Source organism: Eleutherodactylus coqui, chromosome 7 (genome assembly GCF_035609145.1).
Source record: "Eleutherodactylus coqui strain aEleCoq1 chromosome 7, aEleCoq1.hap1, whole genome shotgun sequence".
Classification (NCBI taxonomy): domain Eukaryota; kingdom Metazoa; phylum Chordata; class Amphibia; order Anura; family Eleutherodactylidae; genus Eleutherodactylus; species Eleutherodactylus coqui.
The window spans coordinates 225,098,269-225,170,357 of NC_089843.1; the positions used below are offsets into that span (position 1 = coordinate 225,098,269).

Sequence of the window (72,089 nt, forward strand, 5' to 3'; positions counted from 1 at the left end):
TCTGTTTTCTTTGAAATCTTGTAGATCACGACTGAACACTGGTGTTTTCTCTCTTTAATCTGGTTGGTAAATTTTTCTATATTAGAGTGGAGAGTTTTCTCATTGATAAGAAATTCAGGGTCTGAGAGAAAAGTTTTTGCAGATTCAATCTGATCCTCACGTCTTTTTTGGTAAGTAGTCAAAGTGGATTTCTCTTCTTCTAACAATAAGTTAATAAGCCTCAAAGATGACTGAGTGGCCTCATGCTACCACTTTTTCAAAAACTCTGGATTATGCAATCTTTTAGGGGACCGTAGGGGATTTTGGAGACCTCTGCGTCTAGCGCGATTTTATTGGGCTAATAATTCTATTACATTCGTCCTGGACTGCCAACGGGAATCTGATACGAGGGCAGCCAGAACGGATGGGGATACTAGTTATATGGATGGCTAGATGAAGGATGTGCAGAAAAGTGAGAAAATGGATAGAGCGGGGCTCTCTAAACCCCTCAGACTGAACCCACCTTGAAGCGGAGCACCCGTCCCGAAAGGGACAACCCCACTTTCTTGCACAAGGACAGGATGGGGGTCCGAGGGGAACAAGAGTGCTGTCAACAAAGGAACAAGACAGAGAAAGACAATAATAAAACAAGGACAGTAGATTACCAGACAAACAATAGAAACAAACAGGGAACAAACAATGAAAATCATCAGCCACTCCCAGTGAGGAAGAGCTGGATTATATAGGGAAGGGGGAGAAGCTGATTGGTTGACACAAATGTCAATCACCAGCCATACCTTGCTGACAGCTGTAGGACTAATTAACCTGGACTAATACACACAGGAGATGCTAACTCTGGCTAGTCAGGATAGAACTTACAGAAACAAGGGTGTGCTGGCAAATACTTGACAGTGTGCTAACTGTGACGTGACAATTACTTTCTGGAATTTTCCTGATGTCGCTACTCAAATCTTGGTAAGTAAAGTCTATTTCCACGTTGGGAACATGATATTGCAGACAGTAAAGCATTCCCCGAGTAGCAATATATTTCGGGCTGTATTGGACAGTTAGGAATTACAGATCATTGGATTAAAGAATTTTTATTGTATTACATTGAAATTATATTAATCTATTCATCTATCATAACTTTTCAGCCTCTTGGTAACATATTCCATTTGAACTACAAATTAAACTTAGCATACAGCGGTGTCAAAGTAGTACGTACAAAAAATTTCAACAAAGCAGCTCAAACTTTTAAATTAGCCAACAGATGTCTAATGTTCTTTTCAACGGGATATAAGAGCCATTTTATAGGGTTTAGGAAAGCTCCCCAATCCGGATACAATTGGAGTAATGTCAAGTTCTTCCAGAGGTACTGGGGATTTCAAGTCAAAATTTTGCACGATAGTGACAAGAAAGAGGAATACCTCCATCCGTACCAAAGCCTCCCCGAGACAAATCCTCTTTCCTAAGTAAGAATAGAAAATATTTCCATAGTTAACATTCCATTACAACTTTTTATATTAGTACTTGAGCAGGTTTGTTTACTCCCACAAAGGCCATTTTAGGATAACAGAACCGTTTAGCAAAACATTAGGTCCAGAGATGAGCGAGCATACTTGTCCGAGCTTGATGCTCGTTCGAGTATTAGGGTGCTCGAGATGCTCGTTACTCGAGACGAGCACCACGCGGTACTCGTCTCGATTAAACGAGCACTGACCATTGAATTCAATGGAGCCGGCAATACAGCCGGCTCCATTGAAAGCAATGGGCTGCCGGCGATCGCGGGATGAATTGTCGGGAAGGACTTAAATATATAAGCCCTTCCCTGCAATTCATCCAGAAATGTGTAAAAATAAAAAAAATATATATACTCACCTGGTCCCGGCAGACGGAGTTCAGCGCGGCCAGCTGGCAGTTCTCCTGAACTGCTCTGAACAGCTGTGAGTAGTATTCAGATGCCGGGGATTTAAAATCCCCGCCTGCTGAATGAGCTGCCTCTGATTGGTCACAGCCTGACCAATCAGAGGCAGCCCTCACTCACACCCATTCATGAATTCATGAATGGGTGAGTGAGTGCTGCCTCTGATTGGCTCAGGGGCAGCTCTCAGCTGAATGACAGCTCTGCGCTGAGCCAATTAGAGGCAGCACTCACTCACCCAGCGCGCTCCCTCTGTGAAGTTGCCGGGCTCTCGCGATATAATCGCAGAGAGCCCGGCCTGTTGCCATGGCAACAGGACGCCAGACACTGGCGTCCTGTGTTGCCAGTGCCTGAGATCGCCTTATCACAGCAATCATCAGGGCTGTGCTGCAAGTCCCACAGGGGGACACACATTGTGTAAAAAAAAAAAAAAGATTTTAAAAATGAATTTAAAAAAAGTAAAAAACCCTTTTTTATGCTTTTTCTCATATTAGCATTAGAAAAAAAATAAAACCCCACATATTTGGTATTGTCGCGTCCGTAACGACGCGTACCATAAGCTGCACATGCTTTTGAATGGAAAAAAAGTGTAAAAAAACCCGCTAAAAAACTGAGGCAAAATGCTAATTTTTAGCATTTTGCCTCCCTAAAAACGCAATAAAAGTGATCAAAAAAGCCGTATGTACCCCAACATGGTACCAATAAAAACTACAGCTCATCTCGCAAAAAATAAGCCCTCATAGAGCTCCGTACATAAAGAAAAGAAAAAAGTTATAGGACTTTGAATGCAGCGATTTAGAAAAAAAGAATTTCCAAAAAAGGGTTTTTATTGCAGAAAAGTGGGAAAACCTAAAAAAAGTAAGAATTTTGGTATCGTTGTAACCGTACCGGTCCGCAGAAAAATGGATTGTGTAATTTATGCTGCATGATTAACGCTGTAGAAAAAAAAATATCTATGGCAGAATTGATGCGTTTTCTCTCCCTGCGATCAAAAAATAAATAAATAAAAGTTTTACAATATAGTCTATGTACCCAAAAGTGGCACCGATAAAAACTACAGCTCGCCACGCAAAACACAAACCCTTATACGGCCGCATCGACGGAAAAATAAAAAAGTTATGACTTGATAAATGGAGAAGAAAATCCTCCAAAAATCGTTGTGTCCTTAAGCCCAAAATGGGCCGTGTCATTAAGGGGTTAAACAGTTTCCCTCACAACTGAATATACCGTTTCTCTGTTATATCTGGCAAAATGGCAACTTTTCAATCAGAATCATTTAAGGAAAGAGCACTTTATCTAGATACTGCTATTTCATACATGTTATGGTGCCCCTGGTGTTTTTTTGATGCCCCCTGGAATGACCACCTAAGATGTCTCGTGTCGGTGGTCACAGTAGCTCAATCCTTCCGCCCAGATACTCTTGTATAGGAAGAGAGCAAGTGATTCCTATTGTTGTACAGACCAGCCAATCAGAATGAGCACACTGTAAGCAGCTTTTTCTCCCCAGAACTGGACATATTAGGCGACATGACTAAGTGTGCAATTTGTTGTTTCTTGTTCATATCATTGGGGGCATAGCTTGACCAATGGGTATATAGCAGCTGCTGACTGAAGATGGATACTAAGTGGAAAACAAGCTGGCTGCTTCCACTTAGTATATATCCCTTGCAGGCACTCAGATAATCCGTTTTTAGCTTCGTGTCTGTAGGAAATGGACAAGTGGACGACAGTCCTCCTGTGCCACTCAGAAGAGGTTGATGGAGTGGTATTACTCAATACTCAAGCCATGCCAGACGAATCTAATTTCCTTCTATGACAGAATCACCGACTGGGTTGATCAGGGAAATGCGGTGGATATAGTATATCTTTTTTTTTTTTTGAGTAATCGGTTTTTATTAGATTTTCAAATAATTTTTACAGAAATGGAAAGTAAACAGACAAAGAAAAAGCATACAAAACCTTACAATACATCATGAGCATATTGTCCATATTTAACAAGAGCATCACGTACATATCTAGTAATTACCAGTCTTGTTTAAGGGAGTTATCGTGTTCGTGAAGGTATCAAGCGAGATTACTAGTATTGTAAATACGGGGTATCTCCTTGGTTGGTTATCCTTGACTAATCATGCTGTACTGAAACACTTAACTAAAACTTGTAACAGTGTAACCTGGCATCTGTGAGCTTATGACATTTAACAACATTTATTCTTTGGGTCTCCACATCTCCCATTGAGAATCAAATTGTTTAGACGAATTGCTGCGAAGTGCAAGCCATTTTTCGTTTACATACTGGTCTGCCATACGGTTCCTGAACTCCTCTATTCCCGGAGGGTCTGATTTCCTCCAATGTTTTGCTACTATGGTTTTTGCCGTCATTATTGAGTGTGCCAGAAGAGGTCTAATTGGTTTTGGCAACTCTTCAGTTCCCACCAATAGTAGTATCAACGGTGCCTCTCTGGGTAATTGGATGTTTATTATGTCTTCTATGTGTTTAAGTACCTTATCCCAATATATTTTCAGTTTAGGGCAAAACCAAAAGATATGGGAAAGCGTTCCCCTGCCTCCACACTCCCTCCAACACAGACCGTCACCTGTTTTTGACCTACTGTATATCAAGGATGGGGTATATTACCATCTCATATATAACTTAGTTTGGGTTTCCAGTATGCCCAATCCTTTAGTTGATTTGGCGGTTAGTGTGAATGCTTTGGACCATGCTAGTTCCGATATCTCTCTCTTAAGTTCTTTCTCCCAACTCAACATATATGCTTTTTTTCCTAATGCTGTATTATTAGTCACTATGTCATAGAAAGTTCTTGTGTCAGATTTTGTTTTTTTGTTTGGTTGGTTAATTATGCTTATTAGTAGCACTGGGAGGGATATAGTATATCTTGACTTCAGTAAAGCATTTGACAAAGTATCTCATACCATACTTATTGAAAAAATGACCAAATATGGGATTGACAAGGCAACTGTTAGGTGGATTCACAACTGGCTGAGTGATCATACTCAAAGAGTGGTCATAAATAGCTGGAGGAATTGGGCTAAGCAGCACATGTGAAAAAGACTTGGGTATACTAATAGATCATAGAATGAACATGAGTCAACAATGTGATGCAGCAGCCAAAAAGGCAAACACAATGCTGGGATGTATTAAGAGAAGCATAGAGTCTAGATCAGAGGTCCCCAACTCCAGTCCTCAGGGACCACCAGCAGGTCATGTTTTCAGGATATCCTATAGTAAGAACACCTGTGGCAATGTCTGAGGCACTGACAATAATTACATCACCTGTGCAACACTGAGGAAATCCTGAAAACATGACCTGTTGGCGGTCCCTGAGGACTGGAGTTGGGGAACCCTGGTCTAGATCATATGAGGTAATTATCCCCCTCTACTCTTCCTTAGTCAGACCTCATCTGGAATACTGGGTCCAGTTCTGGGCACCCCACTTTAGAAAAGACATAGACAAACTGGAGCAAGTTCAGAGAAGAGTTACCAAGAGGGTGAGCGGTCTGCAAATCATGTCCTATGAGGAACGGTTAAAGGATCTGGGAATGTTTAGCAGAAGAGAAGGCTGAGAGGAGACTTAATAGCAGTCTACAAATACCTGAAGGGCTGTCACAGTGCAGAGGGATCAGCCCTACTCTCATTTGCACAAGAAAAGACTAGAAGTAATGTGATGAAACTGAAAGGGAGGAGACACAGATTAGATATTAGACAGTGAGGGGATCAATGAGTGGAACAGGTTACCACGGGAGGTGGTGAGTTCTCCTTCAATGGAAGTGTTCAAACAAAGGCTGGACAAATATATGTCTGGGATGATTTAGTGAATCCTGCACTGAGCAGGGGGTTGGACCCGATGACCCTGGAGGTCCCTTCCAACTCTACCATTCTAGGATTCCTTTCTGGTTAAGATTTGGTTATGGTATGCAACCTGTATGAGGTGTGTAATAGCCTGCTGTATATTGATTATAGGGTCGGTTGTTAGAGGACTGCAATAACTTGTATCAGAAAGGATTCTCATGGCTTCCTCAATGTATGTTGAGCGGTCTTGGAAATGATACCTCCTCCTTTATCGGCGCTGCGGATTGTAAGATCTTCATTTTCTGTGATTGATTTAGCAGCTGCCTTTTCTCCTCTACTGAGAAAAGGTGTGCCTGCCTCACAGCGCTGTGCATTTATTTGCAGGCTTTCATTTAAAGAAAGTACTTTTTCCCTCAAAAATTCCAACTTATGTACGTCTGTCCAAAAAGGTTGTGCCATTAGAACAGTGGTTTTTCTTCTCTCCTTCTCCAGTTCAATGCTGGCCAACCCTAACAGGTTGCACAGTTACTGATCTGGCAGCACTAGGACTAGAAATGTACGCAACTCTCTCACTATTTACTAAAAGGCATCATCCACTGGCATTTACACTCAGCTCGTCTCCACATCAGAGTAACTCCACTTCCTTCTTTTCCCCACCACTGCATCTCTCACACAAGGAGGGTAAATGGGCAGCCGACCGCAAGGTGGAACGCCTGGGTTCCAGCACATGACCCGTCAGCTACAGGGTCCTCCTGGGGCCACCCCTCACCCACCCTGGGGATCATGGGGAGTGGGTAGGGGGACTCTGCTGGAAGCAGAGAGAACCCGTACTTTGCAATCTTCAAGGGGGAGAAAGACAGGTGAGTAGGAAACACTAGCAGCGCCTGCACCACCCCCATTCCCTATAACAGCCCCTATGTTTGTGCTAGGGGCGTCCTTCCTGGCATTTCCACCTGAGTCCCACCATGTGCAGGGCTCACTCAGTGCACTCACCTTGGCTAGGGCGGCGTGGCTCCCTTCGCGGTCCCCGCAGGTGCGCATTCCTTAAGGCAAGATCCCTGGTTCCATGAGGCTGAAGGCAGGCCAGAGGCTCGGGACACAGTTTCTTCCAGGTCGTAGGAGGACTCCTGCTGATGGTCTGATGTCATGGACGGCATCTAAAAGGTTCTACTTGAGTGCTCCGGGTGATGGGAGCTGACCTTTTTTCAGGGTTTTTTTTGAGTTTTTGGCATCCATAGATATCAAGGATGCTTGCCTCCACATTCCCATCTGTGAAGCGCATTAGCGCTTCCTGAGGTTTGTGGTGCACATGCAACATTATCAGTTTGTAGCACTTCCCTTTGGATTTGCCACTGCCCCTTGGGCTTTCATCAAGGTTCTAGCCTCTGTGATGGCCTTCTCCACTCCAGAGGAGTAGTGGCTATCCCATTCCTAGATGACATCTTAATAAAGGCCCCGTCTCGCTCAGTCAATCTGGAGAGCCTGCATATCACCCTAGACGCTGTCCATTTTGGGTGGATAGTCAACTACCATCAATCTTTCCTAATACCGGGTCAGAACATAATTTTTTATGGAGTTTGAGTTCAACACGGACCAGGCCGAGTTTATCTTCCACCAACGAATTTGCATCAGCATCAGGTCGGGGTGCACTCCCGGATGATGAACAGTCCCGTAACTTTAGTTGTTCCCTCTGGGCTCTTCTATGGCAGGTGTTGACAGCAGATACCAGCCTTTTGGGTAAAGGGGGAACATGGCAGGGTTGGTCAGTCCGGGGGACATGGGCTGCACCGGAATCTGCACTTCCATAAACATCCTGGAGCTGCGAGCTATTCTTTGTTCCCTCCACTATTTTGCCCTTCAGTTAGAGGGTCGCCTGGTGTGGATTCAATCAGACAATGCCACAGTAATGGCATAGGTAAACCACCAAAGGGAAACCTGTAGTGCAGGGGTAACGGGAGAAGTGGGCAAGATCCTCAACTGGGCCGAGACTCACCTGTTTGCTCTCTCGGCAGTTCACATTCCCAGGGTGGACAATTAGGTGGTCAACTTTCTCTGTCAGAGGACTGTTAATCCGGGAGAACGAGAACTACACATGAAAGTTTTCCAGGCAATATGTTGGAAGCGCGGCAGCCTGGACAATGACCTAATGGCATCCAGGTTCAATCACAAGCTACCAGTTTTCATGGCTTGGTCTCACGTCTGCACAAAAAGATCAAGTTGAAAGGTTGCCTAGTGATTCGGGTGGCTCCAGATTGGCTCTGGCATGCAAGGTACCCAGATCTCATTGAGCTGCTGAACAACGCACCTTGGCGCCTTCCACCTCGAGTCGCCCTACTCTCGCAGGGCCCCCTTTTCATCCCAATTTACCTCGACTTCATTTGACGGCTTGGCGATTGAGACCACGATGCTGAAAAAATGTGATTTCTCTGAACATGTAATTCACACAGTGATAAAGGCTAGAAAGCCCTCATCCGCCCGAGTCTAATATCGTGTCTGGAGGAGTTATTTTTGTTGGTATGAAGGCTGTAACCTGCACCCCTTTAATTTTTTCTTGTCTCACCTCCTGTCATTTTTACAGGAGGCTCTAGCCTGGGCTTGAGCCTTAGCTCATTGAAGAGACAGGTGTCCGTTGGTATCCAAGGCGGATGTATGTGCCTTTTTGCAGGGTGTGGCTCATGCTCCCCCACCTTTTTGTCTCCCATTCTGCTGTGGAACCTTAATTTTGTGTTGGATTCATTTCAGTCACATCCATTTGAACCATTAGAATCAATATGCATGCATTTTTTGACCCTGAAGATGACCCTGTTGGTAGCAATCACCTCTTTACATTGGGTTTCTGAACTTGCTGCCTTACCAGACCTTTCAGTGTCTTACCAGGACAAGGTGGTGCTATGCCCCAACTCATCCTTTTTGCCTAAGGTGGTTTCAAACGTCCACCTCAATGCGGATATTGTTCTACCATCTTTTTTTCCCAATGCAGTTCATGCAGAGGAACAAGCCCTGCATAAGTTAGATCTGTTGTGGGCGCTGCAGATTTATTTATCGAGGATGGCTGCCCTGAGGCGCTCTGGGTTTCTGTTTGTGGTGCCTGATGGGCCAAGAGGTAGTCTCGTTGGATCCAAGGGGGCCATATTGCCATGGATACGCTTTGTAGTGGTAGAGGCATATCAAGCCAAGGATGAGATTCCGCACTTTCACATCACGGATCACTCTACTCTGGCATTGAGGACCTCGCAGGAAATGTGGAATGGGGCATCTGCTATCATGGTTTGTATGGCTGCGACTTGGTCATCGCTGCATACCTTTTCAAGATTTTAAACTGTAAACTTTTGCACCTGAAGATGCCGCCCTCAGCCAGACGATTTTGCAAATGGCTAGGGACCATTCTCAGAGGTCTTTGGCAGGTTCTCCCACACCGGGGGATTGCTCTGGAACGTCCCATGGTCAAGCTGTGTACCTCAATGATACGAACGAGAAAGCAATTTTTTTATACTTACCGTATAATCTTTCTTGTTTCGTTCATTAGAGCAGGGTTCCCCAACTCCAGTCCTCAGGGACCGCCAACAGGTCATGTTTTCAGGATTTCCTCAGTGTTGCACAGGTGATGTAATTATTGTCAGTGTCTCACACATTGCCACAGGTGTTCTTACTATAGGATATCCTGAAAATATGACCTGTTGGTGGTCCCTGAGGACTGGAGTTGGGGACCCCTGCATTAGAGGACATAGCACCCACACTATAAGGGTCTTTTTTTGTTGTGCTTTGGTTTTTCCCCTGATTGGGGTTACTCTTTGTTGTCACACTAGTGCCTTCCTAAGTTTGTTTACGCAATAGCACATTCTAATTAGGCCCTATGGGTCACCCCTACTGCTTGTATACAAAATGGATTATCTAAATGCCTGCAGGGGGTATATAGAAAGTCAGAGGAACCAACTCATTTTCCACTTAGTGTCCATCTCCAATCAGCAGTTGCTATATACGCATGGTCAAGCTGTGTCCCCCAATGAAGGAAACAAGAAAGAGATTTTACAGTGAGCACAAAAAATCCAGGTTTCTACATCTGTGTAGAAAGGCCTTCTTTTAGTGCACTACTGCAAGTGGGTGCCATGTATGACCATAGGAGTAAGAGATATAAGATAGACAGACATGAAGAAAGGATAAGCCAGCAAGGAAATGTTTGCTCATTCCTGTATGAGGGTGTGTTCACACGAGCGTAGGCGTATTTACGTTCGCACGTGCGCAGCGTATAATCGCCGGAAAGAACGTTTTTCGCCGATCACGACCAGAGCTAGAAAGCGTATTTTCGTTTGTTCCTACTTTTCAAACAGTCTTTTCGGCCATCGAATATTAGGCGGCACGTATTTCGGTCGCGTATGTCCGTTTTTCCGCGGGTTGCCGTATTTACGCGCCGTAAAATCGCCCGTGTGAACGAATACATTCGAAACCATCGCCTCAGATGGTCACGTATATATGTTTGGTCGCAAAAATGCGCCGTTTATGTGCTCATGTGAACGCACCCTGAAGATGGCATGACTAAAACACTCCAATTCATAACTCCAGAATAACTCTCTCTAGCTTCCCTTTCTCGATCACGAGTCACTCTCTGCTCCTTGTCTTCTAGGTAGGTCTGTCTGCAGTTTTGTAAACCCTTTAGGATATCATATAGCTATTAACTTCACTATTGCCTATATTGAAAATACAAAATATGGATGTGGGTTTATGTACCTGCACCTAGAGGCATGAATGCATCATTCTTCTGAAATTCCCCTTTCTTGTTGAGGAAGTTTTCTGGGTTGAATTCTTTTGGGTTCTTGAAACAAGTAGGATCTTTAAGCACAGTAGTCAACATTGGGAAAACATCAATGCCCTGAAAAAAATCCAAGAAAATTCTAAATGAAAAGATAATATGGGACTATGCTCTAACAATCCATTTTAGTTGGTCTTACCAACTACCTAGTTAAAGGGATTTTCTAGCAAAACACTGTTGATGACTTATTCTCAGGACATATCATCAATAGTTGATCAGCTGAGGTCCACTGGTCAAAACCTGGGCTGATCAGCTGACTAGGCACCTATTGTCATCTCTGCTACACACTTTGTGCCTTCCTAAGTTTGTTTACGCAATAGCATATTCTAATTAGGCCCTATGGGTCACTCCTACTGCTTGCATACAAAACGGATTATCTAAATGTCTGCAGGGGGTATATAGAAAGTCAAGGAACCAACTCATTTTCCACTTAGTGTCCATCTCCAATCAGCAGTTGCTATATACGCATGGTCAAGCTGTGTCCCCCAATGAAGGAAACAAGAAAGAGATTTTACAGTGGGTACAGAACAAAAACTGCCGTATTGAACCCCCTGTCGTAGCTGATGCTTGTACCCGCAAATGCAACTCCCAGTGACTTTAAAGGGGTTGTCCCGCGGCAGCAAGTGGGGTTATACACTTCTGTATGGCCATATTAATGCACTTTGTAATGTACATCGTGCATTAAATATGAGCCATACAGAAGTTAGTCACTTACCTGCTCCGTTGCTAGCGTCCCCGTCGCCATGGTGCCGTCTAATTCTGATGTCTTCTTGCTTTTTTAGACGCGCTTGCGCTGTGCGGTCCAGGCACGAGCGGCGTTCTGGCTCCGCCCCCTTCTACACGTCATCGCGTAGCTCCGCCCCATCACGTGTGCCAATTCCAGCCAATCAGGAGGCTGGAATCGGCAATGGAATGCACAGAGCCCATGGTGCACCATGGGAGAAGACCCGCGGTGCACCATGGGAGAAAACCGCAGTGCATCCCTGGGAAAGGACCGGCGGCCATCTTAGGTAGAAGATTTTTTAAAGTCCTTATTTCGTCGGATCGGTGAGTAGCAAGCGGTTTAAAAACCGCTTTAATTTGCTATTTTATGCCAGGGGGGTGACAGGGGGAATGGGGTAAGGTAAAATTTTGAGGTTTGCCGCGAGACAACCCCTTTAATGACGCATCAGCTTTCCTTCTGTACACAAAGTGTGTATCAGAGCTGAAATCAGCTGATCAGCCTGGATTCTGTGCCGTGAACCCCAGCTGACCAACTATTGATGTTCTGAAAATAGGTCATCACTATTATTTCACTGTAAAGTACAATTGTACAGTTTAATCAGACTATGCTCTGACAATCCATTTTGGTTGGCCTTACTAGTTGTACTTCCCGTTTAAAGGGATTTTCCAGGGAAATACTGTTGATGACTTTTTCTCAGCTTGAACCTGCAGATGTTGCTCCCAGTGACTTTAATAACAGTTGTCTGCAGTTCCAAGCAATGGACAATATACAGGGCTCAGAGCAGCAGCTACCTTTTCAAACGCCTATGTGTAGCAGTGCCTGATCCGCTCATTGTCCCGAGTCCTGAGCAGCGGACGGCAATCAATCAACCATTATGTTGCAGACAAATCATAAATAGCATTTCCCTGAAAAACCCCTTTAAATATATTGTGGGAGATTTACTATACAAAATCTGCAGATGTCTATTAATAGGATCAAACTTGGGCAACTATCGAATTCTGATAATGAGTACCCACATTAACACATGATGGACCATAAGGATATGCTGCTTTTAAACACCACCATGTTTTAGACTTTTTTGTGTTGATTCATTTCTTGTCTTTATAAAATTCAAGACCGTTTTTTTCTGCCATATAACTCTATATAAAGGAAATGTGGAACTACGTGTTCCGTCTCTGGCAGCCTGCAGCCACTTCTAGGCCGAGTTCATAAATAATGGTCAAAAGGGAAACTGCAGGCATCATGTAATAGAAGAGGAGGAGCTGAGCAGATTGATACATGTTTAGTTGTAACATTGTGGCAATGTGCCATCATTGTGTGGCAGTGTAACTTGGCCCTTGTATATTGGTAATGTTAGTCATGGAGAGTAGATAAGAGCAGCACTCAGGGGTTGATTCCAGAAAAACTTTATTGCCCACAACGTTTCAACTCAGAAGAGTCTTTGTCAAGTGCTCAAGAAGAGTCAAGACTCAAGAGTCAAGACTCTTCTGAGTTGAAACGTTGTGGGCAATAAAGTTTTTCTGGAATCAACCCCTGAGTGCTGCTCTTATCTACTCTCCTTTGCTATTTGGAATACGGTCCAGGATCCAGGACTCTTGAGAGCGAGCACCTTCTGGAGTGGAATATCTTCCCTGGAGATATACAGGGTTTACGTGTGCTGTGATCCAATCATTATTTGGTAATGTTAGTCATAGTATAGTGGGTTTTGTTCAGTGATGGCATGGTGGTAATTATACAGGTCATGGTGATTATAGTGAGGGCGCATTCAGACGACGTATATCGGCCGGGTATTCACGCCTGCCGATATACGGCGTCTCTCTCTGCAGGGGGAGGAGGCTGGAAGAGCCGGAAGCAATGCTCTGAGCTCCGGCCCCCTCTCTGCCTCCTCTCCACCCCCCTGCACTATTTTCAATTAGAAGAGGCGGGATGGGGGCGGAGCTAATTCTCGGAACTTAGCCCCGTCCCGCCTCCCCTCATTGCAAATAGTGCAAAGGGGCGGAGAGAGGGTGGAGAGGAGGCAGAGAGGGGGTGGGAGCTCAGAGCACTGCTCCCAGTCTCTTCCAGCCTCCTCCCCCTGCAGATAGAGACGCCGTATATCGGCCGGCGTGAATACCTGGCCGATATACGGTGGTCTGAATGCGCCCTGATTCTGTATATGGTTTTATTTCACTTTTACAAAATAAAATCAAGAAATAGTTTTAAATTGTTTTCAACTGTGTAAATTTTTCATTTTTTTTAATAAACTTTCTTAACACTAAGGGTGAACACCCAGTTGCATTTTTTTAACGCAATTGTCAATGGGACTTTCTAATGTTAAAAACGCATTGCAAGTTGGTGCTTTGCAATTTTTGTGCGAATGCTTTTTTAACATTAGAAAATCCCACTGACAATCAGGTTAAAAAAAATGTGGTGATATTGCAGCGTTAAAAAAACGCAAGTGGGTGTGAGCCCTTTGGGCTTCTACCCAGCAGCGTTTTTTTTATCGCTGCGATATCGCTGTGTTTTTTTAACGCAATTGTCAATGGGATTTTCTAATGCTAAAATAGCATTGCAAGTTGGTGCTTTGCAATTTTTGTGCGATGCGTTTTTAACATTAGAAAGTCCCTATGACAATTGCGTTAAAAAAATGCAGTGATATCGCAGCATAAAAACACTACTGCATAGAAGCCCTTATTCTGATATTTATTTAGTCCCACTAAATGAAATTGTTTGTTTTTTATAATGCTTAAAGCCCATTTAGACACATCAATTTTTGCTAAAAAAGCGCTTAAAGCCTTCTTTTGAGCGATAATCGTTGTAACTGCACTGACATCGCACAGTTTTCGTTAAACCATCGCTCATCGTTGTCCTGCAGCGTGCTGAAAGACAACGATGAGCCTTATCAGTGATTCATAACGGGATACAGCTGATACTATTGTTTCAGCTGTATCCGGCTCCCTGATGATAGGCAGGCTATGAAGAATGCAGCGGTCAAGCTGCGTTCTCTATACCCCACACGGAGCGCTCGTCTGTAAAACAGCCGGGCGCTCCATGAGAAAACAGCTGGATGCAGAAGACAAGCGGGGCCATCCAGCTTGTCTTCTGCATCCTCTGCTCAGAGCGCTCAGCTGTATAACAGCTGGGAACTACAAGCAGGGAACAACTGGATGCAGAAGACACGGGGGGATACCCGGCGTGTCTTCTACATCCTCCACTCAGAGCGCTCGGCGCGGGGAACAACTGGATGCAGAGAACAAGCGCCCCCCGCTTGTCCGCTGCATCTTCCCGAGCGCAAGGTGATCGCTCAACATTTGAGCAATCATCTTATGATGTAAATGACGCAACGATTATCGCTCAAAAGTCGCTCAAAACACATCTTTTGAGCGATAATCATTGTGTCTTAAAGGGGTTGTCCCGCGAAACAAAGTGGGGTTATACACTTCTGTATGGCCATATTAATGCACTTTGTAATATACATCGTGCATTAAATATGAGCCATACAGAAGTTATTCACTTACCTGTTCCGTTGCTGGCGTCCCCGTCTCCATGGTGCCGTCTAATCTTCAGCGTCTAATCGCCCGATTAGATGCGCTTGCGCAGTCCGGTCTTCTCCCTTCTGAATGGGGCCGCCCGTGCCAGAGAGCTGCTCCTCGTAGCTCCGCCCCATCACGTGTGCCGATTCCAGCCAATCAGGAGGCTGGAATCGGCAATGGACCGCACAGAAGACCTGCGGTCCACCGAGGGTGAAGATCCCGGCGGCCATCTTCGCAAGGTAAGTAAGAAGTCACCGGAGCGCAGGGATTCGGGTAAGTACTATCCGTTTGTTTTTTTTAAACCCCTGCATCGGGTTTGTCTCGCGCCGAACGGGGGGGCTATTGAAAAAAAAAAAAAACAGTTTCGGCACGGGACAACCCCTTTAATGGGCCTTTAGGCATACTTGGGGAGAGGGGCGTATTGGTGCTAAACCTATTGGTCAAACTTTTCAAAAACTGCCCTGTTTTCAGTAATGAGTCATATTGACTTATGGGTTGGATTTGGCACATGATTGTTGATATCTACATGTACCTTAGGTAAAGTGTACCCCTTCAGCTTGACCTCATTTACAGTTTTTCTCGGGACACCTAATGGTAATAGATCTGTGAATCTTTGCATTTCATGAATCACTGCTTCAGTGTAAGGCATAAGGTTCCTGTCTTGTAATGTTGGGCTGCGATTTCGGCCAATGACTTGATCAATCTCCTTATGCAATTTTTCTGGAAAGCAGGAAACAAGTAAGTGAAGATTAGAAAATTGATCCACAGGATTCGCAGACCAATAGGATAAAATAAATGAAACAATTTTTTGAGTCACTTTAGCAAATTTCGTAGATATTTCTTGAGGGTTCATGATTAGAGATAATAATAACAATCTTTATTTGTATAGCGCCAACTTATTCCGCAGCGCTTTCAGGCATGGATAAATGCAAAACAATACAACAATTACAATGTGAGGTACCTTGGGTTAGACACAAATGGGTTGGGGGTGGTACAGGAGGTGCAGGGGGTGGGGAACACAGGCAATAGGGGATTTCATGTACAGATCATTTATCAGAAGGCAAACAGGGTGGGGCACCATAGGGAGGGGCGAGGGACTAGGTCAGGAGATTTGGTATGCTTCCCTGAAGAGGTGCGTTTTTAAGGCACATCTGAAATTTCGTGCATCGGGAATTGTCCGGATGCCTTGGGGTAGAGCATTCCAGAGGATGGGTGCTGCTCTGGTGAAGTCCTGTAGGCGACCATGTGAGGTTCGTATTACAGGGGCGTTTAGTCTGAGGGTGTTAGCGGATCGGAGTGAGCAGGTTGGGTGGTGTACTGACAGTAGGGAGGCGATGTACGGTGGTGCAGCGCCATGCAGAGCTTTGTGAGTGAGGTAGAGGAGTTTAAATTTGGTTCTGCAGTGGATGGGCAGCCAATGCAGCGACTGGCATAATGCAGAGGCGTCTGAGTAACGACTGGATAGAAAAATGAGCCTAGCTGCTGCATTTAGTATGGATTGGATTGGAGTGGAGCGAGTCTAGTGCGGGGGAGGCCGATGAGTAGCGAGTTGCAGTAGTTAAGCCGGGAGTGGATGAGGGCAACCACGAGTGTCTTTAGCGTGTCCATGGTTAGGAACGGACGTATTCTAGCAATATTTCTGAGGTGCATGTGGAATGTTTGGGGCAGAGATTGGATATGGGGGGTAAAGGAGAGGTGAGCGAGCACCAAAATGCTCGGGTGCTAGTTGCTCGAGTCAAACTTTTCACGATGCTCGAGAGCTCGTTTCGAGTAACGAACCCCATTGAAGTCAATGGGCGACTCAAGCATTTTTGTATATGACCGATGCTCCGGATAGGTCTTCACTTGTGAAAAACCAGAAAACATCCGAAATCCATGGAAACACCACAGAAACAAATAGGGCAGGGCAGGGGCAGCATGCAGGGCTGCATCTCAGGCTCCCAGGTCCCACTATTAAGCCACAATAGGTGCAAAAGTCTGCCCCCCCTAACAATTTTTACTTTGGACAAACCCTAATTAGCAAGGCACACCTTAGCAAAGCACCACACTACCTGCAACCAAGCACAATCACTGCCTGGGGGTCACACTGCTGCCTCTTCTCCTGGGTTACATGCTGCCCAACCCCCCGCACGACCCTGCGTCCGCAGCGCACACAAAAGTTTCCCTGCCAACATGCCACACGCTCGCTTCATAGCTACACCACCCTCATGTCTATTTCCAAGTGCGTCTGTGATGAGGAGGAACCGGAGGCACACACTGCAGAGGGTTGGCAGGGCCAGGCAGCGACCCTCTTCGAAAGGGGTGGGTGATAGCCCACAATGCTGTTGAGAATTGATGAGAAATTGACGTTCGATCTTCACGTGAGCGGGCCCAGGGTCAAGCTCGTTCGCAGCCTCCATCTTGTGTGACCCAAGGTACCGCGAGTTACATAGCAATGGGGAATCCATGTGCCCACACACGATTCATTCTGTGTTGGTGACGGATAGCTCAATTGACACCGCAAGGGGAAAGCCATCTGCACTCTGCCCCCTACCCAAGTCAGTCAGTGTCTTTGTGCCAGACAGGTAAATCACCGCAATGGGAAGTCTGTGTGCACCCACAGCATAGGAGGGTCCTAGGCGACCCAAGACATGAACCATGAAGAAATCAGAGTGCCCAAACATGGCAGACTTTCACTGCGCCGAGGACATAGGCCTCTGCACAAACCCAAAGCAATCGCGGGCATGAAGCGGACTTCGATGCTAGTTCAGCTGCGAAGGTCTCAGTAAATCAGTTCCGTTTTCTTTCACCGCTCCAATGACTGGATTAGCCAGGAAAAAGTTCCACAGGCCGAACCTGGCGCAGTTGCAGTTCCCCCCGGGACATAGGCCTCAGCCCACACCCTCAGCAATCGTGGGCATGAAGCGGACTTCGATGCTAGTTCAGCTGCGAAGGTCTCAGTAAATCAGTTCCGTTTTCTTTCACCGCTCCAAAGACTGGATTAGCCAGGAAAAAGTTCCACAGGCCCAACCTGGCGCAGTTGCAGTTACCCCAGGACATAGGCCTCAGCCCACACACTCAGCAATCGTGGGCATGAAGCGGACTTCGATGCTAGTACAGCATTGAACGTCTCATTAATGCAGTAACGCTCCTCTTCTTTGGCCCAAACCAGTGTATCAGATAACTTTGGTAACACGAGAGCAAATACATGATGCCCAGTGCTGATCCACTGACCCCAAGCAGGAGGAGGAGGTGGCCTTACAAGGCCAAGAAACCATGACCAGGACCCGCTGTAGCCTGTGTGGGAAGTATGTGAGCGGGCCCTTGGTTCGGCTCGGTCCCAGCAAACACACTGTGGTACCCAAGGTGCCGCGAGTTACATAGCAATGGACAATCTGGGTCCCCTCACACTATTCATTCTGTGTTGGTGTCAGATAGCTCAATCGACACCGCAAGGGGAAAGCCATCTGCACTCTGCTGTGGGTGCACACAGACTTCCCATAGCGGTGTTTTACCTGTCTGGCACAAAGACACTGACTGACTTGGGTAGGGTGCATAGGTGGGTTGTAGGCGACCCAAGACATGAACCATGAAGAAATCAGAGTGCCCAAACATGGCAGACTTTCACTGCGCTGAGGACAAAGGCCTCTGCACAAACCCTCAGCAATCGCGGGCATGAAGTGGACTTCGATGCTAGTACAGCTGTGAACGTCTCATTAAGGCAGTAACACTCCTCTTCTGTGGCCCAAATGAGTCTCTCAGATAACTGTGGTAACACGAGAGAAAATACATATTGGCCCCGGCCCACAACTGATGACCTAGACAGTGAGTGTTTTTGTGCCAGATAGGTAAAACACTGCGATGGGAAGTCTGTGTGTATCCATAGTATAAACAGACCCCTGTAACATTCCAGTAGAAAAGGTATAAGGAGACCCCAGTAACATTTCGGTTGCAGTAGTATAGGCAGACGCCAGTACCATTTCTGTAGTACAAGTATAGGCTGACCCCTGTAATATTTTGGTAGCAGGAGTATGGGCAGACCCCTGTAACATTTCGGTAGCAGGAGTGTAGGCAGACCCCAGTACCATTTCTGTTGTAGAAGTATAGGCAGACCCCTGTAACATTTAAGTGGCAGCAGTATAGGCAGACCCCTGTAACATTTATGTAGCAGCAGTATAGGCAGACCCCTGTAACATTTACGTGGCAGAAGTATAGGCAGACCCCAGTAACATTTATGTAGCAGCAGTATAGGCAGACCCCAGCATCACTTCTGTAGCAGCAGAATAGGCAGACCCAGCACCATTTCTGTAGTAGAAGTATAGGCAGACCCAAGTAATATGTCTGTAGCAGAAGTATAGGCAGACCTCTGTAACATTTAAGTGTCAGCAGAATAGGCAGACCCCAGTAACATTCTTGTAGCAGCAGTAAAGGCAGTCCCCTGTAACATTTACGTGGCAGAAGTATAGGCAGACCCCTGTAACACTTAGGTGGCAGCAGTATAGGCAGACCCCAGTAACATTCTTGTAGCAGAAGTATAGGCAGACCCCTGTAACATTATTGTAGCAGCAGTATAGGCAGAACCCTGTAACATTTAAGTGGCAGCAGTATAGACAGAGCCGAGTAACATTCTTGTAGCAGCAGTCTAGGTAGACCCCTGTAACGTTTACGTGGTAGAAGTATAGGCAGACCCCTGTAACGTTTACGTGGCAGAAGTATAGGCAGACCCCTGTGACATTCTTGTAGCAGCAGTATAGGCAGACCCCTGTAACATTTACGTGGCAGCAGTATAGGCAGACCCCTGTAACATTCTTGTAGCAGACGTATAGGCAGACCCCTGTAACATTTTTGTAGCCGCAGTATAGGCAGACCCCTGTAACATTTAAGGGGCAGCAGTATAGGCAGACCCCTGTTACATTCTTGTACCAAAAGTATAGGCAGGCAGACCCCAGTAAAATTTCTGTAGTAATAGTATAGGCCAACCTCTGAAACATTGGGGTACCATGAGCGTAGACGAAGGCCAGAAAAATTAGTTGGATAAGAGTGTAGGCGCGGGCCGGAAAAATAAGTTTACCAAGAGTACAAGTGTACCTCTGAAAAATGTATCAACCGAGAGGGCAGGTGAAACCCATAGATATTTTTGGAAAGATACAGCTCATTGTTCCTTAATTTGCAAAAGAGCCTGTAGGCAGCCCTGTTGAAAAAATTGGTTCCTGTTACAGTCTCAATACTTTTGAAACTTTGAAAAATTGTAAAATCATTGGTAGATGTAGATGAGCCTTTTGGGCCACAGAAAAATTGGCCGTTCAGCGCGATGACATGTTGTTTCTGGAGAAGGAGTAGCAGGAGGAGGACTAATGTCAGAGACAGATTGACAAAGCTAAATGCCCCGTTTCTCCGGTGATAGAGAAGAGTGCTTTTATCAGCGGTTGCAACGAAAAGAATCTTTAGCTTCCGCTGCTCTCCGCCGATGGAGAAGCGAAGTCTAGGGAAATTCAGGCTTTGTTCATCTTTATGAGTGTAAGCATGTCGGCACTGGCAGTTGACAGGCGGGTACGCTTGTCCGTGATGATTCCCCCAGCTGAACTAAACACCCTCTCTGACAAGACGGTAGCGGCAGGGCAAGCCAGCACCTCCAGGGCATACAGTGCAAGTTCGTGCCACATGTCCAGCTTTGACACCCAATAGTTGTATGAAGCAGAGGCATCACGGAGGACGGTGGTACGATTGGCTACGTACTCCCTCACCATCTTTTTACAGTGCGCCCTCCGACTCAGCCTTGACAGGGGAGTGGTGACGCGGTCTTGCTGGGAAGCCATAAAGCTGGCAAAAGCCTTGGAGAGTGATCCCCTGCCTGCACTGAATATGCAGCCTGATCTCCACGCCTCCCCTGCTACTTGGCACTCAGAACTGCGCCTTCTGCTGCTAGCGCTGTCAGATGGGAATTTTGGAATCCCTTTGTCCACCAGGGCCCTGTGGTATTGCATCACTCTCGTACCCATTTCCTCTTCGGGAATGGGAGTGGAAAGGTTCTCCTTGTACCGTGGGTCAAGAAGGGTGTACACCCAGTAATCCGTGTTGGCCAGAATGCGTCCAATGCGAGGGTCATGAGAAAGGCAGCCTAACATGAAGTCAGCCATGTGTGCCAAGGTGTTAGTACGCAAGACATGGCTGTCCTCACTAGGAAGATGACTTTCAGGATCCTCCTCCTCCTCCACAGGCCATACACGCTGAACAGATGAGAGGTAAGCAGCATGGGACCCCTCTGCAGTGTGCCCAGCTGTCTCTTCCCTCTCCTCCTCCTCCTCCTGCCCCTCCCCCTCCTCCTCCTACAAAACGCGCTGAGATATAGACATGAGGGTGGTCTGGCTATCAAGCGACATACTGTCATCCCCCATCTCCTGTTCCGACCGCAAGGCGTCGGCCTTTATGCCTTGCAGCGAACTCCTCAGCAGGCATAGCAGCGGGATGGTTACGCTAATGATTGCAGCGTCGCCACTCACCATCTGGGTAGACTCCTCAAAGTTTCCGAGGACCTGGCAGATGTCTGCCATCCAGGCCCACTCCTCGGTAAAGGATAGGGGAGGCTGACTCCCACTACGCCGCCCATGTTGGAGTTGGTATTCCAGTATTGCTCTACGCTGCTCGTAGAGCCTGGCCAACATGTGCAGCGTAGAATTCCACCGTGTGGGCGCGTCGCACAGCAGTCAGTGCTCTGGCAGATTAAACCGATGTTGCAGGGCCCTCAGGGTGGCAGCATGCGTGATGGACTTGCGGAAATGTACGCAGACGCGGCGCACTTTGCCGAGCAGGTCAGACAAGTGCGGGTAGTTTTTCAGAAACCGCTGAACCACCAGATTGAAGCCGTGGGCCAGGCATGGCACGTGTGTGAGGCTGCCGAGCTGCAGAGCCGCCACCAGGTTACGTCCATTGTCACACACGACCATGCCCGGTTGGAGGCTCAGCGGCGAAAGTCAGAGGTCGGTCTGCTCTGTCAGACCATGCAACAGCTCGGGGGCCGTGTGGCTCTTGTCACCTAGGCTGAGTAGTTTCAGCACGGCCTGCTGACGCTTGCCCACCACTGTGCTGCAGCGCCACACCGACTGCTGGCGACGTGCTGCTCACACTTCTTAATTGAGAGGTAGAGGTTGCGGAGGAGGAGGGTTTAGAGGAGGTGGCATAGACCACCGCAGATACCAGAACCGAGGAAGGACCGGCTCTTCTGGGTGTGGGTAGGACGTGAGCGGTCCCAGGCTCTGACTCGGTCGCAGCCTCCACAAAATTCACCCAATGTGCCGTCAGGGAGATATAGTGGCCCTGCCTGCCAGCAGTACTTGTCCGTGGTTAAGTGGACCTTTCCGGTAACCGCGTTGGTGAGGGCACGATTGATGTTGCGGGACACGTGCTGGTGTAGAGCTGGGATGGCAAACCGGGAAAAATAGTGGCGACTGGGGACCAAGTAGCGTGGTACCGCCGCCGTCATGTTTTTGAAAGCCTCCGTTTCCACAAGCCTGTACGGCAGCATTTCCAGGCTGATCAATTTGGCAATGTGCACGTTTAAAGCTTGAGCGTATGGGTGCATGGTGACGTATTTGCGCTTCTGCTCCAACGCTTGCCCTAGCGACAGCTGGATGCTGCTCTGAGAGGCATTGCTGGATGGGGTGGAGGACAGCGGAGGTGAGGGTGTGGGTGCAGGCCGGGAGGCGCTCGTGCCTCTGTCCTGAGAGGGGGGTTGGATCTGAGTGGCAGGTTGGGGCACAGGGGGAGAGGCAGTGGTGCGACCCAGGGGCGGTGAACGGCCTTCGTCCCACCTTGAGGGGTGCTTGGCCATCATATGCCTGCACATGCTGGTGGTGGTGAGGCTGGTACTGGTGGCTCCACGGCTGATCTTGGCGCGACACAGGTTGCACACCACTGTTAGTCGCTCGTCCGCGCTCTCACTGAAAAACATCCACACCTTTGAACACCTAGGCCTCTGCAGGGTGGCTTGGCGCAAGCGGGTGCTTTGGGAAACAGTTGGGGGATTCTTTGCTCTGGCCCTGCCTCTACCCCTGGCCACCCCACTGCCTCTTCCAACCTGTCCTGCTACTGCACTTGCCTCCCCCTCTAAAGACCTGTCCACAGTTGGCTTAGCAAACCAGCTGGGGTCAGTCACCTCATCGTCCAGCGGCTCTTCCTCCGAATCCTCTGTGCGCTCCTCCCTCGGACTTACTGCCCTTACTACTACTTCACTGATAGACAACTGTGTCTCATCATCATCGTCCTCCTCACCCACTGAAAGCTCTTGAGACAGTTGCCGTAAGTCCCCAGCCTCATCACTCGGACCCCGGGAACTTTCCAAAGGTTGGGCATCGGTCACGACAAACTCCTCAGGTGAGAGAGGAACCATTTTTCCCCACTCATGGCCGGGACCCGAGAACAGTTCCTGGGAGTCTGTCTGCTTATCAGAATGTGTCATTTTCATGGAGTGATGAGGCTGGGAGGAAGGAGGAGCAGCCAGAGGATTCAGAGTTGCAGCAGTGGACGGCGTAGAAGACTCTGTGGTCGATACATTGCTGGATGCATTTTCTGCCACGACAGAACCTCTCACACAGCTCTGCTTGTAATAAAGGTCTACCACGTGGACCCATAAATTGTGATATGAAGCTGGGGACCCCAGAAACTTGCCTCTCTCCTAATCCCGCAGCAGCCGGCTGCGATTCACCTGGACCAGGAACTCAGCCTGTGCCCACACCCTCACTTGGACCTCCGTGTCCTTGCCCGCATCCACGTCCACGTCCTCTAGCCCAACCCCTACCCCTCAGCATGGTGGATTACGAATAGAGCAGACACTGAGCAGTGTAAATAATTATGGAATTATTTGTGTACAGTTGGAGGCTGACAGCGGTTATGTAACACTAACTCCAGGCAGAAACAAAGAATACGGAAGGCTGCAAACAGGCCTAGCAGTGAAATAGTGATGCACTGCAACTCCCACCAGACACCCAGTAAATTTCAGACGGTCAGAGGTAGCCCAACGAAGGAGCTTTTGTTTAATTTTTTTTTTTTTTAAATACAGGCTATATAGCGTGTATATGACTTTCCCTCTATCAGTGACTGTGGCCATATGCTGTGTGTGAAGTTCACGGCAGACACAGACCAGTGTAAAAAATTATGGAATTATTGGCGTACAGTTGGAGGCTGACAGCGGTATTCTAACGCTAACACCAGGCAGAAACAAAATACGGAAGGCTGCAAACAGGCCTAGCCATGCAATAGTGATGCACTACAACTCCCACCAGACAACCTGTAAAATGCACACGGTCAGAGGTAGCCCTAAGAAGGAGCTTTGTTTTAAATTTTTTTGAAAATGAATACAGGCTATATAGCGTGTATATGACTTTCCCTCTTTCAGTGGCTGTGGCCGTACGCTGTGCATGAAGTTTACGGCAGACACAGACCGGTGTAAATAATTATGGAATTATTGGCGTACCGTTGGGGGCTGACAGCGGTATTGTAAAGCAAACTGCAGGCAGAAACAAAGAATACGGAATGCTGCAAACAGGCATAGCTGTGCAATACTGATGCACTGCAACTCCCACCAGACACCCAGTAAATATCAGACGGTCACAGGTAGCCGTAAGAAGGACCTTTGTTTTGAATTTTTCTTGAAAAAGAATACAGGCTATATAGCGTGTATATGACTTTCCCTCTATCAGGGGCTGTTGCCATACGCTGTGCGTGAAGTTGACGGCAGACACAGAGCGGTGTAAAAAATTATGGAATTATTGGCGTCCAGTTGGAGGCAGACAGCGGTAATGTAACGCAAACTGCAGCCAGAAAAAAATTATACGGAAGGCTGCAAACAGGCCTAGTTCTGCAATAGTGATGGACTACAACTCCCACCAGACAACCTGTAAAATGCACACGCTCACAGGTAGCCCTAAGAAGGACTGTTGGGGTTCTTGTAGACAGTATTCTACACTACCACTGTCCCTGTCTCACCAGCACTTTCCCTATACTCTGTATTACAGACTGCAGACTTAGAACGCTATAGTTGTAATAGCCTGCACAGCGCGAGATGAAAAAAAAAATTTTGGTGCAAAACTGCTCCCAGCAGCCACAACAGTAATGCACACGGTCAGATGGGGCCCTAACAAGGACTGTTGGGGTTCTTGAAGACAGGAACCTACACTACCACTATCGCTATAGCAGCAGCAGCACTCTCCCTGATCTCTCCGAGTGTGTGTTTGCGGCAAGCCGCGGGCGGGACCGCTTAAAGTACTCGGCGGTCACTTGATCTCACCAGCCACTCACTGCATGGGGGTGGGATAGGGCTGGAATGTCTCAGGAGGAAGTTGTAATGCCTGCCCTGTCTTTCTATTGGCCAGAAAATAGCGCTAAACATGCAGGGAAGGAAATGGAATTAACTCGAGTACCGCGCATCGAGTAACAAGCATCTCGAGCACCCTAATACTCGAACGAGCATCAAGCTCGGACGAGTAAGCTCACTCATCTCTAATAGTAACATAAAACAGATAGTTCATAATTAATATTTTACTATATATTTTATTTTGTATGACTATCTGTCTTAAAAGCAAAGAAATGAATATATTTACAATTTACAAATTGCATTTTTTTTTTTCACAAATCAAATTGTATTGACCAAAAATGACCATAAACATAAAGTACAATGTGTAGCAAAAAAGCTATTTTGGAATCACTTGGATGAGTAAAAGCAATAAAAAGTTCCTTAATAAGAAAACTGGTGTGTAGTTCCCTCACTTACCGAGGACGTCTGGGTATTTCAGAAGTAGTAATAGAAAGTAGGTTATGGTTGTACTCATGGTCTCTACTCCAGCAAAGAAGACCTGTAGGGTGCTGGCCAGTAGATTCTTCATGTTAAATTCACTGCTTGGGTTCATTTTATCCTGAGGAAGGAAAATCTTTCTTTAAAATGTAACTGCACTTTCTATAAACTTTTAGCATGCCACAGGGATATGTCAAGAGTTTTAAGAACTGTGAATCTGGCTGCTAAGACCCTCACCAATCACTAGAACAAGACAGATGAAGCCGTGATCTGAGTGCTGTCATTGCTCACAAGCTGAAGACAAGCCCAAAGACTTTCTATTAAGCCTGTGTTCAGCCAGCAAACAGCACTTGGACAACGCTTCGCTTGGCTCCTTCTATTGATCAGTGGGGGTCTCAGCAGCATGACCTTCAGCAATCAAAATTTTGACATGTCCCTACAACATGTAAAAGGTTTATAGATAGCGCAGTTACACTTTAATGGGATTATAAGGTTTAGAAAATTACTTTTCATCTTTTCTGAAATCTCTTCAACCCTTTCCAATCCACTGTCTGACGTCTGAAGACATTTTGATTAAAGGCTGTACAGCTTTGATGTCGGAGGACGTCCAGCATGGTATTCTTACTGTATATTACTGGTCGCTCTGTGTCTCTAGCCAGCAGATGGCGCCATTGTATAATGGCAGAAAGAGAAAGCCCCTAGGAAACCCTGATTTCAAAATTGGATTGCAAAGGGTTAATAAAGGACTGGTTACCTATTCAAGATCTTCATTAGCCACAGCAATAATGGTTACAAAGACAATCTTTTGCCATGAGGTCTCCAACATATCTATGTACTACATAAACAATTTACAGATTTCAGTGAGAACTGTGTGATGCTTTATTTTCCCTGTGGCGGTACTGCTGAGTTCATCCACAGTTTATAGCTGATCATTGGGGGACCAGCTACACAAGACCCAATGTCCGCTTTATCACTTGGGACCCTTCTAAAAACAATGGATCATCCAAAACAAATATCCTTTTTTAGGGTACAGCCACACAGGCCAGATTTTCCACACCAGAATTTCTGAGGCAAAATCTGCATATGTTACATAATAATAATAATCTTTATCTGTATGGCGCCAACTTATTCCGCAGCGCTTACATGCATATTTATCAAAAGTTTTGCTGCTGATTTACTGTTGATTTCACCCCACTCATTACTCCTTTCCTGCTGCAGCCCATTTTGTATTTTTCACTTTCTTTTTTTCCTCCTAGCTTTAAAAAAAAACAATTTTTTTGGCAATTTAGCTACATGAAGCCCCTTTAGTTTTTTTTTCTTTTTTCCTCTTGGCTTTCAAAAAAATTATAGTTTTTAAAAAAAATTTTCTAGTGATATAGCTACATGAGGGTTTGTTTAATGCAGTTGTAGCTTTCAGTGTCATCAGTTAATAAGGCAAATAAAAGAGGTGTCGAACCACAATGAAGTAATTTTTATGGGAGACTAATTATCCAGATATAATATGGAAAGATAAAACTTGCGAATCTCACAAGAGTAATAAGTCCTTGAGAACAATTAAAGATAACTACCTTACCCAACTTGTACGGGAGCCAACTAGAGAGAGGGCCATTCTGGACGTATTAACTAACAAACCCGACAGAATCATGGGGGTGCAGGTTGAGAGACTCTTGGGAAATAGTGACCACAATATAATTAATTTCCGGCTGTCAATCAATTGGAAGCCCTATCTAGGAGCGACAAAAAAAAAAAACTTTAGTAAAGCAGAATTTGATCAGCTCAGAACTACTATTGGCAACATTAATAGGGATACAGTCCTCAAAAATAATAGTACAGGTGACAAATGGGAGAAGTTTAAAAACATCCTAATTAACTCACGTGAGCAGTTCATACCCTTTAAAAATAAAATAACTACAAGTAAAAGAAGAAAATGTGACTGGACAAAACTGTAAGGGGGGCTATTAGCAAAAAAAAAGAAAGCGTTTAAATTATTAAAACAAGAAGGCAGGGAAAAAACTAATTATGCAAGAGCAAAAATAACCCTAAACTATTCTTCAATTATATAAACAGTAAAAGGATTTGCACTGAGAGCACTGGCCCTTTAACAAATAAGGCCTCAGTCAGACGACCGTTTTTGCCGCGATTTGCGGATCGCATGGCGGATGCGCATCCACAAATCGCGTGACTGGGGCCGATGATTCGCCAAAAAATCTGCAGCTAGCAGCATTTTCAGCGAAACTGGCCCGATCAAAGGAGCGCTGTTCGCCCATTGAAATTCAATGGAGCCAGCAATACAGCCGGCTCCATTGAAAGCAATGGGCTGCCGGCGAGCGCAGGATGAACTTTCGGGAAGGGCTTAAACATATAAGCCCTTCCCTGAAAACCATCCAAAAATGTGTAAAAATAAAAAAATATATATACTCACCTTGTCCCTGCAGTCGGAGTTCAGCCGCGGATGGCCGGCAGTTCTCCTGAACTGCTCTGTGTAGTATTCAGCAGGCGGAGATTTAAAATTCCCGCCTGCTGAATGGGCTGCCTCTGATTGGTCACAGCCCTCACCAATCAGAGGCAGCTCTCACTCACCCATTCATGAATTCATGAATGGGTGAGTGAGTGTTGCCTCTGATTGGCTGAGCGCAGGGACCAATCAGGGGCAGCTCTCAGCTGTGACCGATCCCATTGCGAAGCAATGGTTCTATATATGCGCAGATCGCATGCGTATCCGCAAATCGCGGCAAAAAACGGTCATCTGACTGAGGCCTAATGCAGGAGAATCATAGAAAATAATGAGGAGGGGCAAATGTATTAAATATTTTTTCTCAAATATATTCACAAAGTAAAAAGAAAGGTCATAAGAGATGGAGGGGAAAAAATGAACATCCCGCAAAATAATATCACCTGCCTAACTCAGGAGAAAGCGCAGAGCCAGTAAAAAAAAAAAAAGACAAATCACCGAACCCAGATGGAATAGACCCATTGGTTCTAAGAGAACTAAGTGACGTGATAGACCGCTATTTCTCATATTTAGTGGCACCATCGAGACTGGGATTTTACCACTGGATTGGCGTATTGCCAATGTGGTTACAATACACAAAAAGGGATCAAAAAGGGAGCCTAGTTACTACAGGCCGGTAAGTCTCACTTCAATAATTGGAAAAATATTTGAGGGTTTTCTGAGAGATGTCATCCTGGAATAGCTCAAGGAAAACAACGGTATAACTCGTCAGCATGGGTTCATGAGGGGTTGATCATGTCAAAATAATTTATGCTGCTTTTACAATAAAGTAAGTTCTAGGATAAATCTGGGAGAGGGCTGTTGATCTTGTGTATCTGGATTTTTCTAAAGCATTTGACACCGTGCCGCATAATAGGCTGATATATAAAATGAGACAACTCGGTCTGGGCAAAAACGTGTGTAGTTGGGTAAAGAACTGGCTCAGAGATAGAAAGCAGAGGGAGGTAATAAATGGTTCCTGCTCTGATTGGGCCACCGTCACAAGTGGGATGCCACAGGGTTCTGTATTAGGCCCTATCTGTTCAATAGATTTATCAATAACCTGATAGAGGGACTGCACAGTAAAATGTCGATATTTGCAGACAACAGGAAATTATATAAGGTAATTAATACAAAGAAGGACAATGTATGGCTGCAAATGGACCTCATAGGTTGGGGGCTTGGATAGAAGAATGGCAAATTAAGTTTAATATTGATAAATGTAAGGTTCTGCACATGGGCAGGAGAAACTGATGTTCCCAATATACACTAAATGGGGTACAGCTAGGGAAAAATGATATTGAAAAAGACCTTGGGATACTAGTTGACTGTAAACTTAACTGGAGCAATCAATGCCAGTCAGCTGCTACAAAAGCAAATAACGTCTTGGGATGCATTAAATATGTATAAGGGTGAGGGACTAGAATTTTATTTTTCCACTATATAAGGCACATGTCAGGCCTTACATGGAATACTGTGTACAGTTCTGGTCACCGGTGATCAGGAAAGATGTTGCAGTGCTGGAGGGGATTCAAAGAAGGGCAACTAAATTAATAAATGGAATGAGAGGACTAGAATACCCAGAGAGGCACCAAAACTGGGATTATTTACCCTAGAAAAAAAGACGGTTATGGGGCAACCAAATAACTATGGGGGACGATACAAGGATCTCTCCCATGATCAGTTTATACCCAGGACTGAGACAGTTACAAGAGGGCATCCTCTATGTCTAGAGAAACGAAGGTTTCATCACCAACATAGAAGGGGAGTTTAAGAGGGGCCTAGATGCCTTTCTAGAGCGCTATCCAGGTCTTGGAGTCAGGTAGGAACTTCCAAAACGTTGATCCAAGGAATTATTTTGAGATTCGGGAGGGAATTTTCCCCCCAAATGGGTTAAATTGGCTCCTGCCTCATTGTTTTTTTTTGCCTTCCTGTAGGTCAACAAGGATGGGTGGAAACAGGCTAAACTGGATGGACGTTGTTTCCCTTCAGCCTAACATACTACAATATACTACAATGTTATAATATATTGAAAAACATAAGGTAGGGTGAAATGGAAGAAAATGTAATTGTGCCATTTATTTGGGGGGGGGGGGGGTTACAGAGCTCAAGGTAAAGTAAAAATGATATGTTATCTTTATTCTGTGGGTCAGTATGATAATGGTCATACCAAATGTATAGATTTTTACATTGTTGTACTACTTTAAAAATATCATTTCACCCCCACAACATTTATTATTTTTTTGTCAATAGGATTGTGCTAGGGTGTATTTTTTTGTGAGGTCACGTGGATGTTTAATTGAAACCATTTGGGGCTATATGTAACTTTTTAATAGATTTTCATTCCATTTTGTTTATTGAAGCTAGGGTGACCAAGAAAGCACAATTCTATTTGATTTTTTTTTTATTTTCTTTCTAAAGTTCATTATGCCGAATATGATATTTTAATATACTGGACTTTTACAGATGAAGCAATAGCAATTTCTAATGTTTCTTTTTTGATTCCATAACTGGGGAAAAGGATTGGGGTTTCTAACTTAATATTTTCTTATTATTTTCACTTTTTACTCTCCCTGTAGGGCACTTGAAATTAAAGTTTTTTGATCACTTATACAGTGTAATGCAATAATCTAGCATTGCATTATACTGTAGTCTGACCAGTAATCTTTTAGGACGAGCCACAAGCCTGTCTTAATAGAAAATTATTCATGGCAGCCATAGGAAACTTCCAAAGGTGCCAAGCTGCCATACCTGGACGGAACACCCAGGGGACTGTTCTGGATTTCACAGTCTTGATCAAGACATTGAAAGTGACCCTCCAGGCCCAGACAAACTAAGATGGCTGCCCCAGCTTCTCTGACTACCTGATGCACATCATGCATTAGTTTGCATCATTAGTCTAAGATCTAATTACACCTGCTTTGATTAAACAGTGCTAGTCAGTCAGATTAGCATGTAGTGTCTTAGGGCTCCCAAACACTAGTGTTTTTTTAACGCTGCGCTAATGCTGCTTTTTTAACGTGAATGTCAATGGGACTTTCTAATGTTAAAAACGCATCGCACAAAAATCACAAAGCACAAAGTTGCAATGCGTTTTTAACATTAGAAAATCCCATTGACAATCGCGTTAAAAAAATGCAAGTGTGTGGGAGCCCTAAGACTACCAGTGCATATTATGCTCAGTGTGCATCATATAGACAGAGAAGTTGTGCAGCCATTTGTGTTTGTCCAGGGCTGGAAGGTCACTATAAATGTCACTTGCAGAATTGACAGTGGCATTTAAAGGATTAACAGCCATAACTGGAGTTTCCTCTGATTGCAGCGGTTGTGGGCAGGTGTCAGTTGATAAAACTAGCTAACACCCTTTGTGCATGGAGCAGGCTTGATCCTAAACTTGCTTCATTGAATATACATGTACATTTCTTAAAGGTAGGTAGTTAAAATAGGTAAAAATCTGCAAAACCTATAAAAATCTCATACACATTGCTGCTACTGGAATATGCTCCATTATGAAAAATCCACTGCATATTCAGTGCATTTAAACATACCCCATTATCACCTATCCAACATATGGCTGTCTCAGACTTTAAAAAGAGCTGCAGTATCCATCCTCGACCACTGCGCCATTCAAATGCGGGACACAAGGGACTGCACCTTATGATATTTTATACGCTAACAGACCAAAGGAAGGAGCTGTCAGCAGGAGACAAAACACTTTTAGCAATTCTATATGGTTACCTTCTGCCTGATTTCAGTCAAGTCTGGTCTTCTTCTTGAAGATATCACCATGCACAGTGATAGGACTATGGATAATACTCTACATTTACATAATCCTTACCTTTTCTATTTTAATGAGGAAGGCATCCACATAGTCTCTTGGATTGTTGGGATCCAATGTCATCTCATTTATTTTCACTTTCTCTCTGACAAACTGGTGAAGTTTATTCATGGACTTAAAAAACTCCTGATGTTTCCCGGGAAGAAATGTCATCACTCCTGGAAGCATCTCATATATCTAGTGAAGAATAGCGAGAAGATCTACAGTAAAAATGTGGTATATAGTCTGTAATGAGTTTTTTTTCTCTCCAAGAGTGCAGATGGGAAGACATGCCAAATCTTAAGCAGAATACATTGTTCTCAATTAATCATCAAATAGTAATTACAAATTACCAAAACCTAAATCTGTTCATTGCCATAGGTTACTTTGATGTGTTCTTTACACAGCACATCTCCTACTTATATCTTACCTGTCCCCAGGGTGAACTGGCAATCAAAAATGACTCATATATTCCAGTCAAAACAGTAGCAATGTCTTTGTCTTCATATTCACGACGATTTCCAAACATGATGGAGAAGATAATGTTACAGAGGGCTCTGCTGAGGGTCTGCCGAGGATCAAAGAAGGATTCTAGAAAGAATGAAAGATTTATATTCCTTTAACTTGCCTTATATGTAGCTTTTGTAATTTTAGAACACCATTATGTCTACCAGGTTGGAACATCAACCAGTTTAACACTTTAACAGCCATTTCAATTATTCATAGGGTCTCACACTACAAAACAATTACCTAAAGATTCCACAATATGCTGCCATCTGTCAACTCATGAATGACCCTTTTCCATACCAAAATGTATTTACTACTTCCCTTCCCCAACACTGCTACTTCCTGCATCTCTCCTAACCATCCAAGAACTGCCAAATCAAATTTTGGAGGCTGTCCTGCTGGGTTCAGAGGCCTGGCAAATGGGTGGATTTTCGCCAGGAGTGGAAATTTCTTAAAAACGTATCATAAGATGCCTCTTTATTATATCCAGAAAAATAGCAGCGACGTTTCAGCCCATGCAAGAGCCTTTTTCAAGTGCATCAAAAAGGCTCTTGCATTGGCCGAAACGCGAAAAAGTTAGCGGCGATCGTGGGCCCGGGAACTGCTCACAGCAGTCCCCGGTAACACCTCCTGGTTCCCGGCTACCTTCAGGAGCCGGGAGCCAGGAGATTTTAAATTTTCCGGGGGCTCCCAGGCTTCTGGGCATGCGCGTGACGTCATCGCCTGGCGCGCTTGCGCAGAAGGATGGCGGCGGGTCCGGGAGGACCAGATCTCCGGGGGACACCGCGGACAAGCCGGGTGAGTATTTTCAGCTGCCCTGATGGATCCGATCCATCAGGGCAGCTGAATATCTACATTTTAACACACTTTTATTTACTTTATTGCGATCGGCGCTATCCATTGGATAGCGCCGATCGCAATACCGGGGGGACTGGCCGCATCCTGGGATGACAGCTCCATGCTGTTGGCTACCTGCGGGCACCGACAGCATGGAGCTGTCACGTCCTCAGGCAAGTGGGCATTAATCCTAAGAGGATGCATAAAACTACGTCCTCTAGGATTAAAGCCCACTTGCTGAGGACGTAGTTTCCCGATGGGGCCTTCGTTAAGGGGTTAATCATTAAACCATAGAATAGGGTTTTAGTGGCTTTAATACAAAGTGAGCCACTTAAAACCTATTTGTGGCCCCAAGAGATTTGCTGAAGTTGTGCAGACTGGCTCTTAGAGATCCCATGGATAGCATTTCTGTAGCTAGCAACCTCTATATGTTAAGTGCTTTATCTACTAACCTTTAGATTTCCTTAACTCTTCTACTAGGTAAAGGGTCTCCTCCTGGATTCGCTCCTCAGTGCTACTTTTGCCAAGGCCAAAATCTCGTAAAGTAGAAATAGAAAAGCGTCTGAGTTCCCTCCACCTCTCCATATTGTTAGTAAATACCACACCTAAGAAAAAAAAATATTTTCTGAGTGAGACCTCCGATAAGCTGACCACTCTTTCCAGATTATCTTCTATATAAGTAGAGCATTGTACATGGAAGAATCCATACAGAAACCATAGATAAAAATGAGCTTGGTCTTCCACGTCCAGCAATGCTCACTTGTTTTGGTAGACACTGTCATTTTTTTCAAACACAATAGTCAGTGACAACCCTTCTTGCCAAATCTATATATCAGTCTTCTACATTTCAAAGTAATATTGTTTATTAGTCATCTCATATAAACTGTTGCTCATTACATTACACTTTCACTAATCCTCAGAAGACTATGTTCAGCTGTCTTGAATGCAATGGGAAGTTGTGCAATGAATCATTTTCATGCAATATGTCATACAGTCATACAGCGGACAATTGGTTGTTCACTTTAGGGAAACACAACTGGTGTAAAATTGATAAAGACCATTTTAAGAGAAGTAAGAGAACTCTTTGCTCACCGTAGTTTTCATAAAAATCATGCCAGATTGGCATAGCCCCCCGTTGTAAGAAATCCTCACTTTTGTCCAAATATATTTCTTTCACATTCTTGTAACCTGTGACCACCACGACTGGACGAGATCCTAGGTAGACCGTGAACACATCTCCGTATTTTTCTCGGAGCTGAATTAGATGATAAATATATGGATCATTGAGTTAATATTGTATTTAGTAGTCCACATTGCTCCCAAAATAACTTGATATATCATATGAAGCAAGACATTATTAGGACTTACTGCGCAGAGATTCCTGCCAGAATGATGATCTTTTCCATTTCCCCTATAAAGCCCCTCTCATGATTGTGATGTAAACTTGGAAAGACATCATATGCCTTCTAATTTCCTATCCTGATTACTAAGTCTACTCGAAAAGTTTCAGATCTAAAGACAACCTGTCACTGCAACAGACCTCCTTAAATCAGGACACTAATTACTGTACATCAGAGTCAGCTGCCTGACCACTGTAAGCGCTGTTAGGACCAGAATGTCCTGAAATATAAAGATTACACAAATATTTATGGGTCAAAGTGCTAACTATGAAAATTAAAAACAATAAAGTTATAGCCATCTTGAAAGACAACAGTAGATCTAGTCATCCTCATGTGAAGATCTTCCAGTTTCTGATTGCCCTAACTAAAAAGTTCCAAGAAAATCAGTCAGCCATGAAGACCTTTTGCAGTTTAACGTATACTGTATAATTGCATTCTCTAGTATTTATATAATAAGATAAAAAAATATGAACACTTGGGTCCAAACAGCATCCACTGGGATCAACTCAGTTGAGTTTCTCCAGGCCCAGGCAGTAAAATTTCCAAGAGTACCTACCGTGTTTTCCCAAAAATAAGACACTGTCATATTAATTTTTGCCTCAAAAGAGGCACAGTGTCTTATTTCCTGGGGTGTCTAATAATACTCACCTACTGCCGGCGTTCCGGTCCACATGCTGGCCTCCGTCACTGCTTCAGGCTGCCGCGTCCTCCTTCAAGCCGACAGATCAGTTTTTCCTGGAAGCGGGGCTTGAATACTCCACCTCCAGGAAGCTAATGATTGGTTAATCGAGTGCTGTGTCAGCCAATGAAAGACGGCAGTCGATTAACCAATCACAGCCGTTCAATGACATCATATAATAGGTAAGTATTAGACACCCCCAGAAAATAAGCCCCGCTTCCAGGAAGAACTGCTCTGTCGGCTTGAAGCAGGACGCGGCAGCCTGCAGCAGTGACGGAGACCAGCGCGAGGATCGGAACTCCGGCAGCAGGTTATTATTGTTTTTTTTGGTTTGTTTGTTTTTTTAACATGTAGCCTAGCAAGGGCTTATTTTGGGGGGTTTAGCTTAAGCCTCCTCCAAAAATTGGGGTAGGTTTTACTGGTACTGTTGTATCTTGTCTTCACCAGAAAAATGGGTGGAAACTTGCCTAGTTGCACTGATATCTTGTTAACACCCCCAAAGCTCCTGATTGGCTAACAAGGGGCCAGAGCTTTCCTGGGGCTTCTGATTGGCTGACCATGGCCCAGAGCCTTGCTGGGCTGGAGCTTCCAGCTGCTGTCCCCAGCAGCTGGTCCTTCTGCAGCTGGTCCTTCTGCAGCTGATGCTGCCTCAGCACTGAGCCAACATGCCTGACAGGAGAAGAAAGGGGGAAATGAAACAGCATGTCGGAGAAAGTGTGTAGCAGTGGAGCCGGGAGCAGAGGCAAAAAAGCGTCATATGTGTGTGATAGAGAAGGCTGGAGGGCAGATGCAGGAACATGGCCGGGGCCAGTGTACATGGCAGAGCTGGGAGTGGAGAAGTCAAATGAACTGCTAGATGCGTGTCTGGAGCCGGAAGGGAGAGGATGGCAGAGCAGTAGCAAAATGGCCCCATTGAAAACAATAGCCAATATCGCATACTTTCTTATAGCGACTAGCAGTGAGTGAAAACATCGCAAGGTAGAATGAAACCACTGAAAATCATTGGTTTTAAACTCATATGTTTTCACTCACGCTCGTATGGCTGGAAAATCTATCACCAGTGGGGAAGAGCCCTAAGTGTGCTCTTAGTTTTAATGTGGTTTTACACCTTACAATTACCATGTGACAGGTCACTTGATACAGTGAATATGAGCAACAGTTGTAGACAGGTCTGTCAAAGGGGTGAAGAACAAGAAATTGTTTACTAGTCACTTCGTTTCACTTCGCCTAAAAATAGTTGCAGCTGGATTAATTGTCTGGTGTAAATAGGTCATTGCTGTCTTTGCACGGTGGTCTGCACTTGCTTAGTGTGTGCCCCCAACTGGATACGGGTTGGCTCCTGCTTTTTTTTAAAAACATTTTGCCCTCCCACTTAATGCTCATTGGTTCTCCAAAAAACACATAGATATGTGCGAGTGAGCCTGCATTGGTGGGGAGTCAGAATTATGCGTGCTAAAGAACCTCCCATTCCATAACTAGTGGGGAACAATATCTCAGCTCATGGAAATACTTCCAACATTTTGTTCAGTAATCATGTAATTGAACAAGTTAACAACAATCACTGTATAAAAGCACACAAACAATAGTTGCTTATGACTACTCAGACGATAGTTATTCTGTGTAAAACCACCCTTACAGGTGTAGCAACAACATAACATGCGGTGACATAAGTTTGCAGTTAGTCCAATAAGCACTGAAAACTATTTCATGTAAAAACCGGGTTTAGAGAATGACACCATATAGCCCATACCGTCTAGAACGTTTCAGGATCCTTCCTATTCTTAGACACCATTCTCTCATAAGGGAGAATGGTGTTGACCACACTGCACCACTGGGCCACGGTTGGAGGTTGTCTGTCCAATGTCCATCCGTCTCATCACCACTGTGTTATGTGCCAGAAAGAGCGTTTGTGCAGTGAAATTCATACATGATGCTTCCACTCTTCAGTGTCTAAAAGGTCTACCAAACAGACTTCAAGTCTTCTCGGAAAAGGAAGCCCAACTACCAGAATAAGTGAGTCTGTCACCTCAGACTAAAAGGCCTGAAGCTCATTGCAACTCCACATCTAATGTAGGAAATCAGCATCTAGGGTCAAGTACCTGCAACACTGGAAAGTAGAATGCCTCCCCATACGATGCAGTTAAAGAGGAGATAGATAACATTGGTGCAGGTTAGAGTTGGAAAAGTGTTTTGTTTGCAGCCGTAGAGACCGAGAAACGAGACTCGATAGCAGTGGATCAGTCCTTGCTTGTAAGCGAGGAAATAAAAGCTCTCCATGTATCTTCCTTGCATGGTATAGAATTTAGACAGGGTCAGATAGTTATGTAAAAGAAAGATTAATCCTCTAGGCCTCTGTGTAAGCAAAATCCCAATCAAATGGTAGGATTAAAAGAATGAATGTGGCCCTGGATATTGGATACATACAGGGTGGTGCAACTGAAGGAACTGATCCAATCAGGCTCCATCATGTGCCTAATGCAGCTGCTCAAAAGACACAAAGATACCATGAACTTCTTCATGTGATAACATTGTCACCCTACGCCCCACACAGCAGCTAAAGGCAAGGACATTAAAAAGGGGTGGAAGTAGTTTATTAGCCCACAAGGGAGTCTCAGACTGAAGCTACCTATACCACATCTCACACTTGGCTTGGCCCCATATCTGGACAGCCTTTTAATATATAGATAGGAGGAACTTAAAATAGAGCCTATGATGTTCAAACAAACATTCACAGAAGAGTCGAAGAGGAGTAATACATTAGGTGATCCTCGGCATTCAGGAGGAGTTCAGCTGACACCCAGTGCTGTAAATCTATCAGCTGACCTGCTATATAGTATAGTTTAAAATCATGCAAGGCCGCACCCGCCATTTCTTCAGAGTTCTGTCAGGCTTCCATCTGAAGCTTAGCCTTTGACGTTCTCCATATAAAGGGTGACAATAGGGGATTTTTAGTGGTAAAGACATGCTGTGGTATTATGACATTAATGTATTCTTTGCCATAGAGGAGTTTTCGGAGCACTATCATTTTGGTTCACTCTCCCGGCCACAGAAAAAGGGAGAGAGCTCCATACTTTAAGTTTATCCTTAAAAAGGGTAATTAATGGAGCAGTTTGGAGGTTCTACGAGTCTTTGCAGTCCCACGGTACATGTACTCCCAAATGCTTAAATTGCCAAACTATAGTGAAAATGCATATTTCTTCCCCCATTACCCAGCCTCACATTGCAAGCAGCATAAACATAGATCTCTGCCAGCTTATGAGCAACCCAGAGAAAAGGGCAAATTTATCAATGGAAATACCATATGGAAGAGTACGTCTTGGTTCGGAAACTAATAAGACCATGTCATTGTCATATATCCTCTCTAAGGCCAATTGTTATGCCCTAATACACTGCAGTACTGCCAACAAATAAAGCCACTCAATTGAATTGAAAGTCTCTGCTAAGTTTATAGATGCCAGGGCCCAATCTTGCTGCTTCCACCCTATCTGCGATACTATCTGAACCTGTGTATATATTCTTTATTTTTCAATTTTGGAAGTAGGGGGGAGGGATTACAACAAAGCTGGAGGTGAATCAATATATTAGTAGTAATTTAATAGTCTGGGTTATAGGTCAGTATAGCCCATACTCTTCAGGGTTCCTGACCAGTGTTTTCTTCATTCTTAAGTACAAGTTTCTGGAAGTGTACATAAATGGTCAAATAAATTAAAAGTTGATGCCGTCTTTTGTATCCATATTATATTTATAGTAAATCCTGATTACAAAATGGCCTACTAGAGGACAGAATTATTGCAATGCCTGTGCCAAATGATTCTCTACTAACAAGAGGAACAGCTAGATTGAACTACATAGAGTGCAGACCAATACTAGAAAATGGGCTCCAATAGCCTGTGCTATTCAGTTGATGTTTTACATTGGTTCTAAATAATGTATATCTTGGTCCATTAGGGAATTTTAGATATCTAAGCAATATGATTTCCCTTATAATATTATCAATTTGTCTGTTTTACTTTTCTGCTGCTTTTTACATATTTCGCTGTATCATTCATAGTGTGTGGAATCATCTACATCCACTAATTGTCAGCCTAGAGGCCTTGGCACAAGAATAAACCTTACATTATTTAATTACTGTTTTCGTTGTTTCTGAGCAGGCATATAATAAAACCATTGCAGAATATAACTACACCCAAGTAAAAATGCTGTCCTACACCTTAATAATGTATACTAGTCACGTTACACCTACAGAGGAGAAATTATGGTTCAAACATTGGTGAAAATGTTTTTTTACCTACTTATACAGGTTTTATGAAGATTAGATTATAAATCAGGTCCAACATAATTACCGGTAGGCACATCACAATTAACTTGGAGAACACTGCAGAAATCTTCATAAGGGTCAACAACTTTTTTTTATCCCCGTCCTGACTGCTATAGGGCTATATTCTTCCCAACTGCCTATGACCTGTGCAGTTAGCAAGTATATAAACTTCAGCAGCATTTCGAGGAATTAGCACAGTTTGTCCTTTTTTGCCTAACCTCAGCTGCTCCCTGGTTTTCCAGTTTTTCACTCACCCCTTGCCGTCCAGATATTGACCTTAGCTCCTTCTGCATCTGCCCAGTATTTACTGTCCAGGCTGTTTTGGTGTATTTTCACCAGCACCTCTGGTAGCCCCAGGCCCCTTAGCAGCAGCATCAATTTCAACTGTATAGTTGAAAAGTATTAAATAATTAAAAACAAACTATGCACGTCTCTCTCCGGCACTCTGATCTCCACTCAATTCCAGTCCAGTAACCATGCACCTATTAAAGCATGTGACAGCTGCATCCAGTCACTGGTCTCAGTCATGTGTTTAGATGGGCATGAGACTGCTGGACTTGCAGGTGAGCGGAGACCACAGGAAAGTCTGCAGCCTGTTGGGCGTGGGCTAGGTAAGCCTGAGTGGGTTTTTTGCCACAAAAAAAGTTTGGGCAAAGGGGGACAGGGCAACCATGAAGGGGGATGTCCTGTTTTAACACTGGGCACACTCAGGTAGGGCACACACACTGGGCAGATACTGAGCTAAAGATCGGGGTGACCAGTTTGTTTTCAAAACAACCTCTTCTCCCAGCTAAAATCTGAAAAATGGAACAGAAACTGGATGGAACCAGTAGGTAGACTGCTTTTCCTTCTGGCACAGAAGGGCGCAAATAAATGAAAAATGGTAGAATCTGAGACCCATTGGTCTTCATTTCAGCAGTTTTCAGCAATGCCTAAGATAGGTTCTGTCCAGTCTTTGCCCAAGGCTTCAGTTTTCGAGATTTAAAATGTACATCCTGATGGGATGCCTCCCCATAGCAATCGCTGAAGATCTACAGAAGGGCTGTAAAAAAGTTGTACATATAGAGGTGTGCAGAAAAATTGCAATATATGCTTCATTTGCTGTTTGTAAAGTAAGCTGTGTAAAACGTTTGCGAACTGCTGTACATAACATAAAAAAATCATTTAACTTTAAAAACAATTGCAACAGTTCGTGGAGGTTTTATGCTGCTTACTTGCTATTTACAGTATTAAATACATTTAAATGGTTGGTATTCCTGGCATGCCTAAATACTATAAGATCAGGTATGCATATGGCTTTTTAATTGCTGTTTTACTGGATTTCGACTGTTTTTGATGTGTATGTCACCTGTACATCAAAAATACTGTGGAAACTGCATACATTTTCCGTGAAATGTTGCAGTTTTGCAATGTGGTTTTCAACTGATCAGTTACTACAGCCATGTGCTTCACCTGTAGGGAGCAATCCCCTGAAACCACATTATAAAACCATGGCTTTCTTGGTTAACCACATGAGGTTTTCAGACTATTTTTATGTGGAAAAAAATGGAAATTGCCATTATTAAAATCTAACCAGTGTTGAATACCTTGGGATGTTCAGATATTTTTATACTCCAAAGAATTAAAGTAGCATATTTTGGAATAGTTATATGCAGTTATACTACTAACCAAGAAACTGTAGTTGAAAAAATGACTAAAAAGTGTCTTTAATTATATTTTTAGTTATTTGTCTGATCGGAAAAACTTGCAATATATTAAAACCAAGCAATTCAAAGCCCGGTATGTCGAAAAACATAGTAAAAATAGGTCTGATTTGCAAAACAGTTGCAAAGATATTATTTATAGCAGTGTATACCAGAGCTGCAATATGTAACCTGGATGGGGGAGCATTAATGATCCCTTGGAATTCTGGTACAACGCTTTTAAACTCTATATATAACATACATAACTTTTTGCTGTAATGGTCCCATTGGCAGCGATGCTAAAATATTCTTCACCTCCCACCCCACCCGTGTATTTTCCATTGAAGATACTCACTTTCAGAAGTGAATTCACAATATCTCCTCCAATATCCAGAGTATTCCCCAGCAGTGGAAGAGGTATTGGTCCAGGGGGAAGGTCTCCCCCTCCTTGCAATGACTTTAGACTTAAATACAAGATGAAGCAAGACAGACAAAAGAAAAGTAAAAGAGTTATATCTGCTGGTAGATCCATTACTAGTCAGTTCATGTAAACAGAGGAACTTCCCGAATGCTGTTCAGCTTCAATTCATATAAGGCTGTTATGCATGAGACTAAAGAAAAATAGGTGGAGCATGATGAACCAGCAGGTAATTATAGGCCTAGTATTTTTTGCAGCTCCTTACATAACAGACAATATTTTTTTTGCAATGAGCAGAAAGAATAGTTTTGGGAGGTATGTATATACCATAGATATAAGACAGGGGTATAACAAGAAAAAGCTGGCTCACATAGTAAATGTTTGAATAAATCCACCTCCTGCATTAACATTTACTATCTCAACAGCACACTTTCATTTCAAGACATATTAAAAGAACAATACAACTAAGCCACCAAGTAGGAAAAAAGTTGTTGTAAGGGCAATCCCTTTTCTTAAAGAGGCGGGAGACGTATTTCTAAGCTTGATGCCTCTGTTTTTCTTAAAAGTAAATCCAGCATACATATTTCAGGGCCGTTGCGCTCCTTCAGCCTCCAGTCCATGAGCGATATGTCACCGCGTTACCCATGGCGATAATCCGGCTAACTAGGTTAACTATGGAAAGCCCAGCACGACATCCACGAGCGGCGAATCATAGCGATTCTCCACTTGCGGGATTGAAACTGCAGCATGCTGTGATTTGCCGTGATTCTCCGCGGTGAGCCTATAGTGCCCCCCCCCCCTTCTCCCTCACAAGAGAATATCGCCAGCGATATTGCATCACAGCCGTGGACAGGCAGCCTTCCTCAGTATTTTAGCTGGGGACACACTGTAAATATAATGTGGAATACGTTGACAAATAGAAGAGTAGTTACATAAAATTTAATAAAAAGAATAATTAAAAAAAAAAATAAGAAGTAGAAGTTTGAAGAATACAAGTAGAGATGAGCGAGCACCAAAATGCTTGGGTGCTCGTTGCTCGAGTCGAACTTTTCGCGATGCTCGAGAGCTCGTTTCGAGTTATGAACCCCATTGAAGTCAATGGGGGACAGGAGCATTTTTGTATATGACCGATGATCCGCATAGGTGATGACTTGTGAAACTCTGGAAAACATCCGAAAGTCATGGAAACACCACAGAAACGGATAGGGCAGTGCAGGGGCAGCATGCAGGGCTGCATCTCAGGCTCCCAGGTCCCACTATTAAGCCACAATAGGGGCAAGAGCCTGGTGATCATCTCCCTAACAATTTAGTTGGTCCAGACCATAATCAGCAAGGCACACGCACTGGAACATCTTAGCTAAGCACCACACTAGGTGCAACGAACGCCAATCGCCGCCTGCGGGTGACACCACTGCCTCTTTTCCTGTGTTACATGCTGGCATTGCTGTCCAATCCCCCCGAGGACGCCCCCCCTAACAATTTTTACTTTGGACAAACCCTCATTAGCAAGGCACACCTTAGCTAAGCACCACACTACCTCCAACAAAGCACAATCACTGCCTGCGGGACACACCGCTGCCACTTCTCCTGGGTTACATGCTGCCCAACCCCCCCCCCCCCCCCCCCGCATGACCCTGCGTCCACATCGCTCACAAAAGGTTCCCTGCGCAGCCTTCAGCTGCCCTCATGCCACACGCTGGCCTCATAGCCACACCACCCTCATGTCTATTTCCAAGTGTGTCTGCGATGAGGAGGAACCGTAGGCACACACTGCAGACGGTTGACAGGGCCAGGCAGCGACCCTCTTTAAAAGGAGGGGGCGATAACCCACAATGCTGTTGAGAATTGATGATAAATTGACGTACGATCATCATTCCAATCCCATGCCACCTCTGTCGCAAAATAGTCAGGAGTTGCAAACGTGGGCATAAAGGGGACTCAGGTGCCAGCCCAGCACTTCTACACATCTCCACAATGCAGCAATACTCTGTGTGGGAAGCATGTTAGCGGGCCCAGGTTCAGGTTCGGTCCCAGCCTCCACCTTGTGTGACCCAAGGTGCCCTGAGTTGAATAGCATTGGGAAATCCATGTGTCCCAACACAGATAGCTCAACACTGCAAGGGGAAGTCTTTGTGTTCCTTGGGCTCGCCTATGCTGTCAGTGCACAAAGATGGTATTGCACAGGAAGAAATCAGAGTGCCCAAGCATGGGAGAGTTTCACCCCGCCAAGCAGCTTGGCCGCGGCCCACAATTCTGGCTTAGTCAGTCACTGTATTATAGGTAAAACACCGCGATGGGAAGATTTAGTGCACCCATAGTATAGGCAGACCCCTGTAACATTCCTGTAGCAAAGGTATAAAAAGACCCCTGTAACATTTCAGCAGTAAAAGTATAGGCTGACCCCAGTAGCATTTCTGTAGTAACAGTATAGACAGACCCCTGTAACATATCTGTAGCAGAAGTATAGGCAGGCCCCAGTAACATTTCGGTAGTAACAATATAGACAGACCTCTGTAACATTTCTGTAGCAGAAGTATGGGAAGACCCCTGTAACATTTCTGTAACAAAGGTATAGGCAGACCCCTGTAACATTTCTGTAGTAAACGTATAGACAGACCCCAGTAACATTTCTGTAGTAAAACTATAGGCAGACCACAGTAACATTTCTATAGTAACAGTATAGACAGAGCGCAGTAATATTTCAGTAGCAGCAGTACAGGCAGACCCCTGTTACATTTCTGTAGCAGCAGTATAGGCAGACCCCTGTACATTTCTGTAGCAGCAGTATAGGCAGACCCCTGTAACATTTCTGCAGCAGAAGTATAGGCAGACCCCTGTAACATTTCTGTAGCAGAAGTATAGGCAGTCCCCTGTAACATTTATGTAGCAGCAGTATAGGCAGACCCCTGTAACATTTTTGTAGCAGCAGTATAGGCAGGCCCCAGTAACATTTCTGTAGCAGCAGTATCGGCAGATCCCAGTAACATTTCTGTAGCAAAAGAAGAGGCAGACCCCTGTAACATTTCTGTAGTAAAAGTATAGGCAGACCCCTGTTAAATTTTTGTAGCAGCAGTATAGGCATACCCCAGTACCATTTCTGTACCAGCAGTATAGGCAGACCCCAGTACTATTTCTGTAGTAGAAATTTAGGCAGACCCCAGTAACATTTCTGTAGCAGTATAGGCAGACCCCAGTAACATTTCTGTAGCAGTATAGGCAGACCCCAGTAACATTTCTGTAGCAGTATAGGCAGACCCCAGTAACATTTCTGTAGCAGTATAGGCAGACCACTGTAACATTTCTATAGCAGCAGTATAGGCAGACCCCTGTAACATTTCTGTAGCTGAACTATAGGCAGACCCCTCTAACATTTCTGTAGCTGAACTATAGGCAGACCCCTGTAACATTTCTGTAGCAGCAGTATAGGCAGACCCCTGTAACATTTCTGTAGCAGCAGTATAGGCAGACCCCTGTAACATTTCTGTAGCAGAACTATAGGCAGACCCCTGTAACATTTATGTAGCAGAAGTATAGGTAGACCCCAGTACCATTTCTGCAGTAAACGAATAGACTGACCCCAGTAACATTTCTGTAATAAAAGTATAGGCAGACCCCAGTAACATTTCTGTAGCAGAAGTATAGGCAGTCCCCTGCAACATTTATGTAGCAGCAGTATAGGCATACCCCAGTAACATTTCTGCAGTAGAAGTATAGGCAGACCCCTGTAACATTTCTGTAGCAGAAGTATAGGCAGACCCCAGTAATATTTCTGTAGCAGAGGTATAGGCAGATCCCTGTAACATTTCTGTAGCAGAAGTATAGGCAGACCCCTGTAACATTTTTGTAGCAGAAGCATAGGCAGACCCCAGTACTATTTCTCTAGCAGAAGTATAGGCAGACCCTAGGAACAGTTCTGTAGTAACAGTATAGGCAGACCCCTGTAACATTTATGTGGCAGAAATATAGGCAGACCCCTGTAACATTTCTGCAGCAGAAATATAGGCAGACCCCTGTAACATTTGTGTAGCAGAAGTATAGGTAGACCCCAGTAACATTTGTGTAGCAGAAGTATAGGTAGACCCCAGTAACATTTCTGTAGCTGAAGTAAAGGCAGACCCCAGTAACATTTCTGTAGTAAAAGTATAGACAGACATGTAACAATTCGTAGCAGAAGTATAGGCAGACCCCTGTAACATTTATGTGGCAGAAGTACAGGCAGACCCCAGTAAAATTTTTGTAGCAGAAGTATAGGCAGACACCAGTACCATTTCTGTAGTAGTAGTATAGGCAGACCCCAGTAACATTTCTGTAGCAGCAGTATAGGCAGACCCCTGTAACATTTCTGTAGCAGGAGTATAGGCAGACCCCAGTATCATTTCTGTAGCTAAAGTATAGGCAGACCCCTGTAACATCTCTGTAGCAGGAGTATAGGCGGACCCCAGTATCATTTCTGTAGCTAAAGTATAGGCAGACCCCAGTATCATTTCTGTAGCTAAAGTATAGGCAGACCCCAGGAACATTTCTGTAGCTAAAGTATAGGCAGACCCCAGTAAGATTTTTGTAGCAGAAATATAGGCAGACCCCTGTAACATTTCTATAGATGAAGTACAGGCAGACCCCAGTTACATTTCTGTAGTAACAGTATAGGCAGACCCCAGTAACATTTCTGTAGTAACAGTACAGGCAGACCCCCGTAAAATTTTTGTAGCAGCAGCATAGGCATACTCCAGTACCATTTCTGTAGCAGAAGTATAGGCAGACCCTAGTACCATTTCTGTAGCAGCAGTATAGGCAGACCCCAGTACCATTTCTGTAGCAGCAGTATAGGCAGACCCCTGTAACATTTCTGTAGCAGCAGTATAGGCAGACCCCTGTAACATTTCTGTAGCAGCAGTATAGGCAGACCCCTGTAACATTTCTGTAGCAGCAGTATAGGCAGACCCCTGTAACATTTCTGTAGCAGCAGTATAGGCAGACCCCTGTAACATTTCTGTAGCAAAAATATAGTCATACCCCTGTAAAATTTCTGTAGCAGCAGTATAGGCAGACCCCAGTAACATTTCTTTAGTAGAAGTATAGGCAGACCCCTGTAACATTTCTGTAGTAAACGTATAGACTGACCCCAGTAACATTTCTGTAGTAAACGTATAGACTGACCCCAGTAACATTTCTGTAATAAAAGTATAGGCAGACCCCAGTAACATTTCTGTAGCAGAAGTATAGGCAGTCCCCTGTAACATTTATGTAGAAGCAGTATAGGCAGACCCCAGTAACATTTCTGCAGTAGAAGTATAGGCAGACCCCTGTAACATTTCTGTAGCAGAAGTATAGGCAGACCCCTGTAACATTTCTGCAGTAGAAGTATAGGCAGACCCCTGTAACATTTCTGTAGCAGAAGTATAGGCAGACCCCTGTAACATTTATGTGGCAGAAGCATAGGCAGACCCCAGTACTATTTCTGTAGCTGAAGTATAGGCAGACCCTAGTAACAGTTCTGTAGTAACAGTATAGGCAGACCCCTGTAACATTTATGTGGCAGAAATATAGGCAGACCCCAGTAACATTTCTGTAGCAGAAGTATAGGCAGGCCCCTGTAACATTTCTGTAGCAAAAGTATAGGCAGACCCCTGTAACATTTCTGTAGCAGAAGTGTAGGCAGACCCCTGTAACATTTATGTTGCAGAAGTGTAGGCAGACCCCAGTAACATTTCTGTGGTAAAAGTATAGACAGACCCAAGTAACATTTCTGTAGCAGACGTATAGGCAGACCCCACTAGCATTTCTGTAGTAAACGTATAGACTGACCCCAGTAACATTTCTGTAATAAAAGTATAGGCAGACCCCAGTGACATTTCTGTAGCAGAAGTATAGGCAGTCCCCTGTAACATTTCTGTAGCAGAAGTATAGGCAGACCCCTGTAACATTTATGTGGTAGAAGCATAGGCAGACCCCAGTACTATTTCTGTAGCTGAAGTATAGGCAGACCCTAGTAACAGTTCTGTAGTAACAGTACAGGCAGACCCCTGTAACATTTATGTGGCAGAAACATAGGCAGACCCCAGTAACATTTCTGTAGCAGAAGTATAGGCAGACCCCTGTAACATTTCTGTAGCAGAAGTATAGGCAGACCCCTGTAACATTACTGTAGCAGAAGTAAAGGCAGACCCCTGTAACATTTATGTGGCAGAAGTATAGGCAGACCCCAGTAACATTTCTGTAGTAAAAGTATAGACAGACCCAAGTAACATTTCTGTAGCAGAAGTATAGGCAGACCCCTGTAAAATTTATGTGACACAAGTACAGGCAGACCCCAGTAAAATTTTTGTAGCAGAAGTACAGGCAGACCCCAGTAAAATTTCATGTAGCAGAGGTATAGGCAGACCCCTGTAACATTTCTGTATGAGAAGTATAGGCAGACCCCAGTACCCTTTCTGTAGTAAATGTATAGACAGACCCCTGTAACATTTATGTGGCAGACGTATAGACAGACCCCAGCAACACTTATGTAGTAGAAGTATAGGCAGACCCCTGAAACATTTCTGTAGCAGGAGTATAGGCAGACCCCAGTAACACTTATGTAGCAGAAGTAGAGGCAGAGCCCTGAAACATTTCTGTAGCAGGAGTATAGGCAGACCCCAGTAACACTTATGTAGCAGAAGTAGAGGCAGACCACTGCAACATTTATGTAGTAGAAGTACAGGCAGACCCCAGTAAAATTTCATGTAGCAGAAGTATAGGCAGACCCCAGTAACATTTCTGTAGTAAAAGTATAGGCAGACCCCAGTAACATTTCTGTAGCAGAAGTATAGGCATACCCCAGTACCATTTCTGTAGTAATAGTATAGGCAGACCCCAGTAACATTTCTGTAGCAGCAGTATAGGCAGACCCCTGTAACATTTGTGTAGCAGCAGAAGTATAGGCAGACCCCTGTAACATTTTTGTAGCAGCAGTAAGGCAGACCCCAGTAACATGTTTGTAGTAGAATATAGGCAGACCCCTGTAACATTTCTGTAGCAGAAGTATAGGCAGACCCCAGTATCATTTCTATAGCTAAAGTATAGGCAGACCCCAGTAACATTTTTGTGGCAGAAGTATAGGCAGACCCCAGTAACATTTTTGTAGCAGAAGTATAGGCAGACCCCTGTAACATTTCTGTAGCAGAAGTATTGGCAGACCCCAGTACCATTTCGGTAGTAAACGTATAGACAGACCCCTGTAACATTTCTGTAGTAAAATTATTAGCAGACCCCTGTAACATTTCTGTAGTAACAGTATAGGCAGACCCCTGTAACATTTCTGTAGTAACAGTATAGGCAGACCCCTGTAACATTTATGTGGCAGAAGTATAGACAGACCCCAGCAACACTTATATAGTAGAAGTATAGGCAGACCCCTGAAACATTTCTGTAGCAGGAGTTTAGGCAGACCCCAGTAACACTTATGTGGCAGAAGTATAGGCAGACCAATGTAACATTTATGTAGCAGAAGTATAGTCAGACCCCAGTAAAATTTCTGTAGCGAGAGTATAAGCAAACCCCTGAAAATTGGGGTACCATGACTGTAGGCGAAGGCCAGAAAAATTAGTGTACCAAGAGTACAAATGTACCTCTGAAAAATTGCTCAACCGAGAGGGCAGGTGAAACCTATAAATATTTTTTTAAAGATACAGCTCGCTGTTGCTTAATTTGTAACAGAGCCTGGAGGCAGCCCTGTTGAAAAAATTGGTTCATGCTAAAGTATCAATGCTTTTGGAACTTTGAAAAATTGGAAAAAAATTGTTAGATGAGCCTTTTGGGCCGCAGAAAAATTGGCAGTTCAGCGTGATGACATTATGTTTCAGGAGGAGGAGTAGGAGAAGGAGGACTAATATCTGAGACAGATTGACAAAGCTAAATGCCCCTTTTTTTCCGGTGATAGAGAAGAATGCTTTTATCTGCGGTTTCAGCGAAAAGAATCTTTAGGTACCGCTGCTGTCCGCCGGTGGAAAAGAGAAGTCGGTGGAAATCCAGGCTTTGTTCATCTTTATGAGTGTAAGCATGTCGGCACTGGCAGTTGACAGGCGGGTACGCTTATCCATGATGATTCCCCCAGTTGCACTAAACACCCTCTCTGACAAGACGCTAGCGACAGGGCAAGGCAGCACCTCCAGGGCATACAGCGCAAGTTCATGTCACGTGTCCAGCTTTGACACCCAATAGTTGTATGGAGCAGAGGCATCACGGAGGACGGTGGTACGATCGGCTACGTACTCCCTCACCATCTTTTTACAGTGCTCCCTCCGACTCAGTGGTGACGCAGTCTTGCTGGCGAGCCATAAAGCTGGCAAGGCCTTGGAGAGTGTTCCCCTGCCTGCGCTGAACATGCTGCCTGATCTCCACCCCTTCCCTGCTACTGGTCCCTCGGAACTGCGGCTTCTGCCACTAGCGCTGTCAGATGGGAAGTTTAGCAACACTTTGTCGACCAGGGTCCTGTGGTATTGCATCACTCTCGTACCCCTTTCCTCTTCGGGAATGAGAGTGGAAAGGTTCTCCTTCTACCGTGGGTCGAGAAGGGTGTACACCCAGTAATCTGTGTTGGCCAGAATGCGTCTAACGCGAGGGTCACGAGAAAGGCAGCCTAAGATTAAGTCAGCCATGTGTGCCAGGGTGCCAGTTCACAAGACATGGCTGTCCTCACTAGGAAGATGACTTTCAGGATCCTCCTCCTCCTCCACAGCCCATACACGCTGAACAGATGAGAGACAAGCAGCATGGGTACCCCCTGCAGTGTGCCCAGCTGTCTGTTCCGCCTCCTCCTGCTTCTCCTCCTGCTCCTACTCCTCCAAAATGCGCTGAGATAAAGACATGAGGGTGGTCTGGCTATCAAGCAACATACTGTCATCCCCGGTCTCCTGTTCCAACCGCAAAGCGTCAGCCTTTATGCCTTGCAGCGAACTTCTCAGCAGGCATGGCAGCAGGATGGTAACGCTAATGATTGCAGCATCGGCATTCACCATCTGGGTAGACTCCTCAAAGTTTCCCAGGACTTTGCAGATGTCTGCCATCCAGGCTCACTCCTCGGTAAAGAATTGCGGAGGCTGACTACCACTATGCCGCCCATGTTGGAGTTGGTATTCCACTATTGCTGTACGCTGCTCATAGAGCCTGGCCAACATGTGCAGCGTAGAATTCCACCGTGTGGGCACGTCGCACAGCAGTCGGTGCTCTGGCAGATTAAACCGATGTTGCAGGGTCCTCAGGGTGGCAGCGTCTGTGGTGGACTTGCGGAAATGTGCGCAGACGCGGCGCACCTTGCCGAGCAGGTCAGACAAGTGAGGGTAGTTTTTCAGAAACCGCTGAACCACCAGATTGAAGACGTGGGCCAGGCAAGGCACGTGTGTCAGGCTGCCGAGCTGCAGAGCGGCCACCAGGTTATGGCCGTTGTCGCACACGACCATGCCCGATTGCAGGCTCAGCGGCGCAAGCCAGAGGTTGGTCTGCTCTGTCAGACCCTGCAACAGTTCGGGGGCCGTGTGCCTCTTATCACCTAGGCTGAGCAGTTTCAGCACGGCCTGCTGACGCTTGCCCACCGCTGTGCTGCCCCGCCGCGCCACACCGACTGCTGGCGACGTGCTGCTCACACTTCTTAATTGAGAGGTAGAGGTTGCGCAGGAGGAGGAGGGGGAGGGTTTAGAGGAGGTGGAATAGACTGCCGCAGATACCAGAACCGAGGTAGGACCCGCTATTCTGGGTATGGGTAGGATGTGAGCGGTCCCAGGCTCTGACTCGGTCGCAGCCTCCACCAAATTCACCCAATGTGCCGTCAGGGAGATATAGTGGCCCTGCCGGCCAGTACTTGTCCACGTGTCCGTGGTTAAGTGGACCTTCCCAGTAACCGAGTTGGTGAGGGCACGATTTACGTTGCGGGAGACGTGCTGGTGTAGGGCTGGGACAGCACACCGGGAAAAATAGTGGCGACTGGGGACCGAATAGCGGGGGACTACCGCCTCCATCATGTTTTTGAAAGCCTCTGTTTCCACAAGCCTGTACGGCAGCATCTCCAGGCTGATTAATTTGGCAATGTGCACGTTTAAAGCTTGTGCGTGCGGGTGGGTGGCGGCGTATTTTTGCTTCCGCTCCAACGCCTGCGCTAGCGACAGCTGAACGCTGCGTAGAGAAACATAGCTGGATGCGGTCGAGGACAGCGGAGGTGAGGGTGTGGGTGCAGGCTGGGAGGTGCTCGTGCCTGTGTCCTGAGAGGGGGGTTGGATCTGAGTGGCAGGTTGGGGCACAGGAGAAGAGGCAGTGGTGTGACCAGGAGGCGGTAAGCGGCCTTCGTCCCACCTTGTGAGGTGCTTGGCCATCATATGCCTGCGCATGCTGGTGGTGGTGAGACTGGTAGTGGTGGCTCCCCGGCTGCTCTTGGTGCGACACAGGTTGCACACCACTGTTAGTCGGTCGTCCGGGCTCTCACTGAAAAACATCCACACCTTTGAACACCTAGCCCTCTGCACGGAGGCTTGGCGTGAGGGGGTGCTTTGGGAAACAGTTGGGGGATTCTTCGCTCTGGCCCTGCCTCTCCCCCTGGCCACCCCACTGCCTCTTCCAACCCGACTTGCTGCTGCACTTGCCTCCCCCTCTGAAGACCTGTCCTCAGTAGGCTTAGCAAACCAGGTGGGGTCATTCACCTCATCGTCAAGTGGCTCTTCCTCCGAATCCTCTGTGCGCTCCTCCCTCGGACTTACTGCCCTTACTACTGACTCACTGATAGACAACTGTGTCCCATCATCATCATCCTCCTCACCCACTGAAAGCTCTTGAGACTGTTGCCGGAAGTCCCCAGCCTCATCACCTGGACCCCGGGAACTTTCCAAAGGTTGGGCATCGGTCACAACACATTTACATAGAAGCAGTATGGGCAGAGCCCAGTATTAGTTACATTTCTGTTATAGCAGTATAGACAGGCCCCAGTAACATTTCCGCTGATGCAGTATGGGCAGAGCCCAGTATTAGTAAAATTACAGTAGTAACAGTATACACCAACCAAGGTAACATTTCAGGAGCAGAAGTATCGGCAGACCAAAGTTACATTTCTGTTGCTGAAGTATAGTCAGGCCCCTGTAGCATTACTGTGGCAGAAGTATAGGTAGGCAGAACAGAGTTACATTTCTGTAGCATAAGTGTAGGCCAACCCCAGACACAGTGGTGTAGCATGAGTGCAGGTGAAGCCCATAAAAATTAATTTGATTACATAGTAGGCAAGGGCCCAAAATATTGGTGTACCGACAGTACAAATGTACCCCACAAAAAAATTGCCCATGCCCAACCCAGAGGGCAGGTGAAACCCATTAATCGCTTAGCGTACTGTGGCTTAATTTTTAACTAGGCCTGGAGGCAGCCCAGTCAAAATAACAATTGGTTCAGGTGGAAGTTTCAATGCTTTAATGAGAATTGAAACAGATAAATATTATTTAGAAAAGTTATATGAGCCTTTTGGCCCACAGAAAAATTGCCCATTCACGGTGATTACGTGAGGTTTCAGAAGGAGGAGCAGGAGGAGGACGACGAATATCATACACAGATTGACAAAAGTCTTTAGGTAGCGCTGCTGTCTGCTGGTGGAGAAGAGAAGTCTGGGGAAATCCAGGCTTTGTTCATCTTTATGAGTGTAAGCTTGTCGGCACTGTCGGTTGACAGGTGGGTACGCTTGTCCGTGATGATTCCCCCAGCTGCACTAAACACCCTCTCTGACAAGACGCTAGCCGCAGGGCAAGCCAACACCTCCAGGGCATACAGCACGAGTTCGGGCCACATGTCCAGCTTTGATACCCAGTAGTTGTACGGAGCAGAGGCGTCACGGAGAATGGTGGTACGATCTGCTGCATACTCCCTCACCATCTTCTTATAGTGCTCCCTCCGACTCAGCCTGGACTGGGGAGGTGTGACACAGTCTTGCTGGGGAGCCATAAAGCTGGCAAAGGCCTTGGAGAGTGTTCCCCTGCCTGCGCTGAACATGCTGCCTGATCTCCGCGCCTCCCCTTCTACTTGGCCCTAGGAACTGCCCTTCTGCCACTAGCGCTGTCAGATGGGAAGTTTACAATCAGTTTGTCCACCAGGGCCCTGTGGTATTGCATCACTCTTGAACCCCTTTCCTCTTCCGGAATGAGAGTGGAAAGGTTCTCCTTATACTGTGGGTCAAGCAGTGTGTACACCCAGTAATCTGTAGTGGCCAGAATGTGTCTAACGCGAGGGTCACAAGAAAGGCATGCTAACATAAAGTCAGCCATGTGTGCCAGGGTACCTGTACGCAACATATGGCTGTCCTCACTAGGAAGATCACTTTGAGTATCCTCCTCCTCCTCAGGCCATACATGCTGAATGGATGAGAGGCAAGCAGCATGGGTACCCTCTGCAGTCGGACCAGTTGTCTCTTCCTCCTCAGGCTCCTCCCCCTCCTCCTCCTCCTCCACGCGCTGAGATATAGACATGAGGGTGCTCTGACTATCCAGCGACATACTGTCTTCCCCCGCCTCCGTTTCCGCCCACAAAGCATCAGCCTTTATGCTTTGCAGGGAATTTCTCAACAGGCATAGCAGGGGAATGGTGACGCTAAAGATTGCAGCATCGCCGCTCACCATCAGGGTGGACTCCTCAAAGTTTCCAAGAACCTGGCAGATATCTGCCATCCAGGCCCACTCCTCTGTAAAGAATTGAGGAGGCTGACTCCCACTTCGCCGCCCATGTTGCAGTTGGTATTCCTCTATAGCTCTACGCTGCTCATACAGCCGGGACAACATGTGAAGCGTAGAGTTCCACCGTGTGGGCACGTCGCAAAGCAGTCGGTGCACTGGCAGATTAAACCGATGTTGCAGGGTGCGCAGGGTGGCAGCGTCCGTGTTGGACTTGCGGAAATGTGCGCTGGCCCAGCGCACCTTGCCGAGGAGGTCTGACAAGTGTGGGTAGCCTTTCAGAAACCGCTGAACCACCAAATTAAAGACGTGGGCCAGGCATGGCACGTGCGTGAGGCTGCCGAGCTGCAGAGCCGCCACCAGGTTACGGCCATTGTCACACACGACCATGCCCGGTTAGAGGCTCAGTGGTGAAAGCCAGCGGTCGGTCTGCTCTGTCCAGACCATGCAACAGTTCGGGGGCCGTGTGCCTCTTCTCTCCTAAGCTGAGTAGTTTCAGCACGGCCTGCTGATGCTTGCCCACCGCTGTGCTTCCGCGCCGCGCGACACCGACTGCTGGCTACGTGCTGCTGCTGACAAGTTTTGATTGCGAGGTAGAGGTTGCGTTGGAGGAGGAGTGGGAGGAAGGTTTAGTGGAGGTGGCATACACCGCCGCAGATACCAGCACCGATCTGGGGCTCGCAATTCTGGCGGTGGGTAGTACATGAGCGATCCCAGGCTCTGACTCGGTCCCAGCCTCCACTAAATTCACCCAATGTGCCGTCAGGGAGATATAGTGGCCCTGCCCGCCTGTGCTTGTCCACGTGTCCGTTGTTAAGTGGACCTTGCCAGTAACCAAGTTGGTGAGGGCGCGTACAATGTTGCGTGAGACGTGGTCGTGCAGGGCTGGGACGGCACACCGTGAAAAATAGTGGTGACTGGGGACAGAGTAGCGCGGGGCTGCCACCGTCATCATGTTTTTGAACGCCTCAGTTTCCACCAGCCTGTAGGGGAGCATCTCCTGGCTTATCAATTTGGCTATGTGGACATTTAAAGCTTGAGCTTCGGGTGCGTGGTGGCGTATTTGCGCTTTCACTCCAATGATTCTCCTAGCGACAGCTGGACGCTGCGCTGAGAGACATTGCTGGATGGGGCCGAGGACAGCGGAGGTGAGGGTGTGGGTCCAGGCCAGGAGACGGTCGTGCCTGTGTCGTGAGAGGTGGGTTGGATCTCAGTGGCAGGTTGGGGCCCAGGGGGAGAGGCAGTGGCGCAAGCTGGAGGCAGTGAACGGCCTTTGTCCCACCTTGTGGGGTGCTTGGCCATCATATGCCTGCGCATGCTGGTGGTGGTGAGGCTGGAGGTGGTGGCTCCCCGGCTGATTTTGGCGCGACAAAGGTTGCACACCACTGTTCGTCGGTCGTCCGCCGTCTCAGTGAAAAACTGCCCCACCTTAGAGCACCTTAGCCTCTGCACGGTGGCTTGGCGCAAGGGGGTGCTTTGGGAAACAGCTGGTGGATTATTCGCTCTTGCCCTGCCTCTACCCCTGCCACCCCACTGCCTCTTCCAACCTGTCCTCGGCTGCAATTGCCTCCCCCTCTGAAGATCTGTCCTCAGTTGGCTTATCACACCAGGTGGGGTCAGTCACCTCATCGTCCAGCGGCTCTTCCTCCGAATCCTCTGTGCGCTCCTCCCTCGGACTTAGTGCCCTTACTACTACCTCACTGATAGACAACTGTGTCTCATCGTCCTCCTCACCCACTGAAAGCTCTTGAGACAGTTGCCGGAAGTCCCCAGCCTCATCCCCTGGACCCCGGGAACTTTGCAAAGGTTGGGCATCGGTGACGACAAACTCCTCCGGTGGGAGAGGAACCATTGCTGCCCAATATGGGCAGGGGACCGAGAACAGTTCTGGGAGTCTGCCTGCTCCTCAGAATGTGTCATTTTCATGGAGTGAGGAGGCTGGGAGGAAGGAGGAGCAGCAGCCAGAGGATTCAGAGTTGCAGCAGTGGACTGTGTAGAATACTGGGTGGTCGATAGATTGCTGGATGCACTTTCTGCCATCCACGACAGGACCTGCTCACACTGCTCATTTTTTAATAAAGGTCTACGACGTGGACCCAAAAATTGTGATATGAAGCTGGGGACCCCAGAAACTGTCCTCTCTCCTAATCCCGCAGCAGTCGGCTGCGATACACCTGGATCAGGAGCTCGGCCTGTGCCCACACCCTGACTTGGGCCTCCGCGTCCACGTCCTCTAGGCCCACCCCTACCCCTCAGCATGGTGTATTACGAGTAGAGCAGAAACAGAACGCTGTAATTAAATGTGCCGCTTATTGGCCTGTGGTTGGAGGCTGACTTCGCTTACGGAACGCACAGCAGAGCCAGGAAACAATTTTGCGCACACCTGTAGTGAGACGTAGGTGCGTTTGAATGAGCTAGTGGAATTCACGGCGCAGAAGCAGTCAAGTGGCCAAAGGGCAGTGGTAGGCCTTAAGTATTTTGCTTCTATTTTTTTAAATGGTGAGCTGAAACACCAGACAGATACTGTATGCAGCGTATATTATGTATACTGTTTCCCTCTGGTGCTATGATGGCGGTGATGTAACGGAGACAGCAGAGCCAGGAAACAATTTTGCGCACGCCTGTAGTGAGATGTAGGTGCGTTTGAATGAGCTAGTGGAATTCACAGCGCAGAAGCAGTCAAGTGGCCAAAGGGCAGTGGTAGGCCTTAAGTATTTTGCTGCTATTTTTTTAAATGGTGAGGTGAAACACCAGACAGACCCTGTATGCAGCGTATATTATGTATACGGTTTCCCTCTGGCGCTATGACGGCGATGATGTAACGGGCACAGCAGAGCCAGGAAACAATTTTGCGCAAGCCTGCTGTAACACTTAGCTGCGTATTAATTAGGACTACTACCCCCAGCAGACACGCAGTACACTGAAGACGGTCACAGGCAGCCCAAATATAGTATTTTTCCCCAATTTCTTTGAAAAAGCCCACTGCCTATATAGACAGTATATCTCTTTCACCTTTCCCACTGTCCCTGCCTCACCAGTACTGCCCCTATACTCTGTAAAATGACTGCAGACTGAGGACGCAATGGTCTGCACGCCCGATATACAAAAAAAAAAAAATTGTGCAGCACTGCTAAAAGCAGCCTCAACAGTACTGCACACGGTCAGATGTGGCCCTAAGAAGGACCGTTGGAGTTCTTGAAGACTAAAATAACACCTAACACTCTCCCTATAGCAGCTACAGCAAGATAGCACTTTCCCTGATCTCTGTCAGCATGCATCTGTGGTGAGCCGCGGGCGGGGCAGATTTAAATACTCGGGTGTCACCTGATCTCCCCAGCCACTCACTGCAGGGGGGTGGTATTGGGCTGGAACATCACAGGAGGAAGTTGTAATGCCTTCCCTGTCTTTCTATTGGCCAGAAAAGCGTGCACATTTCTCCGGGACGAAAGTGAAAGTAACTCGAACATCGCGTGGTGCTCGTCTCGAGTAACGAGCATCTCGAACACGCTAATACTCGATCGAGCATCAAGCTCAGACGAGTACGCTCACTCATCTCTAGACAGAACTTAAGATGGAAGGTAAAACCTTAGTAACTTACCGCCCACTGTTCATCCATTATTCCTATCATTTACCTCTGAGAACTCTGAGATCAAATGTATAAAAACTGTACTCATTTTTAATGGCTTAGTTATTTCTTAAAAATTGATTTATAGGTTGGATTTAAGTTAGTTTATCACTAGATGTACCTTTGGTAAAGTGTACCCTTTCAGCTTCACCTCCTTTGTAGTTCTTCTTGGGAGACCCATTGGTACTAGATCTATGAATCTGTGCAGTTCATGAATCACTGCTTCTGAGTAAGGCATAAGGTTCCTGTCTTGTATTGTTGGGCTGCGATTTCGGCCAATGACTTGATCAATCTCCTTATGTACGTTTTCTAGAGAAAAAAGGGTCCATTAGTATATTGATCCACATGATTCACAAGTCTATAGAATATGAAGACTGAAAAATTTTGGGATTCACGTCTCCAAGTTTCCAATTGTACTGGAAATGTTCACAGGGGCTTTGTAAAAGTAACATTATGCCCCTCCCCCTCAAAAAAATAAATTAAAAAAAGAGTCCAGAAAAAAATTGTGCTCTAAAAGCCAATGGTGGTCCTTCCCTTCTGAACCCTGTCATGTGCTCAAATAGTGGTTTATGGACACATACTGTATGGGGGTTTTCTGCACCTAGGGAAAACTACTGTGTAACATACTGTGGGGTGCTTTATGTCCTTTTACTTTGTTGCAATAATGAAGAAAATTGGACCCAAACAATATTTTGTTGGAAAAAAAACTAATTGTTCATTATTAGAGATGAGCGAGCATACTCGTCCGAGCTTGATGCTCGTTCGAGTATTAGGGTGCTCGAGATGCTCGTTACTCGAGACGAGCACCACGCGGTACTCGTCTCGATTAAACGAGCACTGACCATTGAATTCAATGGAGCCGGCAATACAGCCGGCTCTATTGAAAGCAATGGGCTGCCAGCGTACGCGGGATGAATTGTCAGGAAGAGCTTAAATATATAAGCCCTTCCCTGCAATTCATCTAGAAATGTGTAAAAATAAAAAATATATATATACTCACCTGGTCCCGGCAGAACGATGTTAGCCCATTGAATTCAATGGAGCCGGCAATACAGCCGACTCCATTGCAAGCAATGGGCTGCCGGCGATCGCGGGATGAATTGTCGGGAAGGGGTTAAATATATAAGCCCTTCCCTGCAATTCATCCAGAAATGTGCAAAAATAAAAAATATATATATACTTACCTGGTCCCGGCAGACGGAGTTCAGCGCGGCAGGCTGCAGTTCTCCTGAACTGCTCTAAACAGCTGTGAGTAGTATTCAGTAGCCGGGGATTTAAAATCCCCGCCTGCTGAATGAGATGCCTCTGATTGGTCACAGCCTGACCAATCAGAGGCATCCCTCACTCACACCCATTGCTTTCAATAGAGCCGGCTGTATTGCCGGCTCCATTGAATTCAATGGGCTAACATCGTTCTTCTCTGCCACAGCTGTTACAGCTGTGGCAGAGGAGAACGATCTTTACGCTGACAGTGGGGGGGGGGGGGGGGGTCTCACTCTTGCCGCTATTGTGGCTTAATAGTGGGACCTGGGAACTTGAGATGCAGCCCAAAATGTAGCTCCTCGCCTGCCCTATTCGTTTCTGTGTCGTTTCCATCACTTTCTTGTGTTTTGCAGATTTTCACAAATGAAAACCTTAGCGAGCATCGGCGATAAACAAAAATGCTCGAGTCACCCATTGACTTCAATGGGGTTCGTTACTCGAAACGAACTCTCGAGCATCACTGAAAGTTCGACTCGAGTAACGAGCACCCGAGCATTTTGGTGCTCGCTCATCTCTATTCATTATCACAGCTCAATGTTAACAAAATATGAATTTGAATTTCTCATGAAAATTTACATTAGCTACATATGGCGAAAACGTTTTTTCACAGCCCAATTTTAACAATTTTTACGAAGCATCATTACACACCTACAGTATATGAATACCTTGAAGGGTATAGTCTACAAAATTAGATTATTTTAGGGGTATACTTTGTCTTGGTATTTCAAGGTCTCTAACAATATAATGGTGTAGGGAAGATACATTAATAAAAAGAAGCCCAAAATCCACAAACATTCCTTCTTTTCTTAGGTCTGTGTGTAAGTTATGTTGCAAAACCCCTGGGATATTTCTAAAAATTGCAGATTCAGGGTTATAAATACTGAGTTGTGCTGTCTGTTAAACCTGCTGTGTTACAGAAAAGTAGATTAACCCCTTCAGTGGCATGCCCGGAAACTTTCTGGGACTAGCTCCACTGCCCATAGGGATAAAGCCCAGAAGATTTCCGAGCTATGTTTCACTATGGGACCTGCAGAGCACAATGCCATAAGCTGTGACAGTGTGCTCGAACTGCACAGTCCCACAGAGAACCAGTGCAGGACTTTAAAAAAAGAAGCAGGAAAATATAACCGATCTACCGGCAACTTCCTGTTTCTTTTTTTGAACTTCTGCACTGTGTACACATTGCCATGGAGACCATCGGCCTGTCAGAAGCTGGCCAATGGTCCCCGTGGCAGGAAGAGCTGGTGATCAGCTGTCAGATGACAGCTGGGCACCAGCTTTTACAGCAGAGAACAGGGAAAATCTCTGATCTCCACTGTTTAACCCTTTACATGTCACAGTCTGTGTGACCGCAGCATGTAAAGGCCTGTCACCATCAGACCCCCCACAATGTGATCAGAGGGTCCTGATGGGTCTTTGTGGCACCCAGAGGCTTGAATATAGCCTCCGAGTCTGCCAGCGATCTCCTCTGTTTAACCCTTCACATGCCACGGTCTGTTCGACCGCAGCATGCAAAGGGCTGACAGAGAGAGGGGGCTCCCTCTGTCACCATCGGACCCCCCTCAATGTGATCAGGGGGTCCTGATGGGCCTCTGTGGCACCTGGAGGCTTGAATATAGCCTCCCGTCTCCTAGCTAAATTAGGTTATGACGCTCAAACTCAGTCTGAGCGTCATAGCCTGCCCAATACCCTGCTATGCCTCAGCATAGCAGAGTATTAGTATAATTTTTAAAAAGTATTACGCAAGTCCCCGAAAAGGACAAAAATGTAAAAAAAGGGGGGGGGCGTGGCCTAGATGCAGACCCGGGCAGACGTGTCTCCTTGAGCTCTGCTCGTACCTGGCCTTAAAGCAACTTTAAAAGCATTCCCAGCGCAGTTAACCTGCTCAATCTACTGCTGAAGACCCCTACAGTGGAAAGGGCACAAGCTGGATACCGAGAAGTGTGGATGAAAAGAACAGAGATCTCCGTCTTCCAGCGTAACCCAGAAAGGTAAAGACGTTTGGAGACACATCGAAGGTCTTACCTGTCCTCAGGAACATTCTCCATAACAGAGGAGACAGATCGGAGCCCCAGCGCTATCATCACGAAGCCACCCAGTGAGTTGCTGTAGCAAGAAGCCTGGTGAAGCGCGGGAACGGGGCGCCATCTTGGACTCCGGCGGCCGCGGCTGAGCGCGACGTGTGGAGTATAGTAATAGTGACAGCACCAGATAGCGCACTGCCGCGCCGAGTCTCCCGAAACAATAAAGCTCACAGCAGATGCTCAATTATACTAGACGGCTGAGCACAGGTAACTCGCTGCCCACGCAACACAGGGAACTGACAACAGAGAGAATAGCTCTGCAGTGCCTGAGCGCCGGCGATAGGGCCCTCAGGGACCGTGACTCCCTTGCACTGGGGCTTGAAGACTGAGTTCCCCCAACAGTGAGTGAACTATAACCGGCCATATACCGGGTCAAGCACAGTCATAAGCATACCACAACTGAATTTAATGGTGAGCTCCTTTGGAGGGGGAGTAGCCTGAATGCAGACTGGCACAGTCACATAACATAGAGATCTGACTGCTTCCAGCCCACACGGGAATTGAAAGTGACCCTGCTCTCTTCTAAAACTTCTAAAAGCAGACCAAAGACCCTCTATAGAAAAAATGCCTAAAAGAAGGAGCACCAGAACGCCACTAAATAAAGTCTCGGACTTTTTTATAACTCGTGGCCCGAGGAGACAGGGAGCATTGAACAAAGATGGCTCCCCCTCGCCTGCAAGCCCCAGAGAGAGAACGGAGGTTTCTCCTTCTCAATCACTCAGCGCCAGAAGCCAAAACACCGACCAAGATCTACAGGGAGAGGAGACACTGAGGAGCACATCCAGACGTGGGGTGAGTGTTTCCCTTGGGGAAAGTGACAGTACCACTTCACATGGCCGAAAAATGGTGCCGACGGGCTCCCAGCCATCATCTGCCCCCTCCACCCCTTTATCAAGCCCTGAAAAACAACGCCCACGACTATCCCCATACACCAGTCAACGCCAAGAGGACCCCACATTTGAGCCTGACCTCATCACAAGTGTCCCATCATCCAATATGCCTGCCACAGAGGATTTTATAAAGCAAATGATCCTAGCTCTAAGAGGATCCTTGCAAAAGGACATTAAGTCTCTGTCAACTACCCTAAACACCTCTATACAAGAACTAGAAGAGAGGACTGATCACATTGAAACCAAAATGGGAGAAGTGACTGCATCCCACAATAAGTTAATAGATGCACACTACTCCCTAGAGGAGGAAGTGGAAGACATAAAGAAAAAACTCACAGATCTGGAGTATAGGAGTAGGAGGTGCAACGTCAAGTTCAGAGGCATCCCAGAGAGTGTCCCACAGCATGAGCTAAAAAGCTTCCTCACCAAGCTAATCAAAAGCATCCTTCCAGATGTCTTGGAATTGGATCGCACAATTGACAGAGCACACAGATTGCTAAAGCCGAACTTTCTTCCAGATTCTGTCCCAAGGGATGTAATCGCTAAATTCCATTTTTTCCATATAAAAGACGCCCTGATGACAGCTGTAAGAAAACAGGGCACCCTACCACCTCCATTTGCAAACATCAGCTTTTTCACGGACTTATCACAGAATACAATCCAAGCAAGAAAGGCTTTTTCTTTAATCACCTCTTCCCTAAGAGCTGCAAAAATCCCCTACAAATGGGGTTTCCCTGCTAAAATAATAATTCACAAGGACAATACAGTGCATGCCCTAAACTCTCCAGAAGATGGCGCCAACATCCTCTCAAAATGGAATATTCTACTCCCAGAAGAACCACAAACAAGCAAGCCTCAAAGATCTTTCAAATCCCCCCACCGCCGCACGCTTCCCACCACCCCTCCGTGAGAGCATCATAAATACCCTCAAGTATTCTTCTTCATATGTCACTGGTTACATTCTTCGTCGACCTTCAATACCAGGCCGATGGTCTGCAAGCCGAACTTTCCCCCCCACAACAGAATTCAGGTTTTTATACCTGCTATTATCCAAAGTTTTATTTGGATGCGGAGAAGGCGTTCTATAGAGTGCATTGGGGCTTTGCTTTTGAAGTGCTCCAGAGGTTTGGGGTGGGCGAGGGCTTCCTACGAGCGGTCAGAGCTCTCTACACGAAACCCTCAGCCAGAGTACTAGCTGACGGGGTGTTGTCCTCATCTTTTTCTATATCGAATGGTACCCAACAGGGCTGCCCTTTGTCCCCATTGTTATTTGTTATGACGATAGAACCCCTTGCGGAAATGATTAGAACCTCCCCAGAGATAAGAGGAGTCTCTATGGGGTTAAGACAGCACAAAATCGGTCTTTTCGCCGATGACATTATTGTCACCATGACAGACCCTCTAAACTCCGAAAGGGGTGTAAATAACTGCATCATAACTGCAGTAAATAACTGCCTCGCTATACAAGCTAAACTCCGACAAATCCCAGATATTGGGGATTAATGTCGATTCTGATTTAAAATCAGATATACAGAGGGAGTTTCCTTTCCAATGGAAAACTGAGATACCGTACTTAGGCACCAAAATATGCCAAAACCCATTGGAAACAATTTCTGCAAACTTTGACCCCGTATATGTTTCCCTCCAAGCAGAGATGGAAGAGATGGGAAAAAAAGAACTATCTTGGTTTGGCAGAATGGCACTTTATAAAATGGTATTACTCCCGAAAATCCTGTATCTTTTCCGCACACTGTCCTACCCAGTTCCCCTACCCACGATTCAAAAATTCCAGAGAGAACTACTTAACTTTATTTGGAGCGGCAAAAAAACGAGACTGGCAGCGTCTATACTATACCAACATAGGAAGCAAGGAGGCCTCGGTGTGCCCAACCTCCAATCCTACTATAAGGCTTCTCTACTAAGCCAATCTAGTGTCTGGCTGAGGCCCCAACCGTCTTCATCCTGGTGCCATATAGAGAAAAATAGAAATGGAGATAGACACCTAAGCTCCTTAATTAAAGCCTCAATTCTGGGGGCCCTGACTCAGAGGATCCAACCATTAATAGATTTCCAAAATATCTCCTTACTAATGTCAAACACCCTACATTATTGGAACCAACTGGCTCTGGGATGTTGATTCAAGGGGCTTATCAGCGGAGCTTGCATTTGAAGTCCTCTCGTATTTTATACGGGACCTAAATCTAAATAGATGGCTGGTGAAGGGAGTAAAATTTATCTCCAACATACTAAATAAAGGTAAACCTCTACCTTTTCAAATAATCCAAAACAAATTCAATATACCAGAAGCTTTCTCATATATAAAGATTGTCTCCTTTCTCAAACACGCCGATATATATAACTTCTCCTTCCCAAAAGAATTGGAGATTATATTTCTCAGATGCAGAAACTCCCAAGCTTCCCAAATTAAAAATTTTGTTATACCGCACTCATTCAAAATATTAACAGATCAAAAAAGATTCACTTACTGAACTGAGAGCGCACAATAAAAGAAGACATACCACTCCCCAAGTGGTTGAAAGCCTTTGAATAGGCCAATAAGACTACTCTGTCGGCCAACATTCTCCAAACCCATTACAAGGTGTTAACCAACTGGTATTACACACCCTCAAAAATGGGAAGATTCTTTCCGGCTCACTCTAATTCATGTTGGAGAGGCTGCGGACAAGAGGGTACCCTATATCACTTGTTCTGGGAGTTCCCCCAAATCTATGGATACTGGAAAGAAGTATTTAACACCATTCAATTCATAACTGGCATACGTCTGCAATGCTCACCTCAACTAGCACTTCTCCTCATCATCAAACAATACCAAAAAGGAAAGAAAATGGATATGCCACTTTCTACTAACCGCCATAAACATCATAGCAAAAAAATGGAGCGAGGTTTCCCCGCCCTCAATGAGGGACGTCCTGGGCGCAGTTTCAGATCACTACTGCTATGAAAAAATATATGCAAAATTTAACAACTGTCTCCCAAAATTTAATAGCACTTGGAATAAATGGCAGCAATTCGAGTTAAAAAATAAGTTTTGACATGTTTAAAACTGTTTTGTTGATCTTTTCAACTACTGATTAAACTTAAAGAGTATTTCACCATATTTTAAATATATATCGCTGCATAAAATGTAAAATTTGAAATGCTCATTAACAAGAACTTTTTAGCGATGTACATAATGTCTACTTGCATATGTAATGTTTGTATATGTACTCTTGATTTACCATAAAATCCAATAAAAATTATTTAGAAAAAATAAAGAAAATACTAGCTTTTCAATATAGGTATTGTCAATCTGTCTATACTGTTACTACCGAAATCCCACTAATACTGGGCTCTGCCTATACTGCTGTAACGGAAATGTTAGAGGTCTGTCGATACAGTTACTACTGAAATGTAACTGATAGTGGGCTCTGCCTATACTGCTGCTACTGAAATGTTACTGGGGTCCGTCTATACTGTTACTACAGAAGTGTTAATAGGGTCTCCCTCGACTTCTGCAACATAACAGTTAGTGGTGTCAGCTTATACCTTTGCTAAAGGAGTATTACAGGGATCTGTGCATACTATGGGTTGCACTAAGTGTTCCCATAGCGGTGTTCAACGTACATGGCCCCCCCCAAAAATAACCCAGACTAACTAGGCATGCACTGTGGGCCGAAGGCCACCTGTATTTAATGTGACGTTACCTCAGCTGTGCAGGGCACTGCAATGGGATTTATTTATGTACCGCCTCTGGCTTCCTGGGACCCACCCATGCTGTGGCTGCACACGCAATTCACATAGGGGAGTTGTACCTGCCTGTGTCTACTTATAAAAAAACGGCAGTCTGACTGGGGCATGCAGTGTGGGCCGAAGCCCACCTGTATTTTATCTGACGTTAGCTCTGCTGTCCAGGGCACTGCAATGGGATATATTTATGTACAGCCGGTGGGTTCCAGGGAGCCACCCATGCTGTGGGTGCACACGGAATTCCCATTGCAAGTTGTACCTGCCTGTGACTATTTATAAAAAAAACCCAGTATGACTGGGGCATGCAGTGTGGGCCAAAGACCACCTGCATTTAATCTGACGTTATTTCAGCTGTGCTGGGCAATGCAATTGGATTTATTTATGTACCGCCGGTGGGTTCCTGGGACCCACTCATGCTGTCGGTCCACACGGACTTCACAATAGGGGAGTTGTACCTGCCTGTGTCTACTTATAAAAAACCCCAGTCTGACTGGGGCATGCAGTGTGGGCCGAAGCCCACCTGTATTTAATCTGACATTAGCTCTACTATCCGGGGCACTGCATTGGGACAAACTACAGGAGCAATACAGCGCTAATGAGACGTGCACAGCTACGCTAGCATTGGAGTCCGCTGTAGGCCCGCGATTGCTGAGGGTTTGTGCAGAGGCCTATGTCCTGGGTGCAGTGAAAGTCCGCTTCCTGCCTAGGATTGCTGAAGCTGTGGGCCGAAGCCTATGTCGTGGGCGCGGTGCAAGTCTGCCATGTTTGGCCGCTCAGATTTATTAATTGTTCATGTCTTGGGTTGCCTAGTACCCTCCTATGCTGTTGGTGCCCACTTAGTTCCCATCGTGGTGTTTGACCTGTCTGGCACAAAGACACTGACTGACTTGGGTAGGGGGCAGAATGCAGATGGCTTTCCCCATGCAGTGTGGATTGAGCTATGCGACACCTTGACAGAATGAATACTGTGTGGCACATGGATTCCCCATTGCTATGCCCACGTTTGCAGCTCCTGACAGAGGTGGCACAGGATTGGATTTCTCATTGCTGCTGTACAGCATTGTGGGCTATCGCCCTGCCCCTTTTAAAGAGGGTCACTGCCTGGCCCTGCCAACCCTCTGCAGTGTGTGCCTCTGGTTCCTCCTTATAAATAGACATGAGGGTGGTGTGGCTATGAGGCCAGCGTGTGGCATGAGGGCAGCTGAAGGCTGCGCAGGGACACTTTGGTGTGCGCTGTGGACACTGGGTTGTGCGAGGGGTTTGGGCAGCATGTAACCCAGGAGAAGAGGCAGCGGTGTGTCCCACAGGCAGTGCTTGTGCTTAGTTGGAGGTAGTGTGGTGCTTAGCTAAGGTGTGCCTTGCTAATGAGGGTTTGTCCGAAGTAAAAATTGGTAGGGGGGGGGGGTCCACTCTTGCCGCTATTGGGGCTTAATAGTGGGACCTGGGAACCTGAGATGCAGCCCAGCATGTTGCCCCTCGCCTTCCCTATCTGTTTCTGTGTCGTTTCCAGCACTTTCTTGGGTTTTGCAGATTTTCACAAATGAAAACCTTAGCGGACCATTGGTCATATACAAAAATGCTCGAGTCGCCCATTGACTTCAATGGGGTTTGTTACTCGAAACGAACCCTCGAGCATCGCGGAAAGTTCGACTCGAGCAACGAGCACCCGAACATTTTGGTGCTCGCTCATCTCTACTCCTTTCTGTTGTCCTGGCAGCAGATTGCTGAGCCTTTTGTGATGCATGAGAGGACGCCCTGACAAACAATCACCCCTCCCCTCAAGTTGTTTGAACGACTGCTGTTTAAACCAAATGAGAAGCAAATGAACCAGCGACTATTTTTATGCAGGATGAAACTTAGCAACCAAAGACAAGTGAATGAAAAATGCACAATGGCTTTACATTTAGATGTGACAATTATCGCTCATTTTCATTCATTTGAACAAATTTTGAGTGACAATCGTTGCATGTAAATGGGCCATTACCCCGCTGATTGTTAAACCTAGTGACAACATGGATTTCCTTATACTGCATTTATGTTCTTGGCCTCAGTGATTCACTGCGATTCTCCTCTGAAGCTGCTCTATAGGATCTGCAGTATTTTCTATATATGCTTGTGTACATACGTTCTGTTGCAGTTCACACTATCTTGGAACTTTTCTTTTGACTTCATAGCATAAATGTCACGCTCTTTATTAGAGACTTTCCTATTGTCTTTCGCCCACTTAGTGTGTCTGATTTGCTTTTTATGGGCATGGTGCTACATTTATGCTTGCTGAAGACTTATAGTTGTATATTAATATCATGTTATTTGTAAATGCACGCTGTTAACTGGCACCATTTTTTCTTTCCTACATATTCTTGTATGCATGCACATTTTTTCACTCAATTCCATTTTGGAATTTCCATCTTTGCCTTGATAGCACAAATGTTACTCCATTATGATCTTGCAGCCACTTTATGTGGCACGCCTACTTTTTTATTGACGGTATATTTACGATTGATCAGTGTCTTTATTTATTGTTTGCATCATTTGCGCATATATAATGTGTGCACTAATGCCTTCTTTTTAATTCTGTTACCCTTTTTGCATTATTATTGGTATTTATACCACTTAGTAGAGCATATGTATTCATTAGTTAGAGGAACGCAAGTATGGATAGTGTCTTGCATACAGTCAGGTCTATTTAGACAGGACGAATGTCAGGCAAATGATGTCCGACACTTGTCCCTGTGTGTTCTCGCTCCCATGCTATTGCACAGGCACTAGTATCGCTGGCTCACTCGCAGAGTGGCCAGCAGGGGGGGGGGGGGCTGCAGGAGTTTTCTCTCCTTGCTCTCCCCCGCCCCTCTCCATGGACTTAACATAGCAGCCGTTCAGTACTGAACAGCTGCTATTTACACTGAATGATCGGCATTCAGCTCATCGCCCATTGTTTATACAGCATAAACGATGGACGGTGGGCTGAACAATCATTGTTCAGTGTAAATAGCGGTGGTTTAGTACTGAACAGCTGCTATTTTAACTCAATGGAGAGGGGCGGGGGAGAACAAGGAGACAAATCTCATCCAGCCTCCCCACTGTGAGCCAGCGATACTAGCTCCTGTGTAGCAGCACCGCAGCCAGTATGTGCGGGGACGAGTGTCGGGCATCGCTTGCCATGTATTGTATATTGCTTATAGTTGATTAGCATAAACAGACAAAAGTTTCTCTAATTAAGGATATTTAAGCTGCATTTACACACAATGATCGTCGTTTGAATGAAAAAACGACTGAACAACTTTTTTTGCATACAAATGCTAAGCATTTATACTTAAAGATAATTGTTTGACTGTGCACCAATTATTTCCTGACAAAGCCTCTCGAAGGTGATAAACATGAGGTTTCTGCTGATGAATTTACCTTGCTATTCCAGCTTGGATTTGTGGGTCCTCTTTATCTACATTTACAATTCTTAGTTTGGGACTTTGGACTCATATAGATTTCCCGGGGGTCCTCTCTGGCTATTTCATTTTCTCCTGCCTTTGAATACAACATCAGTTGTTTTTCCATAATTATATAATTGTTTTGTTATGCCTTCACACTTTTTTCTACTAGTCTTAATGAGATTTTCAGGTTATTTAGCCTTTGATATCTCGGTGCATGGTCTTTGCCTTTGTCTCGAGGTGCATCTGCAGTGATCTATCATCTCATCTTGATGTCTGGTCTTTGTACTTTTTTGGTTTGAAGTGTTTTCACTTGAGTGTAGCAGTCTCTGTTGTCATTCATATTCTAATAAACTGTTCCTTTTGTACTCTATTGGGTTTTCAACATTTTTTTGTGATCTTTTTTTCTAGTATGCTTTTCTTGTTCAGTTCACAATTGTTTGGGGTACATTAAGGCTGGGTTTACAGAGGGCGTAATTGCCACGGAATTTCCATGTGGACTTTCTGCATAGAAATTCTGCCAGCGGCTTTAATCTCGGGATTAGCTAGCAATCTGTTGCGGCCAAGCCTTGCTTAATATGACATGCCGCACAGAATTCAAAGACGCGGCATGTCAATTTTTCCCTCGTTTCCGTGGCGGCCTCTCTCCTCTCTATGGGAGGAGATGGCTGCAGCAGAATGCACGCAGCAAAGGCACTTCAAACCCTGCAGCTAAAGGCCGCGGGTTTTGAAGCTGCAGTTCTCCTGCGGAAATCTGACGGTATTTCCGTGTAGTCATTCTGCTAGATTTCCGTTGGATTTTGGTTCAGTGCGAATCCAGCCTAAGGAGAAGAACTGTTGGGGGTTCCTTGAGGACTGGATTAGAAAACACAAATTTAGAGAATTGGTGGAGGACCTAGACCTCTAATCCCTGCACCTAATAGCATAATCTCTGTGATGTCATGATGATATGTCAAATATTTACCTTCTATCTTTCCGTTTCTCAGTCAGAGAACACTGAGTTTATACATTGAAAGTATTATATTTACTGACTTCCAGGTATTTACATAATGGTTTGTGGAATCTGGAAATATCATATTCATAATGACTTTTATCATTATACAAATAACATTTAAGTTTAGGGAAGTTGCCGAGAGCCAGTACCATAAAAACGTAATAAATGTTGAATAAACTAATTCATATGGTCATAATATTTATTCTACAGGTAGTTGTGATACCAATGGGGTTATTATATTGTAGGAATCAGATCCCCGTGAGAATGCAGTTCACTTGCTATTTAACTTCTTAAAGGGGTTCTCTAATTGTAAACTAGAGATGACCTATCCTTAGCTCCCCTTGTAGAAGGCACATTGTCTGTATCCTTGTCAAGCTTGTTGGGCAACACCTTTGTGCCAGAGATTTAGGGATCCAGAAGAAACCATCCATGCTGCTTCTCTTGTCCAAATATATCAAGGGTTTCCTCACAAACCTAAGAAGAGGGGATGTAAGGAGGGCATACTGTCATGACTTTTCAAGTGCAGCAGCAGGACAGGTTGGAAGAAGCAGTGGGACTATTGGTACACAAATTTTTCAGGCCTTCACCTATACTCTTAGTAAATTGATTTTTCTGGGCTTTGCCTATACTCTTGGTAAACAAATTTTTTCAGGTGTTTGCCTATACTCTTGGTACACCAATGTTTCAGGTGTTCGCCTATACTCTTGGTACACCAATGTTTCAGGGGTTTGCCTATACTCTAGGTACACCAATGTTTCAGGTGTTCGCCTATACTCTAGGTACACCAATGTTTCAGGGGTTCGCCTATACTCTTGCTAGAGAAATGTTTCAGGGGTTCGCCTATACTAATGCTACAGAAAGGTTTGAGGGTTATTCACAGAGGCAAAAAAATCTAAATTTAGTCAAATGCCCTTCACAGTTTAGACAGTATTAAAATATCATAAATTTTATTAAATATCAATTAAAAATATATCTCATGGGCACACGGGAAACATGAGGACAATTACAAATATTTTTTTATTATAGAGTGAATATCGTGATATCAAAGAAAATGACAAACACACATTTAGTACATATAAGACAAATGCGGGGGTTTGCACTATTGTACGTGAGTAGTCCTCCAAGCAAAGAATTAATTCACACAGATTATACTGTCTCTGATTATAAACTTATAAATATCTCATAATTAGAGATGAGCGAGCACCAAAATGCTCGGGTGCTCGTTACTCGGGACGAACTTTTCGCGATGCTCGAGGGTTCGTTTCGAGTAACGAACCCCATTGAAGTCAATGGGCGACCCGAGCATTTTTGTATTTCGCCGATGCTCGCTAAGGTTTCCATTTGTGAAAATCTGGGCAATTCAAGAAAGTGATGGGAACGACACAGCAACGGATAGGGCAGGCGAGGGGCTACATGTTGGGCTGCATCTCAAGTTCACAGGTCCCACTATTAAGCCACAATAGCGGCAAGAGTGGGCCCCCCCCCCTCCCAAAAACTTTTACTTCTGAAAAGCCCTCATTAGCATGGCATACCTTTGCTAAGCACCACACTACCTCCAACAAAGCACAATCACTGCCTGCATGACACTCCACTGCCACTTCTCCTTCGTTACATGCTGACCAACCGCCCCCCCTCCCCCCCACAGCGCACACCAAAGTGTCCCTGCGCAGCCTTCAGCTGCCCTCATGCCACACCACCCTCATGTCTATTTAGAAGTGCGTCTGCCAT

General features: G+C 45.6%; 1 protein-coding gene across 1 annotated transcript; it reads right to left on the reverse strand.

Moving 5' to 3' along the window:
* Window positions 1-1,075: 1,075 nt before the first annotated feature.
* LOC136573222 (cytochrome P450 2G1-like) lies at window positions 1,076-41,849 on the reverse strand. Its single transcript, XM_066574507.1, has 9 exons — window positions 41,603-41,849; window positions 34,261-34,423; window positions 33,621-33,773; window positions 32,255-32,415; window positions 31,846-32,022; window positions 25,496-25,637; window positions 15,284-15,471; window positions 10,434-10,575; window positions 1,076-1,447 (listed from the first exon to the last, which is right to left on the reverse strand). Exons 1-9 carry the CDS (start codon window positions 41,777-41,779, stop codon window positions 1,266-1,268), a joined length of 1,485 nt encoding a protein of 494 aa, XP_066430604.1. The 5' UTR covers window positions 41,780-41,849; the 3' UTR covers window positions 1,076-1,265.
* Window positions 41,850-72,089: the final 30,240 nt, after the last annotated feature.

What these genes read in the sequence shown, in the direction of transcription:
- LOC136573222 (XM_066574507.1), bottom strand. Translation starts at nt 41,779, where the DNA reads ATGGATCTACCAGCAGATATAACTCTTTTACTTTTCTTTTGTCTGTCT. An exon ending in TCCTCATTAAAATAGAAAAG is followed by an intron (nt 25,638 to 31,845) that starts GTAAGGATTATG and finishes TTCCTTCCTCAG; the next exon opens with GATAAAATGAACCCAAGCAG. An exon ending in AGGGGTACACTTTACCTAAG is followed by an intron (nt 10,576 to 15,283) that starts GTACATGTAGAT and finishes GATTTTTTTCAG; the next exon opens with GGCATTGATGTTTTCCCAAT.